General features: G+C 31.4%; 9 protein-coding genes and 1 long non-coding RNA gene across 10 annotated transcripts in view; 7 read left to right on the forward strand and 3 right to left on the reverse strand.

The window, feature by feature from the left end:
* Positions 1-377, forward strand: part of LOC148201454 (uncharacterized) — a 2,323-nt gene extending 1,946 nt beyond the window's left edge. The window contains exon 3 of the mRNA XM_088108911.1: positions 1-377. This exon is cut by the window's left edge and continues 423 nt beyond it. Within this exon, the coding sequence (XP_087965037.1) occupies positions 1-377 (377 nt within the window).
* A 2,976-nt stretch (positions 378-3,353) lies between these two features.
* Positions 3,354-5,887, forward strand: LOC148201455 (uncharacterized). The gene is made up of 3 exons (XM_088108913.1): positions 3,354-4,128; positions 4,188-4,817; positions 5,757-5,887. The coding sequence occupies exons 1-3, from the start codon at positions 3,354-3,356 to the stop codon at positions 5,885-5,887; spliced, it is 1,536 nt and encodes a 511-aa protein (XP_087965039.1).
* Positions 5,888-13,308: 7,421 nt separating this feature from the next.
* On the forward strand, positions 13,309-15,503 carry ZIP1 (zinc transporter 1 precursor). The gene is made up of 3 exons (XM_088108390.1): positions 13,309-14,045; positions 14,262-14,411; positions 15,029-15,503. Exons 1-3 carry the CDS (start codon positions 13,419-13,421, stop codon positions 15,332-15,334), a joined length of 1,083 nt encoding a protein of 360 aa, XP_087964516.1. The 5' UTR covers positions 13,309-13,418; the 3' UTR covers positions 15,335-15,503.
* Positions 15,504-20,076: 4,573 nt separating this feature from the next.
* On the reverse strand, positions 20,077-21,344 carry LOC148201457 (uncharacterized). Its single transcript, XR_015784794.1, has 2 exons — positions 21,204-21,344; positions 20,077-20,811 (listed from the first exon to the last, which is right to left on the reverse strand). It is a non-coding gene; the product is annotated as an uncharacterized LOC148201457 (long non-coding RNA).
* Positions 20,774-22,429, forward strand: LOC124838683 (Carbohydrate-binding X8 domain superfamily protein). The gene is given in 4 exon segments (XM_047314358.2): positions 20,774-20,914; positions 21,092-21,598; positions 21,601-22,011; positions 22,211-22,429. Coding segments are annotated over 4 exon segments (1,038 nt in total). The 5' UTR covers positions 20,774-20,826; the 3' UTR covers positions 22,243-22,429.
* A 7,977-nt stretch (positions 22,430-30,406) lies between these two features.
* LOC124838698 (Aldolase-type TIM barrel family protein) lies at positions 30,407-34,247 on the forward strand. Its single transcript, XM_047314375.2, has 5 exons — positions 30,407-30,455; positions 30,555-31,558; positions 32,395-32,574; positions 32,921-33,178; positions 33,782-34,247. Exons 2-5 carry the CDS (start codon positions 30,560-30,562, stop codon positions 33,851-33,853), a joined length of 1,509 nt encoding a protein of 502 aa, XP_047170331.2. The 5' UTR covers positions 30,407-30,455; positions 30,555-30,559; the 3' UTR covers positions 33,854-34,247.
* An 8,065-nt stretch (positions 34,248-42,312) lies between these two features.
* On the reverse strand, positions 42,313-47,889 carry GA2 (Terpenoid cyclases/Protein prenyltransferases superfamily protein). Its single transcript, XM_047314362.2, has 14 exons — positions 47,749-47,889; positions 47,116-47,168; positions 46,410-46,695; positions 46,158-46,338; positions 45,772-45,989; positions 45,566-45,686; positions 45,251-45,348; positions 44,938-45,161; positions 44,667-44,779; positions 44,475-44,573; positions 43,667-43,882; positions 43,422-43,563; positions 42,945-43,190; positions 42,313-42,871 (listed from the first exon to the last, which is right to left on the reverse strand). The coding sequence occupies exons 1-14, from the start codon at positions 47,855-47,857 to the stop codon at positions 42,560-42,562; spliced, it is 2,418 nt and encodes an 805-aa protein (XP_047170318.2). The 5' UTR covers positions 47,858-47,889; the 3' UTR covers positions 42,313-42,559.
* Positions 47,890-54,017: 6,128 nt separating this feature from the next.
* LOC124838694 (ATP12 protein-like protein) lies at positions 54,018-57,566 on the forward strand. Its single transcript, XM_047314372.2, has 4 exons — positions 54,018-54,527; positions 56,201-56,375; positions 56,744-57,021; positions 57,161-57,566. The coding sequence occupies exons 1-4, from the start codon at positions 54,111-54,113 to the stop codon at positions 57,266-57,268; spliced, it is 978 nt and encodes a 325-aa protein (XP_047170328.1). The 5' UTR covers positions 54,018-54,110; the 3' UTR covers positions 57,269-57,566.
* Positions 57,567-59,178: 1,612 nt separating this feature from the next.
* Positions 59,179-62,457, reverse strand: SDH2-2 (succinate dehydrogenase 2-2). Its single transcript, XM_047314373.2, has 2 exons — positions 61,678-62,457; positions 59,179-59,604 (listed from the first exon to the last, which is right to left on the reverse strand). The coding sequence occupies exons 1-2, from the start codon at positions 62,343-62,345 to the stop codon at positions 59,433-59,435; spliced, it is 840 nt and encodes a 279-aa protein (XP_047170329.1). The 5' UTR covers positions 62,346-62,457; the 3' UTR covers positions 59,179-59,432.
* A 7,028-nt stretch (positions 62,458-69,485) lies between these two features.
* LOC124838692 (uncharacterized) overlaps positions 69,486-71,423 on the forward strand; it is a 2,775-nt gene continuing 837 nt past the window's right edge. Inside the window, exon 1 of the mRNA XM_047314367.2 lies at positions 69,486-71,423. This exon is cut by the window's right edge and continues 837 nt beyond it. Coding sequence (XP_047170323.1) covers positions 69,727-71,423 — 1,697 coding nt within the window. The 5' untranslated portion in view covers positions 69,486-69,726.

The following is a 71,423-nucleotide window of genomic DNA, read 5'->3' on the forward strand; positions in this document are numbered from 1 at the left end:
AGGTGTTGAAGCTGAAGAAGGCATTGTATGGTCTGAAGCAAGTTCCTCGAGCATGGAATGAAAGAATTAATGCATATTTCAAGAAGAATGGTTATAAGCAATGTCCGCATGAACATGCTCTATACCTAAAGAAGCACAAAACAGGTATGTTGATTGTTTCTCTCTATGTAGATGATTTGATTTTCATGGGAAGTAAAATCGAGCTGGTTGAAGAATTTAAAGAAGTGATGAAGAGGGAGTTCGAAATGACCGATCTAGGCATGATGAAATATTTTTTGGGTCTAGAGGTGAATCAAAGTTCAAGAATTAAGGAAGATGATTGGAATGAAGGAAAGATAATTTTAAGTTTATGGGGGAGTTTTGTTAGACAAACTTAAAATTAAAGAAGGGTTAAAATAGGAATTTCATGATCATTTAAGTTGTTGTTGTGCGTTTCATTAAAATATGTGACAGTTGTTTTTATTTTAGTTTGTTTAGTTACTGATAAGCTGTTTTATGTTGTTTGATACAATATTATTTGCATAAAGTTTTTATTTTATAGTTAGGTATCATTTTATATTAACATACGGCCCGTTGGCCCATTTGTAAGGCTATTTAAAGCCAAGTCTGTGAATGAAAGAAATCACCTCCTCAGTTTCTCACATAATTATACTAGAGAATTTTAGTGCAGTATCCGAGTGCAGAATTTCACTGCAGTATATTTATAGTGTGCGAGTGCAGAATTTGTTTTTTTCTTTAACATTCATAACCTTCTTTTGCCATAGATTTGGAGGCGATAACCTGTGGACAATTAGACCTGCACCCCTTGTATCGCCATAAATTCCTGTCAAAATTGGTTAACAAGCATTAAGTCCTTATCACTACTTATAGTTTCAGGAAATTCATGTTATTAAAGCTGTGTAATTGGACAAAACTAAAAGGGGTGAATTAGTTTCTTAATAAAATTTGAACTTTTAAAAATTTTCTCTTTCTAAAATTTGACTTCTCTATAAAAAAATTTAAGATAATAGTAGATAAATAAAGAGTATAAATAAAAGAGTTTTGTACAAGTAAACTCTAAAGGTTTCTGATGAAAGTTGCGGTTGACACGATCAAATTAATGCTACTAAATTATAATAACTTTAGTATTGCTAAGATAGTAGCTAACAAAATAGAAAGAGTAAATTTAACTATAAGTCATCTCCCAATGAACACAAAATTGATTATTAACAAATTAGTTCTTATAAAAACTATACAAAAGATTTAGTAAAATAATAAAGAAGATAAAGAAAAGATTAAAGAACAAAGTAACAAAAGATACAAAGAAAGAAATTTATAAAGAGATTTAAAAAGATAAAAATAATGATAAAGAAAATAAGTTGATTTCAATATTTTTTCAAAATACGATTCATTGGTTATCTAAATATTATTGTTCAATTAATTATTGTCTTAGATTTTCAAATTAATCAATGTAAATTTGATTGACATTCTCACCATTAACTAAAGTAATTAAAAGCAAGAACTTTATAAATTAATCATAGTAAATTTAACCAAAGTATATTCTCAATTAAATATTATTATGCCTAAACTCTTATATCAAGTAAAAAGCTAATCAACCAAAGTATATTCTTGATTAATTCTTGTAAAGTTTCCACATCTAATCAAAGTACATTCTCAATTATCAGAGAAAACTCATCCAATCATGTGAATGCTTCTAACATTAATCAAAGTACATTCTCAATTAAAATTAAAAACCTTTGGACTCACATGTCTTATGTAGACTTAACACCATGCTTACTTGCTATAATGTAAAAATCATTACTTTTACTTGATCGAGAAGCAAAAGACATAGATAAAAATAAATCACAAAGAGAATAAAAAAGAACAAACAAATTTATTAATCTAACCTCACAATCCTATTAAGAATTTACAACATAATCAACCCCAAAGGCTTAACACTCCACGGAAAGTAGAAATAACATGAAAACAAAATGAGAGAGGGTGGAGAACATGAGAGAAGAGAGAGGATGAAATTTGAACCCCCAAAGGGTTCCTAAGCTCCCATAATATGTTTTCCAAAGTCTTTTTATATAGAAATTGGATTGAGCTTTTTTTCAGGCTTTTCTGTTGTTGTAATTTTCTTTATGATAATGTAATCTCATCGAATTATCTTCTAAATAATCCAACATCTTCAAGATATATTTGATTGTTGTGGAGATCTAAAAGTATGTGAGAAGATATATGCTAAATTAAAAAAGATTTGGTAAATTTTATCTTTTTATATTTATTGATATAATTAAATAAGGTAATTATTTAAAAATATGAAATAAAATATCTTAAGATATATTTTCCATAAATTGTCTTTAATCATAGACATTTATCAATTATCAAAGCCCTTTTAGTAGAAAAAATAGAGAAAACTGCAAGATCTATTTTTTTTGCATGTTCCTCTTCTTAGTCAAATTTCTTCACTTTTTCATGTTATGCTTGGATTGACTTCTTGTGATCTTGATTATATGTTATTATTGGATTTATCTTTAAGGTGCCATGACACTTTACCCAATTTATTTTTATACCTCAATGAGCTCAATTTAGCTGCAAGTATACTAACACATACCAAAATATCCAAAAAAAAACATTTATGCAACTAAAGAACTATTTTTAACATATTTTTGTATCTCATGCTAAATAAACCAAATTATAAATCATAATGTCTACATAGGTGATGTGATGGTGCAGATGAGAAGAGTGCATCTTTATTAGAGGTGGAGGGCTTTAGGAGTTATCCCTAAGGGGCTTTGGGAGAGTAGCGGGTGTTGGATCTATCGAGGAGGAGGTTCCCTGTGGGTTACACAAACACCAATAACATCTAAGCCAGCTATATAAGGGATCGACATCACTCTTTACCCAAAACCTTAAGACAATGGGTTAATGGGTCTTTCACCTTTATATATTGTTGTACTTTCTCATTTCTATACAATGTGGGAATCCAAGTGTGAGTCCAAGTCCCACATTGGATAGAAATGAGAAAGTAGAGCAGTATATAAAGCTGAAAACCATTAACCCATTGCATTAAGGTTTTGGGTAAAGAGTGGTGTCGATCCCTTATATAGTTGGCTCAGATGTTATTGGTGTTTATGTAACCCACATGGAACCTCCTCCTCGATAGACCCAACAGTAGTATTAGAGCTTTATGCCTTGAGTACCGAGAGAGAGAAAAATATAGAAAGAGAGAGAGGAGAAAGTCAAACACCGTGAGAGAAAAAGTGAGTGCTTGATTTTTTTTTTTTGTGAGAGAGATAGCAAAGGTAGTCAATGGGATAAGTGTGCCACAATTGTCAGAAAATACCAATTACGACAATTAGTCTTTGCAGATGAAGGTTCTTCTTGGATCCCAAGACGTATGGGACATAGTGATGGACATGTACAATGAACCCGCGTATGATGAGCATCAAACAGTGAACCAGATTGCTGCATTGAAAAAGACACGAGTGAAAGATAAATCGGCTTTGTACTTTCTGTATAATGCATTGGATGAATCTGGATTCGAGAAAATAACAAATGCAAAGTCAATAAAAGAAGCATGGGAAATTTTGAAGGTGGCATACAAAGGAGATACCTGCGTGATGCAGGTCCGAGTACAAGCTCTCAGAAGAGAGTTTGAACATATGGAGATGGATGAAAATGAGGGAGTTGTTGAGTTTATAACTCGAGTGCAGAAGATGGTCAACCAACTCGGAATGAAGGGAGAAGAGGTTCCTCCTAATAAGGTTGCGGAAAAGATCTTGAGAAATCTTACGGATAATTTTGAAAGTATCGTGGTCACTATTGAAGAGACAAAGGATTTGTCAACTCTCACTATGGAGGAGTTAGTTGGGTCATTAAAAGCCCACGAATTGAGGAAGAAAAAGAAAAAAGGGAACCCAACGATCAATTACTACAGGTACAGTTTGACTCGAATAAATCTCGAATTACTTAGAGTCGAAGTCCTGGTGGCAGAGGGCGAGGAAGACAAGGACGAGGTAGACGTGGTCGAGGTAATTTTGAGAATGATGATGAAGAGCAAATCGGTTAGCAGAATTGGCGTGATCGAGGACAAGGGAAAGGCCGAGGAGATCGATCAGGAGTTGAATGTTTTAAGTGTGGCAAGTATGGCCACTATGAAAATGAGTGTAGATCAAGCAAGTGCTACAATTGTGGTAAGGTAGGCCATATTGCAAAGTATTGCAAGACCAAGACAAAGGGGGAGACAAATCTTCTTACTGAAGATGTTGAAGAAGAGTGTGGAATCCTATTGATGGCAAAGAGCTCGGATGCAATGGACATGGAAAGCCCGATCCCAACAATGGATGAAGTGATCTCGGTAAAGGATGCAAAAATTGTGGAGAAGGAAAATCTGGAGAAAGAACTCAAACAAAAAGATGAAGAGATTCAGCAGATAGGGAGGCTTCTAGATGAACAAAGGGTTGAACTTGAGGAGCTGAAGAAAGCGGCTCTTGAAAAGGAAGAGAAAGCATATAGCATTCATGAACCAGATAAAAATAAGGAAGAAGAAGATGAAGAAGAGATGAAGGCTGATGAGATTTCTACCAACTCGGTATGGTATCTAGATACTGGGGTAAGCAATCATATCTGTGGAAACAAAAACTTTTTTTATAAACTCACCAAGGTGGAGGCCAAATTTATGTCTTTCGGAGATGACTCCAAGGTGGTCGTGAAAGGGCGTGGAATAATCCGACATATGCAGAAGAATAGACGAGTTGGAGAGATTAGGGATGTTTACTATGTTCCGGAGCTGAAGAGCAATATTTTAAGCATGGGTCAGATAATTGAAAAAGGTAATTCAGTTTTTATGAAGGACCAAGTATTGTATTTAAAGGATAAGCATGGTCGTCTAACAACCCAGGTAAAAGTAAAGAAGAACCGGTTGTATGAACTGGAGCTAAAAATCTTGAAGAGAAGATGCAAACCCGGAGTGGGATGATGCACATGGAAAGCCGAACAAAGGAAGGAAGAATTTAAGTTTATGGGGGAGTTTGTTGGGATAAACTTAAATTTTAGGGTTTTATTAATAATTTTGTTTAAATCTTATTTTATTAGTGTTTGGGTTTAGTAATATTTAGTTTGATTTTGATAGAGATAAAATAGATATAAGTAGTTTTGATTTTCCTTTTATTTAGGAGAGTATTATTTTATTTTATTGATATAAGATAGAGATAGATTAAGTAGATTTTATTTTAAGTTAGTTGATATTCTATTGTTAGTTTTTATTATTTGTACTTGGCACAAGACCCTGTTTGCACCTATTTATAACTTGCCAAGGTTCAATGAAAAGTAACCCCAGTGAATTAAAGAGTATTATTATTTGTGTGGGTCACGTTTTTTCCAACAGTGGTATCAGAGCCGATGGTTCGTCTTGGTGACCGACTCAGACGAGTATAATGATCCCTATACCGAAAGTCTTCTTGGCAAAAGGGTACTCAGGTAAGCGAGTTCCGTTAAGATGAACGGCGGTTGGAAAGGGCTACTCGAGGTTGGTTGGGAATGCTTCCGCAAGAGGGGGAATATACCTATGTGGAAGGGACTCACCCTTGAGGGGGAGATTGTTGGGAATCCAAGTGTGAGTCCAAGTCCCACATTGGATAGAAATGAGAAAGTAGAGCAGTATATAAAGGTGAAAGACCCATTAACCCATTGCCTTAAGGTTTTGGGTAAAAAGTGGTGTCGATCCCTTATATAGTTGGCTCAAATGTTATTGGTGTTTGTATAACCCACAGGGAACCTCCTCCTCGATAGACCCAACAGCGGAAAGTGGTGCGTCTTGGTCAAAGGTAAGGGGACTTTAGGAGCTGACTCTAAGGGGGCTCTTAGAGTGGTGGAAAGTGGCACATGTGTACTTCGCCAGTAAGGATCAGGGAGGAGTAGAGGAAGTAAACTCTGTCTATAGACTCTTAGGGAGTAGGAAGGAAGAGTGATTTATTTTAACTCTAGAGGTGAGCTGGTTTTGGATGGTAAGCTACATGCGAGAGTTATGTTGATGATTGAACCTCTTGGACTATGTTTACACGAGAATTCATTATTGTTAGATGATAAATAATAATTTTTATTTGATTATGTATTATTGTATAAATTAACGAAAGATTGAATTAAGCATGTTATGACATGTTGTTATTATATATTTAATTATTATGTTTATTTAAGTAGTCCACCCTTATATGTACATGTTTGTAGTTTCTACTTACAATGATCTCGTATGACTTATGTTATATGTGAACAATAATATTGCATATGGTGGTTCAAATACACATTAACGAGAAGCTCGAGGATTGTTTTGAGAATTATTTTTTTTATTTTAAATGTATTTTTGATAAATTTTAATTATTGACTATTTTTAAATTTTTTATTATTATTTGAAAATAACTTTAATTGAATGGAACATTTATTTGATCAAATAAATATTTTAATTTTATTTTATGATACAAAATAAATATGTTTAGAATATGTGAAAAAAAATTAACTTTTTTAGTAGCATGATGAAGAGAAGTTACACAAGCTAACAGTGATGTCTTCTCATAAAAGTTGGGTCAAAACAAATTACAAGAAAGTGAAAACAAAAAAAATAAAGACAATGACCTAAAAATACAATGTCCAACACGTGAAAATTCTATACACATTTCTACAATTATTTATATAGTTAAAAACAAGAGAAAAAAAAAGCCTTGTCATTAACCCATGTTGCAACCTCAAAGTGATTTCAATATAGTACTTAACTTTCTTGTTTTTACTTAAGGTGAAAGTTAAACTCACATTTAAATTTTTAACATTATTTAAAATATATAAAGTGAAAAAGAAATATAAAAAAATAAAAAATGGATAAATATGGTGAAACAAAATAACATTAGCAAATTCTCTTAAAGTAGAATACGCCTAAAACTAATTTTTCACAACCTTTTAGTAATTACAAAAATATTTATCCTCACTTTCATATCAACCACAATGGACCAAAAAATTGACATGAAACAACCCGAAACAAGAAATCCGAGTTGTATTCCACTAATAAAACTGCCAAGGAGAATGGTAATTCTAAGAAAGATTAGTTGAAAATGGAAAAAAGAATGTGCCACGATGTCTGCAATAACTTTTTTTTTTCTTTAACTGAATAATCAAATCACTAGTTGAAGAAACTTTATGTAATGGGCAAGAAGCTGAAGTCTTGGAATTGCAAAGACATAATATCGACATAATAGCCAAATTAAGACAAAGAATGAGCCAAATACTAGGTAAATCACACGTAGTAAGGGGTTTGCATGACCACATGTTGTCAACACAAGTTCATATATTATTTTTAGGTAAGACATCTTTTCCCACTATGGATGCACGTCATTCCATTCTATGAGCTCATTTTTGCTTTTCTGACTCATCTCTATCTTCATATCGAATGACCTAAATGCCCTTTGGTACCATAAAGTGCTTTTGCCATGCCATCCAAAACCACTGCAAACTGTTCAAATTAGTAATTTCCAACCTGCAATAAATTCTCAATCCAGATTGCAGTATCTTTTTGCAGAAATAAAAATTCTTCATAAGGGTAGCGAAATTCGACCCCTTTGGAACAAATTGCATCCATCCCTCTGTGTTTTCTTTGTAAATAAAAGAATTCTGGAAATACCATTTTTGTACAATGTTTGTATATCAATTAATTAGTATTTAATTGTGAAAACATCCAGATCCGGTGTTATTTTACTGTTTTATGTACTGATCATTAATTTCAAATTGTGAGAAGAGAATTAGAGAGATTTTATGATACGATATATTAAAATCATTTTTTATTATTTTAAGTTTGAGAGAAAAAATATAAAATAAATAGTTATTCTTTTAAAGTTTTTGTAATTTTTAAGGAAGATTGATTTTATTTTTTTTCTTAGAGTTAGGGAGAATGGTATCGTAATTTTATCCTTTAATAAAGTTACATTATTATTTATTATTTGTTTTGTTCACTTTTTCATATGTATTTTTTTTAATAGTGCTATCACAATTTGGATTTTGATTGTATTTCGTTGTAACTCTTTTAGAATGGTATTGTTGAAAAATCTTAATATCTTGAAAATGAAAAACTTGACATTTAGTAACTCACGTATCTTTCCTAGGAATCGACTTAAAACACTGGTTCACTATTTATCATTGTTGTTTTAGTAGACAATATTATTATAGTGAAAAATACATAAGTTGATTTTAAAGACACATGTTAACAAAATATGAAATAGAGAAATCGTGAAAATAAAAAAAATTAAAACAATTTTTAGAACAAACAATTATGTAGAACATTGATATTGTTATTGTAAATTTGTGTTTAGATATGTCAAATGTGATTTTATATAGCATTATAGATAAGACTACTATGAAGGATACTTGGAACATTCTCATTAAATTGAAGTTAAATCACTTCACATAAGAATATTCACAAAGAGAAAACTCTATATTTTTAAAACGCGTTAGTTCACATCAATGATGGACCACATCCACAATCTAAATACGCTATTTGTCCAACTTTCAACAACAAATTTCAACATAATTGAAAATGAATATACAAAATTCAAAGTTTATTTTATTTATATGATCAACCCATCACTAATATTATTGGTGGACACTTACACATTGAGGATTTTGTTGGAACTATTATTGAAGAATAATCCAAACAAAAGTAAGGTAGAAAGGGTGAAAAGTTAAAAGCAAGAAATGACTTTGACAATAAATGGTAGATTAATAGAGTGTGATTTTAGTGAGAATCAAAATCATGGTAGATCAAAGTCTCTAAGTAAGAAATATCTCAAATGCTATAATATGATTAATATAGAGCTTGCAAAGAAACATTATTGACTTAAGAAAAATAAAGAAAACAAGGTCGTGTAGTAACTACCTTAGAAGATAGAGATATTCTCTGGTGAACAAATAGTAATTAGCTTTAATGATGTAAAACAATTACATTAATGATGGATAGTGGATTCAAATGTAACTTAATACATAAATTCATGTGAAAAATAGGTAGAATACACAAGAAGAGAAAGTTAAATATTGTACCTAATATTTTTGCAATTTTCACAAGATTGATGTTTAGTTAAGATAGTCAAACTTTGAGATTTTAAGTAGAGATGCACTGTCAAGATATTTTTATTAATATAGTTTAACAAACTCTCATTCTATAAAGTTAGTTGAGAATCTAGTAACATGCAATCTAAAAGTATTGCAAATCCTTTTCTAGTTCATGTTACATTTGTCTTTGTATACTTTGAGGATTCTATTAAATTCTCTCCATGAAGCACTAAATACATACATTTACTTGAAAAAATATTTTGATATACTTAACATAGCTTATCAAACATAGATCTTATTACTTTTATCTCAATTAGAGTAAAAGAAAGATCATATGATGTGGATGTGTTTCTCATAGGTGTCAGATTTCCTTTCAGTTAGTAAAATAATGTTGTAAATTTTTCTTTTAATAAAATTATCTCTTTTTTTCTTTTTTTATTTTTATTATCAAATCTTATGTTGTTAGTAAAATAATGTTGTGAATTTTTCTTTTAATAAAATTATCTCTTTTTCTTTTTCTGCCATAATTTATTGTATTGCTTACTTTTCTTAGTAAAATATACCAAAATTACTTCATTTTATTTCTAATGTTTTAATGTTTTAAAGAAATAATAATAATTGTTCTTTCAAGGTTCTTCTTGTAGTTGTTTTTTCTATTATTAAAATAAATATTGTTATTTTCTCCTTGGAATTAAAGACAAGAATGTTGTAAATTTTTCTTTTAATAAAATTATATTATCATCTATTGTTTCTCTTTTTTCTTTCTTTTTTTTTTTATTATCAAATCTTATGTTGTTACTTCATACCTAATACAAAGATGAGTTTGAACAAAAGTTATTAATAAATATGTTAAAAAAAAAATAGTGCTTGTAGAATTTATACATCTTATCAAAATATAATTGAATACAAATTAGTAGTTGAAGACTTTACATATTAAAATATGATCTAATAAGTACAAACTATATTTTTGTGTGTGAATGTGAATTTCATATAGGAGAAAAAAAATATGAAACAATCATATCCGAAGCATAATTAAGCAAGGAAACTCCGAGTTAAAACTGAACACTCCAACCTGCGAGCCGTTAATTTTTTTTCAACTGGCTTACTGGTTGGTTCCAATAATTATACTCACCAAATGATTACAATAACTAAATACAGTTTTTGTCATCTATCATTGCTTAATCCGTAAATTTTGTTTTTTCTTCTTTAAAATAGATACATTTAATTTTCTATTTTAAAAAAATGTATAACTTTTGTCAAATTCTTAATTTTGTCTCTTTATTTCTTAAATTTCAATCGATGAAATGCTTTATATAAATATGCTACGTCTGAGGTTCAATTAAATAAGAACAGAATAAATAAAACATTAATAATAATAACTATTATTATTATTACTGTAACAATATTGATAATGTCAATAATAATAATAATAATAATACTAAAACTAATAATAAAAGAAAAATTAATACTAATAATAATAATTATTATTATTATTATAATAACAATTACATTTGATTATTTTATATTAATTTTAATGATAGAGGTAAAACTGTAATCTAGTCATGGTATCTATTAAATATTTTTTATCTATGAGATCCATCAAATCATTCTTAAATTTTATTTTTAAACACTTTCATTTCTCTATCTTAAAGTAAACAATTTCATATTTGTAGGAGATTCCAAGATTCTCATCTCTATGAATGAAGAGATTAGGAAGAAAAGACAAGTTATAACATGTATTTTTATATGTTTTCTATAACTTTTACGTGAATGTCTCCTACTTTTTTTTCTTTAATTTTACATATGTTTTCACTATACTTTTACAAGTGTTATATTATGATGTGTAACCGTTAATTATAATTAGTATTCACAAATAGTCTAACCCACCACAAATTGGTCATTAAGTAAGTCAACTCAATCCGATTCACTTATTAATAACTCCACAAAATTTTGAATTTGATCTGACTCATTATGAATTGGTGGACTAAACGAATTGATTCATTCGCTCACTTAATTACAAGTATTTTTTTAATTCCAAAAATATAACAATTGTTTCTAATTGAAATCTAACTAAAGTTTAATCTAAATGATTGTTAATAATATAACTTAAAAATAAAAAATTAGGTAAGTTGACTCATCAACCAGACGTGGATTGGTAATCTAAAAAAGTAACAAATTTTGTAATATAATAATATAACATGAAAAAAAATTGGGTGATCAATCCGGTTCACCATGAATTCAATCCAAATTAAACTCAAGGTCGAACTCAAAATTAACTCTATCAAAATTTTGATTTTTTTTAAACCCAATCCAATCTGAACTTGTAGTGAATCGAATGGATTTACGAATTTAAACTTATTTTAACAACACTAATTATAATTATAATAAATAATATTAGTAATCGATAATAATAATTAATAATATAAATTATATTAAAAATAGTAATAATAATAATACTAAAAATAACATCATCAATAGTAATCTTAAATAGTAATGTTAAATTTACAATTAAAACTCTAAAATAATTAATAATAATAACAATAATTATTATTATTATTATAACTATGTTGATAATAAGATAGTGATAATAATACTCGAATTAACAATAATTACTTATTATAATAATATTAACATAACATTTGATTTTGTATTAATTTTAAGGTTTAATCCTTTTCGATATTCCTATTTTTGTAGGATCGTCTCAAACAGGTCCTATATTTTAAAGTCTCTTGGTTAGGTCCTTAATTGTTAAAATTTGAATCAAATTAAACCTTGTCGTTAAATTAGGTAGACGGCGTCAAAAAAATTGATTCGTGGCTTAGTGACTTGACTGAGTGCTGTTGATGTGGCACATATTGGTTATTTGAGTTGGCTTTTTTTTTATTTATTCATTTAAAAAATTAACTTTAATCAAAACGCAATGTTTTGTCTACAAAAAATGTATTTTTTAATTGAGTGAAGAACGTTTTAATTATTTGGGAAATTTGGAAAATTAAAAGGGATTTGAATAAAACCCTAAATTGGAAGACTGAAATCCCATAAATGAAACGTCTGCCTGAGGAGAGCAAGAACGAAAGAAGCTTTCACATCTCCACCAGCGAGAACCAAAGGAAGTCGCTCCTCTATGGAAGCACCGGAGAAGAAAGAAAGCAACCAGAAAAAGGAATTTCATGGAGCACCACTTATGAACGCTGAAGAGCATGACAGTTTGAATTTGACTGACGTGCTTGATTTTGAAGAGATATTAGTCAGAAAAAAAAAAAGAAACAGAATATTTTGCAGCGTGAACAAATGGTTTTTGCAGCGTGAACGCGATACCAGATCTGCGAGTGAAAGGGTTTTGCCATTGCCTGCATCTGCACTAGCTGAACCTGGGAAAAGAAGAAGCTTCTCGATGTGGTTCTCCCACACATAGAAGAAGGAAACCTAGAAAATTGATAACTAATTTAGGGTTCTCTGCAAATTTTAAATTAGGGTTCTAAATGGATTCTGATTTAGGAAAGATTTAATCATTTGTTAATTGTTTTTTATTTAAACGTTCATTTCTTCAATTTAGGGATTCCTTCATTTAAAACGTTCATTTATTCTGTTAAAAATCAAAACGTTGCGTTTTGATTTAAAAATTTAACTATATAAAAACTCACCATTAAGCCAAGTCAACAACTACTGTGTCACATCAGTACCATTTGGTCATCTCAGCAACCCACGCATAATTTTCTTTACCGTCGTCCAGCCAACTTAACGGAAAGGTCTCCATTGATTTCAATTTCCAAAATTAAGGACCATTTTGACACAGTTTAGAAAACGAGGACCTAACTGAGACAATCCTGCACAAATAGGGATGTCGAAAAGGATTAAACCTAATTTTAATTATAAGGATAAGCTATAATAGTAAAATTTGTAAAAGTTAATTAATAATTTGGTGGAGGATGGATAAAAAAAATGTTTTATTAAGTAAAATAGTCAAATTACTTTTTATAGTTAAAATTAATATAAAAGCACACGTATCATCTAAAATCTGTTTATTCATGAAGGGATATGAATGTTGTCTTTAAATTTATGCAGCTAAATCAGTTTAAATCTCTTAAAGAAAAAAAGTAGGCGTTCACCGTATTTGTATTTGTGTTTGACATATTGTGTAATTGGCTGTTAAAGATGCTCACGTTTTTTAGCCTCTGAGAGTGGCTTTTATTTTCTCTCCTTTTGTCTTTTATATAATGCTCAATCTTAGATCCCATCATAATATCACTTTTTCTTGTTTTAAATAAGAATCATTAAAACATCTCAAAGCACCACTGCTTCTTCTTACACTATACCCTCTCTCTTCTTTCAATCCCAATTTCTTTCAAATGATAACTTTTCGACCATCTTCTTCAAGCACCATCTCAAACTTGTTCTTAGTTTCCTGTGGTTTTCTCTTGCCAACCCTGGTTTTAGGAGATTGCACATGTGAGAGAGATGACGCTAAAAGGAGTGACTCAACTGAAGTTCTTCACTACAAACTTGGCTCAATTGCTTCTGTTCTTGTTGCCGGGGCTCTTGGGGTCAGTCTTCCATTGCTGAGCAAGAGAATTCCTGCTCTTAATCCCAAGAATGACATATTCTTCATGGTTAAGGCCTTTGCTGCAGGGGTCATTCTTGCAACTGGGTTTGTCCACATACTTCCTGATGCGTATGAAAGCTTGACTTCACCTTGCCTGAAGGAAAATCCATGGGGAAAGTTTCCCTTCACTGGCTTTGTTGCCATGATCTCTTCGATTGGGACCTTAATGCTCGACTCATTTGCCACAGGCTTCTACCACAGGCAACATTTTAACCCCTCAAAGCAGGTTCCTGCCGATGAAGAAATTGCCGATGAACATGCCGGTCACATACATGTTCACACTCATGCCACTCATGGCCATGCTCATGGAGCACCTCTGTCCTCTCATGATTCAGAAACATCTGAAGTAATCAGGCAGCGCATCATATCACAAGTAAGATCAACTGGTACATGTTTAAAATTGAATGAGTTTTCATTTTATGAACTGATGAGTTTTGCTGAGATAACTTTCTTTTCAAACTAAGGTTGGAAACAAACTCGATTCACCAGAACATGTCCTTAGTTGTTGATATGCATCCTGTTTTTGTTTGTATATGTTGATTTGGGTTGTTGTTTTGTTGAAAATATTGATTATTGGATTGTGTCTCAGGTGTTGGAAATAGGAATTGTGGTCCATTCGGTGATAATTGGATTATCATTGGGAACTGCAGGGAGCATTGATACCGTAAAACCTCTTCTGGTGGCCTTGTCTTTCCATCAATTTTTTGAGGGGATGGGTCTCGGTGGTTGCATATCTCAGGTATTGCAATTTGCTTCATAAATCTTACATGCTCCTTACAAAATGATCAAGACCCTCTTGTCATTTTTTTCTCCCTCTGTTTAAGATTAATCACAAAAATACCGACAAATAAGTATTTTTCCGAGAAAAATGAAACTAGCTGTAAAATGGATTATTTCATGGGGTTTAAGAAAATAAACAGCCGAAAAGAAGCTGAATTGATGAACTGATATGAGAAAATTTTGAAGCAGCAGAGAAAGTGAGTTGCGTGTGGGTTCTTTTGAGTTTGGAAGTTGTAAAATGTTGCCATGATGACAACATCCTCATATTTTCATCTAACCTTTTTAGTTAAAAGAAAAAGAGAAGGACAAAACAGTCAGTGAATTAGAGACATGCTTTTAGTTTATCGTAACATTAAAGTATTCACGTAGCTTTAAAGTTGGTTACTAGGTTCATCAAAAAATTACCCCTTCGTATTTTCTGTAAGTATTAGTAAGAGTCCAAGTCCTAAGTTGATGATAAAGATAAAAAAGTAAAATATTATATAAAAATAAAAGATGCATTAATTTATTGTCTTAAATTTTTTGATAAAAAATAATATCAATCTCTCGTAATGTTAATTAAATGAACTGTGACAGGCAAAGTTTGAGTCAAGGTCTACAGCAATAATGGCAACATTTTTCTCCCTAACAACTCCTATTGGTATAGCAATTGGAATGGGAGTGTCAAGTGCTTATAAAGAGAATAGCCCAACTGCTTTAACTGTTGAAGGGGTCTTCAATTCTGCTTCTGCTGGGATTTTGATTTACATGGCACTGGTTGATCTTTTAGCAGCAGATTTCATGAACCCAAGATTGCAGAAAAATTTGAAGCTTCAACTAGGCGCAAATATATCCCTTCTTTTAGGCTCAGGCTGCATGTCTCTGTTGGCCAGATGGGCTTAAGCTTTTTGTTTTCGTTTTCATTAAACCACTAATTTCTTTCTTTCTATTTCTTGTTTTAGTGTTGCTACTTCTTTGGCTTCATCACTAAACCACTAAACAAGTGTTGGTTTATTAAACATTACGGAACTTTTATATTAGAAATATAAAGTCATAATGAATGTTTTTCGTATCCTTCAATGATTGATGAAAACAACCAAAAGCATACATTGTCTAGTCTATTAAGTATTCAAACGTACAAATATGATTCTTTTTTTAAAAAAATGAAACAGAAAGTTAAAATGCCATTTGTGGCTTAGTAATATATATATAACTTTAACTATATGAGAGGACCGATTAGTAAAATATTAAAGATTTTTCTAGATAAAAAAAAAAAGTTGACCTTCATACTACCAATTTATAAACAACGACACTAAAATATAGTTAATCGTATATACTTCGTTAAGTTTGTTTAAAATATAGTAATTTTGAAACAAAAGTCATTTTTAAAAAATCATGACAAAAAGATTAATGGAAAAAAAAAATTGTAGAACTTTTCATTTTAAAAACGAACATATATTACACGACCAAGAAAACAGAAAACTTATGTTTTTATTAAAAAGGGTTTAGAAAAACACAAATAAACCGATCTTTTATTTATAAAACTGGGTCTACATATTTGTGGTGAGCAATAAAAACTGCAAAGATGAAATATACTTAAACTGGTAAACTAGCTAAACTCTGCTTTAATCTCTAAATTTATCCTAATAGCTTAAATAATATGAATACTATTTGTTGCAATACACTTAATAATTTCACAAGTACCGAATGTTAAAGATAATGCAAACATAATTTTTTCTTTCATTTCTTCAAAATATTTTCCAAGGATATAAAATCATTACAGAATTTCAAAAGAGAATTTGAAAAGTAAACTTTAACTAACAAAAGAGAATTTAGAAAGTAAACTTTAACTCTAATTTCACTTTTTTTTACTTTTAATTGATATAAGATTTTTAACATATATCTAGTGAGTACAACACTAAACATTAATAATGGTTTGATAGAAATTATATAACATAATAAACGAAACAAATAACAAATTAAAATGATTTATAAATAATCTTTATATCATTTAAAAAAGAAAAAGTTTAAATTGAATTCAATAAGCTGACTTTAAGAGACTTTATGCCGGTACAATAATTGAAAGAACTGGGTGTAAATGATATCGAAAAGCAGCACTTAGAATTATGTCCTAGATGGTAGTGGTACGTGAGAAAGGTCAACCAAGGAGAAGTTGAGATAAGCACCCCTCATTCAAAATTGTCTGAAAAAAGATGATACCTAAGGCAATTGCCCATAGTAACCAAAAACGTGCATTACATGCATGTGAAAATGCTTGATGTCCCTGTTCAGTCACTTTCCTGCAAAATTGATCACAGCCTTAATCTATGATTTGACCATGGAATTTTCCTTCTGCTTATTCTTTCCCATCTTCTTTGGTGTGGGAGACTGTTTAATGCAAATTGTTCCATTTTACAGGCTTTGAGGGTCAAAAACTTGGTCCGTTCCAATGTTATTCTCATTATGCTTATGTTATTAGAGCCCTTTTTAAAAGTACTTGACTCAAGTTTTGTCCCTGCAATTGGAATATCTTAGGGAAGCATCTTTCTTAGAGAATACCATTCTGTCTCTGAACTCTGATCTGGCAACCCTGCAATCCCGTCCATTCAAAACTCCATGTGCACCACTTTTGGTACACCTACATTTCTGTTCATGTATGGCAACCCAAATAATTATTATACTTATATTTTTTAAAAATAATTATTTTAACAATTTTTACATTTATGATACCTATGGCGACCATGATATGATTTTTGTAAGATACAATAATAGTAGAGTAAGAAAGTTTCCTTGTTATAGAACAATCTACGTCTTTTATTAAGAGTTATTCAATACCCCTCAACCATTACATTACGAGGTAGTAGAAAAATTTTGGAATAAAAAATTGATATAATTAATACTAGATTACTCATTTTTCTTTTTCGCCGCGTTATTAAACTCTTTGAAATTGTATACATAATTTGTCATTCTTTTGTTTATATTTGAACTTCTTATTTATATTTTTTTCTTTTCTATGATAGTTACTTGACAAACAAAATAAAAGGAAAATACATAAAATGAAGTAACTACCTTAAACTACCCACCTTGTGTCAGATGTTAAGAAATTGCTACAATTAACACTAGATTAGTCATTTTTCTTTTTCGCGGTGTTATTAAACTCTTTGAAATTGTATCCACAATTTGTCATTCTTTTGTTTACATTTGAACCTCCTATTTATATTTTTTCCTTTTCTATAAATAAACATTAGAAATTAAAAAAAACACATAAAAAAATTATTAAACTCAAAAATTAATTACAATTTTTTTAAAACCATATTTCTTCTATAAAAAAAGTAAAATATATAAATAAACTAAATTAAAATAAAAAATGCAAAATTTAAATAAACATTACAAATTCAAAACAAAATATTATAAACACATCAAAAACAAAAATAGTAAACAATAACAAATTTTATATATATATATATATATATATATATATATATAATACAAAAATAAGAACAAATTACAAAAAATTAAAAAGACACATAAAAAAGAAACACACCGCATTTCAGAACACAGTCAGGCCTCAATCGACATTTGAACGTCAACGAGGCCTTAACCGCACTTCGAAGTACAATTAAGGTTTCACCGCCATTCGAATGCCAGTGGGACCTTAACTATACTTCGAAATGCGGTTAAGGCCTCTAAGACTCATCCCCTGCAAATCCATCCACAGAATCATATCAGTCTATCATACAAATGATCTACGACTTCTACCAATCAGTTTCATACAATTTCATACATTCAACCATCCATCATAGAATCCTTAAAGCATGCATCGAGTTGAGGAAAGAATGCACTAACTTGAATGCCAAGCCACGAAAAGACGAAACACACAGGAGGAAGAAACACCACTACATACTAGGGAAGAGCCTCACCACCACTAGATCGAACATGATGGAGGAGCGATGGAGAATGACGATCGTGATGGAGAAGGCAACACCACGAGGGAGAAGGGATAGCACGAGAGGGAACTCAAAAATGAAATATGCAAAAAGAAAATGAAGGACAAAATAAGAGAAAGGAGACGCAGACGATATAGGGGTTTCGAATGTGTTTTTTAAAGAGAGAATAGAATCTCACAATCTTATTTCTCTACTCCTGTTGGGCTTCTGACAAACAACCTGAGATCGGTGAGATGCAGTGAGAACCACTCTTACGATTAGCTCTAAGTATATCATAATCTGAATATCTCATAGTGAGTAAGTACACAATTAAATTAAAAACCTCCCATAAAACTCAATATTACCAACTTTTTTCATGATTTCAATATTAGAATATGAATAAGTTGACGGTCATGCACAAAGATTAATGTTTTGATAACCATGAGATAGACAGACTTTCCCTCTCATTATATTTGGACATGCTTAACTTTATTATGTTTAATAAAATAGAAGTGATTGTCTCACTAACGATATTTTCAATGTCATTTTTTTTTCTCTAAACTATGCTATATATTTATGTTTGATGTAAACCAGAGTTTAATCCGGGAGTACAAACATATAAGTAGGCCAATATGTTACTCTTGTCATATTTTTTAGTAAATTTTAAAAAGATATAATAGTAAAATCCACCTTTTTACTGTATTCAATGAGAAAACTGGGTACAAAATAAAATTTGTTCTGATAACAAAATAAAACATTATGCATCTTTAAATTCATTTTATCTAAATACGCTCTCAGAAAATAACAGAAATTGACACGAGAAAAGTTAGCTCGAGTTCAGAATGTTCTGATTTTTCCAATTTGATGATCAGAAGCAGAGAATAAAAAAAAAGTAAGAAAAAAATGGTCTTAAAAAAATAATTTTTTATAGTTTTTCGAAAAATAAGAAAGTAGTCTCAAATAAATATAAAAAAATTATGTGTTTCAAATTATATTTTTCTAAATGAAAACATCCTCCATTCACGTCACATAGAAAGAAGAACACAGGTAATGTCAGGCATCTAAGTGCTAAGTTATGTTTCTAACCACTATGAACAAGCTTGATTGCTCAAGCAAAGAAAGATGCCAAATAATGTTTCTTAAGGTTAATTAGAAAATTATTTTAGGACATCTTTGTTTAAGAACCATTCTGTATTTTTATTTTCTATTGACAATTATAAAAACAATATTACTTTATCTTTACTTTTTTGAAGTTTATACAGAAAATCTCTACAAATATAGGTTAAATTTGCAAAACTATTTTCTTGGGCACTGTCAAAATTATATTTTTGTGATTGAAGACGAATACAGACCAAAATCCAGAAAATCCAGAATGAAGAAGAATCACAGATGACATTCAGATTCCAAGAAGAAGCTTTTAATTAAACAGAACCTTTTTCCTCCAAGTCACTCTTAGAAGAACATAATTCACCTAATGTTACATTAAGATTTCAAAGATATCATCATAAAGGTGATCAAATAATATTAGTCCTACATAGGTCACATCACCAATCTTTCTTTTTCCTACCAGAGACAATTTCTCTCTTTCCCTTTCCTTGAAAAGATCACCCTCAATTTTAGGCTCTTAACTTGAGACATTGACAATAATGCAATCCCAAATACATGGTAGCCTAAAGCCCCCTTTCCCAAAAGCATCTTAACTAATATACAGAGAGGGAATACCACACCAAAAGAACCATCACTTCCATTTCAGGTTTGACAAATTTGAATGCACTTTACAAAGATGAGTTACTACCAAAGAAAAGATTACAATTTCTGTCATAAGATTAACAGTGTAATTGGTTTAGCACTTTCAAATATGTAAAAAGTAAAAAATACTTTAAGTAATTTTGTGATGTAGCCAATGCCTTATTATTGGTTATTGTTAGTGAGTGGCGAACCTCTTCCTCACGCCACAGCAAGGGAAGAGGTAGTGTTTGCATGAGGGCTTTGAGTAGAAAGCAAGCAAAAGAAAAAGGGTTTATAAAACCAAACATTCATCTTTTCCAATGACGAAGTAAGCATCTATACCAACATGAAATGCAGTTATAAAAACTCCCTGAAAAGGACATTGTTGAGCCGGTGAGCCAATTCCCATAAAATACTCGCATTTGTGACAACTTTTCTGCACTTTTGGCATGCCTTCATGCTCACATCTCCAACCAAGGATCACTGTACATCAAAGTTGTGTCACCCAAAGAATCAATCTTTATCCCAAACAGAACCCCCTTGTCTACTCTTCCTTTACTCTCTCTGGCCAATTCTTGAGCCTGCTCCAAGCCTATGTATTCTTTATATAAAAACCTCACATTGTTCCACCTTTGAGTCTTTCACTGCACTGAAATTGGAGTGCAACAGTGGAGCCATAATCAGAAGCCTCTTTCTTCACATCTTGTGGCATTGGAGTAACAAAATCTGCAAGTGGGAGTCATGGCCATGGAAACAACAAGAGTGAGAAAAAGTGTTATGATACTTCTACTCTACCTGACTTTGTCTGCCATTTCTCTAACTCAATGTGGTAAGCCTCGTTAACCTCCACACATTTTTCTGTCATTTCAATTACCATATATATATCATCCCAATCATTCCAAAATTTTAAATTGATTTTTAAATATAATTAACACAAGATGAGATTGTGTGAAGCCATTTGCTTGTTAGAATCCATTGACATGAAGCAAATATTGAATGACAACAGATGCAGATAGATCAATGAGGGTATTAAGAGGCCTGAAAGATAAAAGAAATTCAACCAAGAACAAAAACCCAAAGAAGATGAAAACAGTTAAAAATTTAGTTGAGAATCCAACCGTTTTCTCATCGAATGTAGAACCCTATAGCCTTAGCTCGCCATTCTCTTTGCCCCCTTATGAATCACTGGCTCCAATTCCACTGCCAGAAAACAGCCCTCCATTTTGTGTGTTCCCACCACCAGGCACTCCTCCTTCCACCACCATCCCAACCCCCACAGGCTTTCAACCCACAACGCCGTCACCACCTGACTTTTACACTTCACCAGTTATCCCAACCCAAAACCCCCCTCCAAACCCCCTAATCATAACACCAGGCCCACCCACCATCACCCCGGGCTCGCCTGAGCCCGTGCTCAATCCTCCCATCATTATCCCAAGTCCACCAGATACCTCAATGGGCCCACCTTACTTCGAGCCCAGCCCACCCTACTTTGAGCCCACCCACCCTACTTTGAGCCCACCCCACCTTTCATAATCCCTTCCCCCACAGGTGGCATTATCCCAGGCCCACCAAGCACTGTGCCATCCCCAACTGAAGGCAGTGTCCCTGGCCCAGGTGTGTTTCAGCCCCCTGTGGTGTACCCTCCACCAAGTGTGCCGCCACCACCGAACTATGCCCCAAGGATCACCTTGTGGTGTGTGGCTAAGCCCTCAGTCCCAGACCCAATCATCCAAGAGGCCATGAACTATGCCTGCTGGTCTGGAGCAGATTGCACCTCAATTCAGCCCAATGGGCCCTGCTATGAGCCCAATACTGTTTATGCACATGCTTCATATGCTTTCAATAGTTATTGGCAACGGACTAAAGGTGCTGGAGGCAATTGCGAGTTTGGAGGGACAGCCATGCTAGTTGCTGTTGACCCCAGTGAGTACAAAAATTATAAAACATTTTTATGCAACTATTCTATAAATTTTTGTATTTCAAATTATTATATAAATTGTATAATCTCAAATATATTAATTTTTTTATGTTTTGCAATATATAATTTAATAAAAAGTTATGTTTCAGAATATAAAAAGTTTATAGAAGTATAAATTGAAGATATTCTTTTTCTTGTGAACAGGCTTCGATGGGTGTCACTTCATCTACAACTGATAGATGTGTTTTTGCCCTAACAAGGCAACTTTTGAATCCCCCAATGTTTGAAGAGTGAAGACTCTCTTTTCATAATCTCCTTTTTTTGCTGTGCTAATAAGTTACATATGTATGAATGTTACAGTGAATTAAACGCAGAGATTTTGCATTTTGTAAGTAATGTATATCACATTGTAATTTCTCCTCACCGTTTCATTAAATTAACTCCTTTACTACCACCAAAAAGATAACCTTGTACAACAAATACGTATATTATGTTATATTGTGTATTTGCTTTTTCTTTTCTACCTATCATATCTCTGTAGTTTTATATCAATTTAAGAGTAGAAATAAAAATAATTTAAATATATTTTTTTAAAATAAAATCGTGATAATAATTTCAAATTTCAAAATAGGTAATGTCTTATATATGTTATTTCAATAATTAATTTGACATGAGAACATATAAAATTATCTAATCTAATATATTTGGTGTGAATTTTTTCATTTGCTCTCTCTCAAGTTAATATTTTCGGATAAATTTTGAAAGGTCATACACATACAATTATATTATGGTAAATTTTTTAAAAAGTATTTTTAATCCCATAAATTTAGATATATTTAGTTTTCTCATCTGAACTTAACTTGTTTTTAGTTTATAAATTTCGAAGATTATCTCCTCAGTCTTTCCGTGATTATTATCAGTGTATCAAACAATTGACTTTTAATTTGAGGCCGTTTGAAATCGTCTGGTTGAATAAAATTTAAATTTTAAAAGTATAAATTTTTGTCATTTTAACTACGTAAAAAACAATACATAGATTTCGTTTCATTTTCTAATACCAGGAATTATTCGTTTTAGATAATGAGAAATCATCAACTTTTTTGTCCATGTTGTAACAGCCCAGAATAAAAAATAAAGAATACTATAATAATTTTAATTACTGACTCCGTCACTAATTAAATATTAATTCAATATAGTAATTAAAAACTAGTATAGTAATCCATGCATGAACTTTTTAAAAAATAATGTATTTGTAATAAAACAAATTATAATAATTAATTTACATTTTGTATAGCAAAAAAAATACGGTTTAAATTTTGATTTTAAAATATGATTTTTTTCCATATATATATATATATATATATATACTTAGACATTTTCTATAACACTTCACCTCTTTTGAAATACTCCGGGTGTAGAAGATCTATTAAATATGTATTTTTATTTATATAGTTATTATTTTAAATAATTATAACAATAGTTATATGCTATGTAATATTAAACATCTAATATTTTTTAAGTAGATTACATTGAATGAAATGTTACAGTTTTCTTCTTTCATTGAATTTTTATACAATCAATTACAATCATAATTTTTATTTTAAATTAACTTACAAAAATTCAAATTTGAATTATAGTCCCTATTTTCTATAATTTATTTAGATTTAAATTAGTTTTTACTTTTTCCTTCTCCCATCTCATATTAAAATCAATTTAATTATTTTTAATTATCTGTTTTAATTTTATTTGTTCATTTTACATTTTTTTTTCTCTTCCCTTTCTTTTTCCCAGATTTTAGAAAAAAGAAAAAGAAAAATCTTATCAAAATTGAGCTCCTTGGAAAATATTGACCAGTTTTCTAGTATGGGCATCCCTGATTCACGTAGGGAATTTGGCTCTTCTGATACTAAATTCTAAATAATGCGAAAACCGAACCATTTTCATTTTGTTTTTTCGTGAAAAAGATATATTGTGGGAAAAAAAATCCGTATTTGTTTTGTTCTTTTGATTCATGCAGTGGCCGGTCATTAATATGATACGACAAAACCACCTTGTAGATAGTGATTAACTATTAAGTAAATTGTCTCTTTATTACATTTATAGTATTTAAGTTTTTGTTTGTGTGTGATTTTAGTTTTTCTAAAATTATTATTTACTTAGTTTTTATAACTTTTTAATTGATTCGTAGATGAATAATGTTAATAATTAACATTAAACTTCGTCAAGTAATTAATGAAAATACAGCGTAACTATGATTAATATAAATTGACAAAAAGAAACATACGTAAAATATTTAAATAATAAAAAAAAAAAAAAACTGAGTTCACTCTCTCCCCTATCTCTACCATGAAGTCCATTATTTTGGTTTTCATGCTTGATCACGCATTTTATGTAGATTTTCTAATTTCTATAAAATAATTCTCTTTGCTATATTTTATTTATTAGTCCTATGATTTTAACAAGATTTGTCGAATGATATATTTATCAGAAAATCTCGTTTAATTCTTGTGATTATAGAAGTGTGTTATAATAACCATAATTACAATATTAAAAACAAAGTTAATTTTCATAACGTAGCAAGACAAAAAGAAATATTCATTATTAAAATAAAGTTACAGTAAGTAACTTAATTTTAATAACGAATATATATAAATTAATTATAAAACAGAAAATTAATTGACAAAAAAGTATAAATTATTAAATAAAGTTACATGTAAGAAACTTAATTTTAAGACTTAATTGTTTTTATTTTCGTCAATTTTATTAGATGTGGAATTCATTTTTTTTTCAAATGTTCAATATAGTTTCTTATATCATAATTTATGTTCAAGAGTGATGTGTCACTCATTGTTGTTGTAGACATTTTTTCGTTAACGATTTAAATTTTGTTAGCGACAAAATTGAACATAAATTATGATACAAGGGATTACATTGAATATTCGAAAAAAATAAGTCTCACATCAAATAAAATTGACAAAAATAAGAACTAAAAGTGATATTAAGCATAATTTTAATAATGAATATATAAATTAATTATAAATTCAAATATTAAACAAAGTACAATTAATTGATGAAAATATTACACCAATATCCCATTTTAGCAAAATGGCTAAAGTAGCTTTGTAACTTTATTGTTGGCACGAAAGCAAAAGTATCTTTGGTTGATAACTCCAAACACAAACTACGTGTTAGACTTAAACAAACTCTAACGTTGATAACCTTTTCGTCTAAACAAAGTTTTAATATTACTTTATTGTGCTTGGATTTAAAAAGTATAAACGTCGAATCATTTCACCGTTGGATGAGGTGGAATAGCATTACTTTACCTCACATCTTAATTCGATTAATTCTTATAACATTGTATGGACAAATTTTTTATTTAAATGTGTAAACTTAAATTAAAGACAAATTATTGACAAAAGAGGATCATGATACGTAATGGACGTTTTCTTACTTTTTAAAACTGCAATTGCTTTTTCTACAATAAATTTTTGTCATTGATGGTAAACGAAAATGCTCTTGTTACAACATAAAATTCCAAAAATGATAAATAAAAGTTTGTGATGATTAATTATAAATATAGATTAGAAATATGAAAGTGTACCCATTTTGAAATAAGTTATTTATTTGAAGGTTAAAGAAACAAAAGTTTATATTTGAAATTTCGTTTTCATTTATACATAATGTTTTATTTTAAATCTGTTAAGACATATTGTTATAATTAATTATTGTTTTTGACGTATCATTCTTTTTGAAACTTGAAACTTTGTCATAATTTTTTCTTTAAAAAAGTTTCGAAGATTAAAAGAGAAAAATATATTTAAATATCTTTGGTCTAAACTTATAAGTAACGTGAGATTATTGGGTATATCAAAATAAACCTTCCAATCAAGATTATGGAAGGAAGCAAAAAATTATCTATTGACTCTCATACCATCCGTTACTTTTTGTTGTAACATGTTCTTAAAAGGTCGAGATAAACTTGTGTTTTCTGTATATCTATATGTACTCTTTCATTTCTCCAAGCTAATGGGTCTTCAAACGTTCTTGTCTGTATATTTTATTTCGATCTAGTCGTAAAAGTCCATGAGTGGGGAGTCTGCAAAGAAACTCTGACACTCAAGTCAGCAATGTGTCACGGGTAGTATATGTTGTATTAAAAAAAGTCTACTAATATACCTCGTGAATAATGACTATCGTACATGCAACATCCATACTTCTAATAAACTATATTATATATTTTAAAGATAAGAGTTAGAAAATCTTGTATTTTAAATCTAAATGTATTATGAACATGAAAAAATAATAATAAATCAAGTAGTTTTAAGGAATATTATTATTAAGTAAAATGAAAATAATAATAAAAATAAATATATGAAGAAAAAAAACTAATAAAAAATATTAAGTAAAAATATATATTAATTAAAATAATATTAAATATGTGTGTTAAAAAAATATTATATTTAAATTATCTCTAGTTACCTACTTATCTTATTTATTTATTTAATTTAATTTATCGAGCTAATCATGTTTATTTATTTTAATTATTTCTAGTTACACATTGTTCTTGTTTATCTATTTCATTTCATTTATTTCTAATTACGTATTAATTCTGTTTATTTATTTAATCTCATTTATCTTTACCACATATTCTTTATATTAATTTATATTTTTTTATTACATTTACTTATAACATTTTAATCCATATATAATTATTCATTTAAAGTTTTTCGATTCTTATTTTATTTTGTATTATTTTATAATTTAAATATATATATATATATATATATATATATATATATATATATATATATATATATATATATATATATATATATATATATATATATATATAAAAGAGTATAACTTACTTGCTCTAGATTAAAAACTGATAGGTAAGGATTGGAGAGTTTACTACCGTGATCTCCTAGACACTTATTGATCGTCAAACAGATGATTCAGTAAGAAGTTGTAGAGAAAAGGGAGAAGAAACTCAAATAAAGAGCTTTAGAGAAATGATAAGTGATTTTTATAATAAGAAGAGTTTATGAAATTTTATTTATATTATTAAATTATTTTAACATTAAAATATTTGATCTCACTATTTTAAAACACTTATCCACTCTAATACTCTATTTTCTAAATTCTTATGGAACACGTAAGACGAGTTTATGAAATTTTATTTATCTTATTAAATTATTTTAACATTAAAATATTTGATCTCATTATTTTAAAACACTCATTAACTATATTCGATTTTCTAAATTCTTACTTAACACATAAAAAATTAAATTTGATCTTAATTTAAAAAATAAAAAAATTGTTTAATTTTTGGATTAAATATGTTTTTAGTCCCTTAAGTATCACACGATTTTGGATTTAATCCCTACTCGAAACTTTGATGGCTTTTAGTCCTCATAGTTTTGAAACTCTTACTATTAGTCCTTAAAAATGAACGGAGTTAACTTTTGTGTGATGTGGCAAACGGCAAGGACACTCTTACGTCAGCTTCCATCTTCACTCTCTGCCACATTGGTTGTTTAATTTTTGAAATGAGATTAAGTATGTTTAATTTGGAGGGATCGAGCTCTGGATCAACCAAAGGGGAGAGAAAACCAATCAAGAGATCGAGGAGGTAGATTCTGAGGCCGTAAGAGACAACATAAAACCCCTGCACGTAAATAATACGCAAGACGTAGATGGATGCCATGACCAATGTCACAAGCGTAATGGGGGGTAGATTTGTCGAGATAGTACTGAAACAACTTAGAGAACTCCTGCAAATATTGCTCCACCGGTGGAGACGACGGAGCAGCGCCACCCCCATTGCCACTTCCCTCCATTCCAACGGATTCTGACGCTTCAAATTTAGAATCCCAACAAACGAAAGCAATCGTTCACTGTTAATGTTATTTATCAAGGTTTAGGAAATAGTGGGAAAGGAGATCTGGGAGGGTGGTGAGGTTCACGTTTCTATAATTGTTTCCAAAATGAAATAATAAAACCTTGGCCGAGAATTCATGGATGGAATTTTCCGAGACTGATTCCGCAACACCCAAACCCTATATCCCCAATCTTTATATTCACACGAAGAAGAGCAAAACAAAACCTATCAACTTACCTCCTCAAGAAGACGACCTTCAGATGTATCTCCTCAGCTTTCTTTGCCCCCAACTGCAATGATGAAGAAGAACCCAACTTCTTAAAATTTCATTTATAAGAGATGACGAAGTAAGGTTCAACCAAATTAATCATACTTAATCTCATTTCAAAAATTAAACAACCAACGTGGCAGAGAGTGAAGATGGAAGCTGGCATAAAAGAGTGTCCTCGCCGTTTGCCACATCACACAAAAGTTAACTCTGTTCATTTTTAAGGACTAATAGTAAGAATTTCAAAACTATGAGGACTAAAAGCCATCAAAGTTTCGAGTAGGGACTAAACCCAAAATCGTGTGATACTTAAGGGACGAAAAACATATTTAACCCTTAATTTTTTAAACGGAATTCAACAAAAATAAGAAATATAAAAACTGAATTAAAAAATTAAAAGAATTAAAAAATAAAATAAAAAATATTAAGAAAGAAAACCAGCTAAACCCCGCATTATACATTGTTTAGGTATGGATTTCATGGGACCAAGAGATGTACCTTTCTTACGTGACTTTGTCGCTCGCTCTCCTGCAATATAGACTGCACGCTCATCCTTCGATGGGTCGCTCGCGCTCCTTCGATTCGCACCATTCGCTCTCCTTCACCAGCAAAGGGGGGAGGTACCTACAAAAGGCACTCCGACGCTAAAGTTAGGCGTGTGTTGGAAGAACTTATACTCACAATAGAATATTCAGTGAATTGTTATCACTATTGATTATTTGGATCTCATAGAGTGTGAGTTGAACGTGTTGGCCCTGTATTTATAGGTTATCACAAGCCTAATAAAATATGAACAGACTTACCTTAAAATCCGGGCGGTTGCTCATAAACAGCTTTATGAATATCTTTAATCAGATATCTTTAATTATTTTATCCTCTGCTGGATTATTAGTTCAATAACTTAAATGTCGGTCCAATTGTGACCCAACATCTTTTAACATGGTTTGACCTGGTTGACGAGCGTTGTGGCCCAACATCATTTGACCTGGTTAACGAGTGCTGTCCACGTTTGACCTGGTTGACGAGCGCTGCTACAGTAGATAGACGATCGATCTTGGATGCTAACCGTCGGTCTAGATAAAAACTGAATTGAAAAATAAAATAAAAAATATTAAGAAAGAAAAACATCTAAACCCGTATTATACATTATTTACATATCGTTAATTATTTAAATAATATTGCTCAAAATAACTTAATTAAACAAACGTTAATGAAAATTTAATTGAAAAAATAAAAATAAAATCACGTTAAAAAATTAAACGAAAACATAGACGAAAGTAGTATATAAGTTTAATAACTAATATATCATTATATATATCTTATAATTGGGAGAAAAGGTGTTTAGGGAAGGCTACATAATAAATAATAACATTGTTACTATTAGGAATTATATTTGAATTTTATGATAGATCTTCATCCTTCCAAACCTTCATTGAATTTTCATCTATGTTGGAATGAAATTCTTTTCTCACTAAAGTCCAAAACTAAACTTATAAAGATGAAATGTTCAACTCCAAGAGTAGTTTGGCTGGTGATAATATCTAATGTTAAGAATAGTTATAATATTTAAAATTAAATTTTAACAACTATAATATGTATTTAGATGTTATAATTATCAAAGATAACGTGATTTTATTTTTCTTCAAAGACTATAAATGTTTTTTCTTAAATGTGAACTAACAATATTTAACCTTTTTTAAAAATTATAATAGCATTTTAAATATCTTTAAGGATTAAAATATATTTTTAGTAATAATCAATGAAACCCTATTATGAAATAATTTGAAGTGAAAAGGTAACGAGACACAGAAAAAAATATAAAGTTTAATGAGGATAATTAATTACAAAATTAAGAACTTTACTTATAATTAATTTTAGATTTGATTAACTATACATTTAATTTTATTGTAATTTAAAATTACTAAGGACTTTCCCACATTAAATTATGAATAAATTCAATATGTATTCAACTTAATTGTTTTTAATAAGATTTCAAATTAAGGTTCAGGGATGAGAATGACCTTCTCTTTAGAAATGAGAAAATTAGTCATGAATATTTTCATAAATACATTTTTATAATTAAAAGTAAAATTGAAGAAATAAAAATTTTAAGTAAACTAATTAATATTTTTGGTGAACATGACAAAATAAAATACGAAAGAAATTTTACAATGGATAAGAACGTACTTTTGAATAATATTTTATCTTATCTCTTTGTTTTCTTTCGGCTATAAATTCATTGAGTACACGTCCTCTCCAGCTCATTGACAACATAATCCTGTCTTTTAATATTTCAGGTAAACTAATTCAATATTTATTATTTTATTATTTTCTTTCGTTTTTCTTTAAATTTTCTTTAAATACTAACGGTAAACCCTAAACCCTCTTTCCGGCAGCCCCAATGGACTTCACTCCACCGCCGATCGAGGACGGTTTCACCGCCGAGAAGCTCTTCTCGCAAGGCTTCTCCTACACTTACGATGACGTCATCTTCCTGCCCCACTACATCGACTTCGCCGCCGACGCCGTCGACCTCTCCACGCGCCTCACGCGCCGGCTCCCCCTCGCCGTCCCCCTCGTTGCCTCCCCCATGGACACAGTATCCGAGTCCGCCATGGCTAGTGCCATGGCCTCCCTCGGTGGCATCGCCATCGTGCACTCCAACGTTCCGGCAGCCGCCCAGGCCGCACTCCTACGCGCGGCCAAGTCCCGCCGCGTCCCCATCCTATCCGACCCCGCCTTCGCGGCCCCCTCCGCTGTCATCGAGCACGAGGACGACTTTGCGGGCTCCCCCTTTCTCCTCGTCACAGACACAGGCGCCGCCGGCGGGAAGCTCCTCGGCTATGTCTCGAAGCGCGACTGGACCAATCAAAACGACAAAAGCTTAAGGGTTGGCGACTACATGGCGCCTCCGCCCCGGCGCGCGCCGTGGAACGCAGACCTGAACAAAATTCATGAGATCATGGAGAATGAGAGGAGTGGTGCAGTGGCTTTGGAGAGGAATGGTGAAGTGGTGGATTTGGTGGTGAGAGAGGAGGTGGAGAGGGTGAAGGGGTACCCCAAATTGGTGGCGTCGGCGACGGTGGGGTCAGATGGGGAGTTTATGGTGGGGGCAGCGATGGGGACGAGGGAGGATGATAAGGAGAGGCTGAAGCATTTGGTAAAGGCTGGGGTGAATGTTGTTGTGTTGGATAGTTCTCAAGGGAACTCAATTTATCAGTTGGAGATGGTGAAGTATGTGAAGAGGGTCTACCCTGAGCTTGATGTGATTGGTGGGAATGTTGTGACCATGTACCAGGCTGAGAATTTGATTCAGGCTGGGGTTGATGGGTTGAGGGTTGGAATGGGGTCTGGGTCCATTTGTACCACCCAGGAGGTTTGTGCTGTGGGACGTGGTCAGGTATATTCGATTCCTTAATTGATCACTGATTGATTGGTTATTGGTTGAACATTGATTGAATGATTGTTGATTATTGATTGAATCTGTTCACCCTTAGCGTCAAATATACTTTTTGGTTCATGGACATGATTCATAACTATTAAGGCTTATCCTAAAAATCAATTCCGAGGTAAGTGAAGTCTGAACAAATACTACTGTTTTTTTTCCAAGGAACAAACCCGGCAAGTGCTGTAACAGTTTAACTTTGGGTTCAGTATATTAACCACTTGAAACCAACTCATTAGTTCCCTTAACATCAAATTTAAGCGTGTGATTTGTTTTTAGGCTTTAAATCGTTGTGGATGCTGTTTAGCTGCTTAGAGACTCCGAAGTTCTTGATTTTGTAGACAGAATTGTGTCATGGATGGGTTTTTAGAACCTTGGTCTGCCGTGTTGAGTTGTGATAAGATTTTTGTGTTGGTTGGATTCTAGGATCAATGAATCCTTTTGAGGATTGGGTCAACTTTTGATATTGATAATGTTTGATAATTGGCGATGGTCTTTTGTCAGGAGTTTAGGGTGTCTATACTTAGCGACTTGACTCTTGATGGGCTTGTGCGTCATGCCTGATCCTTGGAGTTCTCTAAAGGGCTTTCTCTGTAACGATTTTTTAAATGTGTTCCTTGTATTGAATATTTGTGAAACTACTTTTACTGTTTCTTGAAAAGATGTTTGAAAACAGGAAATGGGGTAAAAGTCGGTTAGTGTTATGTTTTACTTTTTGATAACAAATATTAAAAATAAGGTATTCAATTCCTCAATTCTTAATATTGACTATTTGAGTTTATGCATTTCAGGCAACTGCTGTTTACAAGGTCTCATCCATTGCATATAAAAATGGTGTTCCTGTCATTGCCGATGGTGGCATCTCAAACTCTGGTCATATTGTTAAGGCTTTGTCATTGGGAGCGTCAACTGTTATGATGGGAAGCTTCTTGGCTGGTAGCCATGAGGCTCCGGGAGCTTACGTATATCAGGTATTTATGAAGGCCTGATGGAATATTGTGAAGTTTTTGGTTTCCTTTGTGTGTTCATTCCCTAAATATATTCTCAGCATATGTGTAAGTTATAGTGTTATTAAGAAAATCTCTTTAGAAATAGAGAACAGGGGAACACTTTTAGGAACTGTATGTTAGATTTTTATATTTCTGAAAATGTGTTATATCTCTCTCACACTGGCTCTCTCTGTGATTCCTTTTCTTTCCTATCTCTTAGTTTCTATAAATTTTCCATTCCTCTTTCTTTTGCTGATGACTTGTTACATACTTAAACAAGAATAAATATGGTATTTATATCTATTACTAACTACCATTTATGCACCAGAATGGTCAACGTGTCAAAAAGTATAGAGGTATGGGTTCCCTAGAAGCTATGACTAAAGGGAGTGATGCAAGGTACTTGGGTGATACAGCAAAGCTAAAAATTGCTCAGGGGGTTGTTGGAGCTGTCAAGGATAAGGGTTCTGTCTTGAACTTCATACCATACACCTTGCAAGCAGTCAGGCAAGGGTTCCAGGATATCGGCGCCTCTTCTCTAGAGTCTGCTCATGACCTTCTAAGGTCCAGGGTGTTAAGACTGGAGGTATGGTTAAGCCACTTTTAATTATTTATTTCTTATTCTGGCTATTAACATTAGATATCAATAAAGTTTCTTTATTTGCACAACAAAAAAGGTGATGCTAGTTGTTAACTGACTCCCCTTTTCCTATGGAAACCATTTATTTGGCTTTGTTCAAAAGCTCGGATACTGTAGTTCTTAAAGGAATACCCTTTTGTTTACCATTGTATTCTTAAACTAATAAAGCTAGATAAGTAGTAAAAGAAATTGCGGCAATTTGTTAGGATGGATTAGAAAGGATTAATCTAATAGAAGTCAGGACTCAAATAGGTCTATTTTCTTGATTCTAAATACACCTTTAGTTTAACAACAAACTATTATTGTTTCCTTAAAATTTTAGGTCACCTGAATGGATTGCATTGATTTAAAAACAAAATGTAAACAATTTATTTGCATCAGTGTAAGACTGTGTACAATGAGCCTTTCTCAACCGGGGTATGTTTGTTAATTGTGGTTTGTCTAGGGGTAAACTCTTGTGTTTGTATTGAGTCTGCAATTTGCTGTGTTTACAAGCCACAATTGTTTTGCATCAACAAAACTTTGATGTATATGTCCTGTTCTTCCCAGGTCCGGAGTGGAGCAGCACAGGTTGAAGGTGGAATTCATGGGCTCTTTTCTTATGAAAAGAAATACTATTGATGTGTGAAACAATCCATCCCAAATCATAAGCGGTGCTATAATCCTTTGTTGCAGTAAACCATAAAAGAAGGGAACATGTTGCTGCTGTGTCAAGCGAATTGAAGTCTATACCTCTAATAGAACATCATGGAAATTTTTTCCTGAGGTTCTGAAAGAAGAACACTGATTTCGTGGGAGTTTTTATCAAATGTGATGGACTTACCTTAATATATTTTGCATGTTTTCATAAACATTATGGTTATCCGTAGTGCCGCAAAAACTTTTGGTTTGGATTGGAATAATAAAATGTGCCTGTGGCCTGTAGTGCCCTAACCCAGTGGCATATCGAGTCTATTTGAATACTTGTTTACATTTATTCCCTACAAAAGTAAGACCCTAAAAGTATTTATTTTAATCTCATGTTGATATGATAATAGTAAATTTGGGTAAAATTTAACGCATGAACTAATTTAAAAATCTTTAAAAATTGAATTGTTTCGTTTACCTGTTTAAAGATGTTAAACGTTGAGCTTGGTTCCATATATTCATTTGTAGAATATTGATGATTTAAATGTTTTGATCTTTTAAATTGTTTTCTTAATATTAGTTTAAGTTATAAAAATATTCCGTGTTAATAAAAAGGGTTTGATATTTAATAGATTCAATTTGATTTATAAAAATTAGTTTTATTTGCTCTGATCTACTATGGACTTGGATCAATTATACAATTTGTATACTTTGATTTACAGACATCCATTCGGGTGAATTAAAATTTTCTGTGCAGAAGCCATTTATATCTTTCTTTAAGAGCATTACAAGTAGATAAACAAAAGGCTATTACTTCCTGTACCATATCCCAAAACTCCATCATGTCGGAATTCATTTTCCTGGAACACATCAAAACAAAAATCCTGAAATTTTATTCCGGTAGACGATTACCCCATTTCTATTAAGGAAATAAATTTTCTGGAGACTTTTTCATGGGGTGTACCAAGAAATTTGATAGGGTGCATGAAGTTGAACAAAAATAAAGGATAGGGAAAAGACCAAATAGCCATAGATATATATTGAAATGGAAGGAACAAAAATGGTTGTTAATCTTTAGTATTTTTCAAGATGCCATTGGAGAATCTTAAACCAGTGTTGGATCTTGATCACTAATTTTATAGAGCCAAAATAAGATTTAAAATTTATATGTTTTATCATTACCATTAATATAGCAAAAATAATATCTAATATAAAGTAATACAGTTATAAAAAATTGCATATATTTAATAGGTTTTTCTTTGTATTTTCAAATTATTGAGTTTATAATTAAATCAAATCTAAAATTTTCAACTATTTTTTTAATATAAATAATTATGTAACATCCCAAGGATACAGTAATAAAATCATATAATAGAATTGATTACAGTTAATAATAAATCAGTTCAGTCTTAACTAAACAATGAACGGTTATAGCCGAACGACCTTACATAAGTTACAAACTTCATCTGTTCCAGATAAAAGAAAACATGACTTAACGGTTTACAAAAAAAAATTAAATACCGTACGGTCACATAGAAACGAAAGAGAGGAGGTGACCGAATGATCACCTCACAACAAAACTACTATAAACTAGCCGAACGCTCCTATGGCTCGGTCTTCACTTCCACTTCTATCAAATTTTCTTCTTCCAGCGCATCCTCCAACAACGTGTCTCCATCTGCTCACATCCACACGGATGATCATTGCAATGACAAGACGGACGTACAAGGACAAGACAACACAATAAAACACAGGGTAAGCTTATGTAATTTAATTCAAGTAATAACATACATTTCTCATATTCACACACATCAAATACATCTCAACGTACGATTCAAGCAAGGCCTACTACTAGACTGATTGTCCGGACGGTATGAATTCTGTGTAGCTACGACGTTCGTGCACCCGGGTGATGTAGTAACTGGAATACTCTCATCAGCTGCCACCCGAGGTTAGTCCGTTTCGTCCAAAGTACCCTTAAGGACTAGGACCTCCTGTCGTTCCCACACATGACCTACTCTCCTCTACATGAGGACGAGTACTCACGGAACATCAGGATGAACCGCCAGCTAAGCATTACCACATTCATACTTTACAAATTCCAATATTCATCCAAGAGTTATTCCTCCTTGGAACGCTCGTTCAAAATTCACAACCTTTCATTTATCTCATATACTTTTCATCTTTTATAATTCTTCACTTTAGTGTCCTTTTCATCACAATTTCTAAGAACAATAAATACCGAACGTTCAGCCCTCTTCAGAACGAGGACGAACGATAGGAACGAGACAGAGAAATCTCCCGTTCCATAATAGAATAAGACCGAAAGGGGTTACTGTCAGATTTAGGAATAAATCGGGTACAATTATACAATATATGACGAACGTTATTTATAACATGAATCAGTTAAATGAAGTGACTCTCGTGAACTCCAACCAATACTCAAAGAATACATAGGTACTGGGACTCTAGATCAGAGACAATGAATGTAGACACGTTAAGACGTCAAAGAACTATATTTAGAATAGTTTACATACAGAAATCCCATGCCAGTAAATGACCGAACAAGGCAAAGGAAAATTCTACTGAAGTTGGACGAATGATATTTCATCAAGATTGATTTACTATGAACGAGTACGAGCGTTTGGTATAAGACCGAACACCACGCATTACAAGAGCTTGGTGTGAGACCGAAAACTACTAAACCTAAAATAAAAGCTTAATAAAATAAGGTATTATAGGAATTATGTCTGAATAACTACCATATACAAATACATACATACATATATATATATATATATATATATATATATATATATATATATATATATATATATATATATATATACAAGATTTATGTTTGTCATTGAAGCTCCGGTGCAACTACGCTTGGCCGAACGCTCAAGCATAACTTTTCCACAAGAAGGCGTTCGTCCTCAACTAGAATTCTTTCCAAATGAAAGAATTCAATGTCAAACCAGTTTACTAGAAACACTGAACGGCCAAGGACCGTTCAATGACGAACACATATTATCATAGTGAGAATTTCATATTCAGATTTTCATTTATATTTAACTCATTTTTTTCAATACATCATTTTTGAACCTTATAACTTCACAATAAAACATCAACTTACATACTTCGTAAAACCTATATCATGTTGATAAATCATACTCCAAAACGATTACTCATATTCACATTCATACACTTCAAACATATCAACCATCATGCATTATATTCATTCATTCAAATAACGGACGTTCATACAGTACAACCACATACAGATTAAATTAAATAAGCTTCCCTTACCTGGATACGCGATTAACGTCCTAAGAGTAGGTTTTTGGGTTCGTCCGACTACAATCTTTCTACACTCAACGATCACTGATTCTTCCAACTAAACCAAACAACATGAAATCAAAAATAACTTAGACTACACCCCTGCATGCAACCAGAACTTGGTTTGCATGTACAAAAGACGAACGACCAAGGATAAATACACTTACCTGCTCAAACTTGAAACTTGTTCGGTTCAAGATGAAGCTTGGGACGCCGGGAATGCTCCTACGGTGCCTGAGCGGCGATCGAAGCAGAGAAAAGGTTAGTTACAGTAGAGAGAAGGGAGAGTTTCTAGAAAGAAGGTAAAGAAATGAGAAGATCAGAGTTTTGGGAAGAAGAAGGTGCATGCAGAAGAGAGTGGGTACGGGTTTTCAGAAAAATCAATTTTTGCTTCCCACGTCCAAACGGGCGTCCGCTCTTCTGCCGACACCTGCCTTCCACTTTCTGGTTTTCGAATCCCGTTGCCTGACACCTGGCGTCCATGTAGAGGGTTTTGGGTGCGTTTTAAATGACTGACAGGAGGGTTTGGATGCGTTTTTCCGAGTCTGACAAATTACATTGCGCGCAAGAAATTTATCTCATTTTATTTTTCACTATTGTTTTGATAAATTATTACAGAAAAAAAAATCTTTATGTATAAGTAAAATGTAATTTCAATTTTTAATAAAGATTGACATAATTTAAATATAATTGATAATTTTTTCAAATTTGGATGATTAAGAATATCTACAATAAAATAGTGAAGTTGAATTTTTAAAATAGTTTTCTTTTGAATATGATATTGGAAAATTAGTAAACAAATTATTAATTGATAGCAAGTGAACAAGTAAAAAAGTCACGATAAATATAATTTTTTTTTCATGTTTTCAAATTCAATAATTATTTGAGTTTTATTTCTATGAAAACTAAGTTTTTGAATATTTATATTTTAAAATAATGAGAATATTTCAATAAAAAAAGGGTCGGCCACTGCCTTAGACCATGAAAGGTGGAGTTGGGAATGTATTTGGTCGAATATTGCATAAAAAGTTCTGAGTTTTCATTGTTCTGACCCTCTTCTGTTGTTATATCTGATTGTTTAGAGAAGCAGTCAGTTTATTTATTTTTATATAAATAGGTGTCAAATTTTGGGTTTTATTTATTTTTATATAAAAGTAATAATACAATGTTTAGGATACAATTATGTATAGAGATGACCAGTGAGGCGACGTCTTTTTGATATTGTTTTTCTTTTTTTTATGATAGTACTGAGATAAAACATTTAGAAAAATAGCTGAATTAATTCGATTATAATTTTTTTGGACTTGTTTAAATGTTCTTTTAACTAGCCCACTCATAAATGAGGCAATCTTTATTTTTTATGCGAAATAGTCAATTTTCAATTTTGGAGAATTTGAAACATAAGATATGGTTCAATTAATTGACAATTTCAATCAATACTTTTTTTTTTTTATTTCTCTCGTTATCATCATAATTTGTGACGAGATCCTGAATGAAGAAAAATCTATGTTAAAAGATAATGGAGTTAATACAAAAGCAAAATGGAGAAATAATAAAATTCATAAGAGGAATGCATATATGAGAATATAAAAAAAAAATATTTATTACCCTTGGTTGTAATTATTTATTTGACCATCTAATTCTCAGTTGTAGTATGATTAATAGTTATAACTCAGTTTCTTTCTAATTATTTTTAAATAAAAATTATAAATGTAGTGTTTCCATTTCATTTTTATTTCACTTTTCTCTTTTTCTACAAACAAATCGACAGTGTGGCTCTATGGGAAGATGGATATTGGTTCCCTGTTTTTCCAGGTGAAATAAGGCTCTGCTATTTGCACTCAATCTTTTTATAAACATATTCGTTCTGTTTCTCTTATTTAAATTTACATATTTATCTCCATTTTTTTTTCTCTTTTTATCAAAATGCTACTATTCCACTAACACAATCTTATGAATCACAATTATTTTAAAAATCCCTTTTGATTTTCATGGTTTAAAAAACATTTTCTGAAATATTAAAAAAAGTAAAAGAAAAATGTGTTTTAAAAAAAATTCAAGAATGTGAAAAAACAAAAAGTGTTCCAGAAAAAGTTAATTATATCTTTTAGAATTGTACTACTCGATTTAGAATAGAAAGGCTAAAAAAGAACTCATCTACCTATGCTACTTTGATTATATATTTTTCTTTTTAAGATGATTTGAATATAAGTCAATACATTTATAATTTATATTTAAAAATAAATTGGAAGAAACTAAGTTATTTCTTGTAGATCATCATTCCACTTTAACAATTTGTATAACATGGAAAATTTATAACATAATGAGTTTTGTTTGTTATCTTTTTTTTTTTCACAATAAAAAGTTAGATTGTGAATGTTTAATTGCAAAGAAAACGAATACTATTTTAACTTAATTAGAGTCCAATTTTGAACTCTAATTATTTAAATACAAGATTTATTCTTCAAGAATAACAATTTTATTCTTGAACTCTGATTATCTAAATACAAAATTTATTCTTCAAGAATAACAATCTTATCTGATTGATTCTAAGAAAGAAAGCTAGAACTGAAAATATATTTTGAGGGACGGTTCATGAATTAAAATCTTTAGGAAAAATGTTGAGAGAAGCTCTACAGAGATGGCAATGCAACTTGAGTGGCGAGTGAGTCACCTATCATTGAGGGTTGCAGGAGTAACGGTGCATGGGCAGTGGCAGAAAATGTTGTGGTAGGAAGACATCCCTAGTAGCGACAAACCCTGCATGTGTATATGAAGAGAACCGTGACGAGAAGGATAATGGAAAAGAGTACGATGATGAAAAACCACAAACCACAATTGAAGAAGATAAATGAAGGTTAAAAATGTCATAGTAGACGAACAACCACAATTAACAACATCGAAGAAGTACCAAGTTCGTCAATGTCTAATGAGAAGAAGATCGTGGAAGAAGAAGAACGACAATCATTAGAAACGCCTCCTACATAAGGATTCAACAAGATTTTTCCTAATTGTTTATTTTAAATAAATGAAAATTCATGTCACTACCCATTTTAGTGAGCCAAGTCAATTAAAAAAGCCCCATCAGCGTGCCACTTGGATGTATTTTTCAAATCGTTCAGAAAATTTAACTGCAGGGGGTCCAATTTCTTAAATTTTTCAAAAATAGAAACCCAATTGAGACAAAAAAAAATGAAGGACCGATTTAAGACTTCTTACCTAAAATAAGGACCTCGGGAATGATTAAACTTAAAGTAGAAGTTTTGTCTGCAAAGGTGTCTCTACCAACTAAACAATCCCTAAAATCTTTGTATTCTAAGACAAAGGTCTTATTTGGAAACATATGTGTATCAATGAAACAACTTATAGACCTTTCATATTGTATGGTTAGTCAATATAAGCATGTATCTTATCATTTATAATATAACTTATGAATGAAATTTTGTATATTGAAGAGAATTCTCTCTCATTTCTATGAGTATTTCTAGAAATATTTACCTTTTTTTTAATGAATTTTATCATGTGTTCTCTAAATTCAAGTGAAGATTCTTCTTTCTACTTATGTTTCTCATAAAAAAGTGGTATGTTGTTCTTTTTCTTTTCTCTTTTAGCCTTAAATTACAAACATTAGTTTACATAACACACTTTTGTTTGCATGTTACCAATTGGCTTGCAAGCCAAACAATTGTGTCAGTCTTAACTCTCATTTCACCCTTGTTAGATATATTATCTTTATTTTATCTTTATCTTTTATATTTAGTTAATTTGTTATTATTCATTATTTGTATTTTTGGCTTAATCCATATTTTTTCTATTATAAATAGAGTATCCTATGTATATATTCAACACAAGAAAGATTAATATCATACATAATTTTTTACTATATTCAACAACCCTTGATATGTGTGTTAGTATTAACTTGTTTGGCACTCTTGACATTTGTGTCAAATTTAATATGCATGCCACCAAATGTGTTCTAATCTTAACTTATGTTCCACTATTTGCGTGCATGTGGCGTGATTATATGTTGCCTTAGTTTTCATCGAGGTAATTCTTCAATTTCATACCTTTAACCTTCAAAATTCTAACAAGGTGTTTTTATTCACCAACTACAACTCTTGTAATTTCAAACCTCTCCATCATCCTTTTATTTGAACCACTCGTATCTAGGAGAGTGGGTATCTGTTATACAATCTTACATCTAACTTCTAACTAATCCATTCACATTAAATTATTATCACTCCTCACTCCTAATTATATCGATTATACCTAAGACAACATGTCGTCACTACTTTTACTACACTTTAAGATGAGTGTAAAGACTTTCAAAGTAAACTTAGAAGTATAATTTTATTGAATTTAAGTGTTTAGGACCAAATGCAAAAACAAAACTATTTAAACTAAAGCTAACTCGATTAATACTAAAGTTAACTAAACTAATAATATATTTAACACTTAACTCCTAAGATTATTCCTTAAAAGTTGAAAAAAGAAACATAGTAACTCTTAATATTAAGAAAAAAGATCATTATTACATTCAATATCATAGTTAATTTGATAAGCTCTTTTGTCTAAAACTTTGTGTGTAATTAATTTCTCGACGGAAGTGTATAAAACTTTTATACTCTGTCTTATGAAGTTGCTCTCTTATAAAAATAATAAACTACAATTTATTTTAATGTGGAACATATGTGGACAAATAAGTTTGTCAATACATAACTCACAACTTGCACAAGTCAAATTATGGGTCCAACCACAATTTTTTTAAAATCTTGTATTACTATATAAAACTGTTCATGTATTAAATATAACTGTATATTTTTATTTAATATTTCATTAATATAATATATTTATAGATATAAACCTATATTTTATTATAAAATTTATTTTAATATTTATTATAATGTTTTATTGTCTATTTGTACTATATAATAAATTACGAAGTATAAATTTTAATTTCATTTTATGGTTTACTTTAATATTTTTTTATAATATGCTTCATTTTTTACATGTAAATAATATTTATGTTTTACTTATACTAAATCCTTATTTCTATAAGTTACCCAAATTAGCAATTAGGAATTAAAGAATTATAAAAAAACTTCTACAATAACTTTTGTTAATTTTTTTTTAAAATTTATACTCTTCCCAACCTCAACTTTAATTATTATGCAGGTCTCAAATCAAGAGGGTCAATACAAAGCAATCATAACATGATGTTACAAGACTAAGAATTGTCTTTCATGAGCAAGATTAAAAGAAAGGAAAAAGAAGGAAAAACTAATCAAAACAGTTGAGAAAGATTTGTAAGCACTAAGTGGAATGGGGCATCACATTAGTAGCTTCAACAGAACTAAGCTCCTACCGAGCATGTTCTAACAATTCATCAAAGATGACAGGATCTTTAATCACTGCCTTTAAACTAGAGTACATCTCATTTGAAGTAAACCCATCATCCTTAATGTAAAATAGTTGTAAAACTTTCGTCATTTTCCAAAACAAATCCTTGCAATCTCTGGGAACTACACTTCCTTTTTCCTGCAAAATTAATCTCAGCAGTTCTATTCTCTTCTCCTCAGCAATACCCTTCATTTTTTCCATAGCTTCCTCGGCAGTATTCTCATGAGCAATATACAAAGACAGTGCATTCAATTTCCCTTCCTCAGATTCTCTCTACAACAGAGAGGAAAACATTAGTCACCATAAAATGTGGAATGTAAATAAGGAACACATATGTATTACTTACCTCAAAACCGTAAAGGTCATTACGAAGACGACCGTATGTACTCATGAGCTTATACAGATGGTTCAACTCATAAGTTTCAGCATCTTCATTTGAAAGCTTAGGTCCTAAAAGATAGAGGGCAGGAAGTACAATTGGACCAATGGCAAATGATATGTATGCATTTTCCATATAATCATCAATTGTTGGCACAGTCTTTGTTCGCACCCACTCGGCTTCTTTATACATTGACTGAATCAGATCCAACCACTGTAAAAAGTAAACAAATTCAACCTATTGGTCAAGAAGCTATTTTTACTTGAAGAACTCCAATGTAAATATTGATGCCATTGAAGTAATTTTTTCTTATATAAGAGCCAAACTAATATTTAATTAAAATAAAGAACAAGTCACTGTTAAGGTTTTTCAAGGACAATATTTCAAATGACTGCATTGAAAATCAAAATCAAATGGAGGCACAAACAGGAAGAAATGTCTCACAATCTTGATAACAATGTTTTTCACATTATGTCCTTGTCGCTTGACTGATTTCTCTCCAATCTCACAAACTGTGCCGTGAATTGCGGAAAAAATAATCTTTACTGTCTCAGAACAACAAGCAGTGTTGATATCTACATCCCACCTTCAGTTTAATTGTAATAATATCAATATTTGTGCAGGAAATTTGTGATAGAATTTATATAGAAGTCAAGACATGGCTGTTTCAAATAGTAATAAGAACATACTTCTCAACTAGTTGAATAAGGTCCACTTGTTCCTTTTCAGAACCCCCAACATCAAAGAAATCATCAACAGTTGTTGTGAGCACCCCATTCTTTGCCCAGGATATGCGAGCATCAGAAAGTTCAGGGGGGAAAAGTGTAGCAGCAACAGAGAAGTAACAGTAGGCCAGTTTCTGCCTTGCAAATTGTAGTTGGTCTAATCTGCTCTCAACAACCCATCTGCATATGATAATGTGGTACATTTATATCAAAGTCGAAAAAATGTGATATGACAGTTATGGGATGTGAAGTGTAGTATGAAAATTAGGTGAGTGTGTGTGTGTGTGTGTGTGTGTTAAGTAGGTATGACAGTTTTCTGATTCAGTGTGTTAATATGCTGAAGTTTTTCTAAAGGAGGAGACTCCTTGTTTGGGATCAGACGTCACTCAGTATTTGTCCTACAAATTCTGATTCAAATACCAAACTCTTTCAATAAAATATTATAATTGGTGTGTTCAAACATTTGAATTTAACAAGATGAATGTTCCTAAGTCTGAAATGTGAATGGATACTATCTTTATGATGCATATGTGAATAAAATTTCTACACAATTAAGCATAAGTAGTAACATTGACAAAAGAATCCAGTTTCCTCAATGACATCAAGCCAGAAGAGAAAGCATGAATGAGGGAGGAAGATACACTTAACTCCTTGTGGTTAGCAATACCAAACCTTAAGCTATAATGAATTGATTATGATATTTCTCTATGGATATCTGGCTAAATGTAAATCTTTGAAAAATTGAGGAGAGAAAAAGAAAAGAAAGACATGCCTGGAAAGCTGTTTCAACTCTTCAATGTGTACTGATTGGCAGATATTGAAGTCTTCAACTGCTAGCTTTAGAATCTCTTGGTTTGCAAGATTGCATGATCTGGATTATAGTAACAATCAATAAGTTGATCTCTAAAAAGAGAAAGGAACAAACACAGTTTGAGACAATTGAAACAAACTAGCAGAGGACCACCTATACGATGATTTTAAAATTCTTGTTTCTTCTACGTTGTAGTACTCCATTGATCTCCTGTTTAACAATCGCTCCAAATTTGCATGATAAGGAAAATTAAGAACATCTTTGACCTAAAATACAAAAAAAAAAAAAAAAACTCACCACTTTAGGAAAAGATTATAAGATTGTACAAAACTAGAAAACTAAAGTTTTTGAAAGAATAAAAGAAGAAACTACCTCTACAAAACTAGAAAACTAAAGTTTTTGAAAGAATAAAAGAAGAAACTACCTCTTGGTCGACGTAACTACGAAGCTTATCAGCATATAATCTGTGAGGGGATGATTCCTGCTTCAGAAGCTGTTTCGTCCACAAACTCTGTCTCACCAAAATTGATTCATCAGGATGTATAATGGCTTGTGAAGCCCTATAAAGCTCTATAACAGCACCAACGTCCTTCAGGTACCCTTTCAAGGAGTCAGCAAATTTATCTTCAGAATATTGATAAAATGGATCTGCGAAGATAAACATACAGATTAGCTTACTTGGTCTTGATCAAAAAGGTAAAAACTTTGAACTGCTTGAATGTTACAAATGATCCAACCTGAAGATACATCATAGCCATTGAGACGCAAGATACGAAATGCCATTGCACAGGTGGTGGGATCTAAGAATATATCTTCCACTCCTTGCACCCAAAGGCTGTTCATATTTTTCAGAGGGATGAAAATGAGAAGTTCATATGCTTCAACAAATGCTTTGAGTGTTTTTAAAACTTACTATCAAAGGATGCTTATTATTTTGAATAGAATGGTATCTCTATGTTTTCATCACATCACATGCTTATAATTTTTTCCCACCTCTCCAGTAACTGACATAATGTTAATAACAGATGCATGCACCTGAAATGGGGTCTTACCTGTATGTATCATCCAATACACTACGAATTTCCTCTTTGAAATGATGATTAATACCCAACCTTTCAAGACTATCAATCATACAGAGACGAGCATATATATCCAGAGGGTGAATTGTCGGAACTGATTTGAAAAAAAAGGGAAGGAATTACCCTACGAAAAATAGTAAATAGACTTAAATTAAGAGAAATACAATTTGGAAACGTACCTGCATTTCCAAATTTTTCTAGTACAGATTGGAGGTAACCAAGACATTCAGCATTTTTAAGGCGCTGAAAAACAGCTGCCGTTGTAGCAGGTGAATTAAACAAAGATCCGTTCTTTCTTTGATATTTCAAGATCGTTTTACAATCTTGTGAATGCTGCATTCCTTCTGAAACATATGCTTGATATGCTCTCCACCCTTCTGAATTGCTTTGTTTACCTCTGTGGATGATTACACAACAAAGATGTCAGATTGAGGAAGTTAAGCAAAACGATAAACAGAATGCCTCTACTAAATTTTTGGAATCAAAAAGTTATTTAAAGGATCTCGAAAATGAGAAATATTTTTTAGACAGGAAAATAAATCTTGAAAGACATCTAAAATTCTACCTTTGCAGTTCTATTTCTCTCTTTTGGATCATTGTATCCAAGATAGTAGATCCAATTGGAAGATTAACGCCCAAATTTTGTGCATATTCTATTAAAGAAGGAAAATTGATACCAAATCCTATTGGAAGGTGCTGCTTCTCATCCTTGATTGAGGTAATGTTTGACTGAATAAACTGAAGACCTGGAGGAATATCAGGAAACTTCATTTATATAGCAGCAGAGAAAGCAATGGTTAGGAGAAGAGTAAAGTACCCCTGTTAATTTGATCTTCTCCAACACCCCATTGCTTTAGAGCGAGGATGCATGCTAAGGTTGATAAGAGAGCATCATTCATTAGTAATGGATGCCGATCAGGAAGACCCCAGGAACCATCTAAGTGTTGATTAGCCAACAACCAATTTAAGCACTGAGGGAAAAGTGGGCTTTGAGGAGAAGCTGGAGAGGTTATCATTGCCACCCAAGCCGTATCATATGAAGAAATCGATAGTTCAACCTTGTTGAACAATTTCCTGATTCTGTCTTTTGAGTCCACAAGGCTCTGCAAGCAATAAAACATATATTTTATTCCCGCAAACTTTCCTAAAGGGTCTACTACTGCAAGTGTGGTTTCAATGACAAGGTTTTTGCTGTCTTTTCAACTGTATCATGACCACTATGGCAACTGCAATTTTCATTTTTTGGCAATATTAAGCATCACAATGAAACCTACAATTGCAGAACAAGTTATTCCAAAAAGTAATTCTTCCATAGTGAATCCATGAGTAAGTCCTTTAGACTACACTCGTTATTTTCTTTTAATCTAACAGATAAAGATAAGTTACTGAATAGAACTATTTGATTGACAAAAATCAAAGGTGAGAATAAGGAGTGATTCTTTTAAAGTTATTCTCAGATTAACCTTATTTCTCCTCTCTTTCTCTATCTATAAATATATAATATAAGCACATGCATGCCATACCCAGGATGTATTCTCCATTTTCTCCTTCACATATGATGCAGTCACCAAAGAATCTGTTGAAAAGGAAATAAATATTAGAGAGAGGAAATGCGCATAGTTTCATATGCAAATAAGACAGGAGCCATCCAAAGTTGAAACAAAAAAAAAAACAAGAGAGAGAGAGGAGAAAAACAAAGTCAAATATATATTTTTGGATTTAGAATATATGAGCACTGCAACTCGTTGTAAGCAGAAAGGAAACATATGTCCTTTAGGTTTTGTTATATCATTTCCCAATTTTCATTTGAGTATGTATACAAAAAACAAAGAAATTCACTTTTCTGTTTATCCCTTTTCCTTAATTTAACAACGTCATATAACCATTTTCCTCTTCCTACTGAAGAAAACAAACAAAGAATCAACCAAGCAAGCAATAAACTTCCCAATTCCAGCCAGCAATTCACAAACCCAAAATCACATTTGAGAAAGTCTGCCACTAAGATTCAAAAACCTGAGAAATATTTGTTCAATGCAGCAGCTGCTTCAATTCACCGAACTCTTGAAAATAAATTAAACCACAAAGAAAGAAAAAAAAATGGTTCCATAAAAAAGGAGAGTATTTGCATGGCTCTATTGGAACAAAAGAAAGAGAACCTGAAGTTGAAGAACTGCAGCAGAGAGGATTGATGAGGCGTGAGAGAGACATGGCATCCAGTGATTGAAAGGAATGGTGTCGCTGTTGCAAACACCAAAGTGGGGGCATATTTATATACAATTCTGGGAACCAAAAGAAGTGCATGTGTTCTGTTCTGTTCTGAAATATAATTAACTACGTAATTAATTATGGAGGAGAGTGTTCAGATACACTTAGTCAAACTTTTTATAAACTCGTTTACTCTTACGGAATTCATTAATAATATATTTAAGACTAATACAATTAAGATACACACAGTATAATGATTATAAAAGTGTAAATTTTTATATATATATATTTTTTAAAAAAGTAAAAAAATAAAAAAGCACAGTATTAAATAATGTAAAATAATTTAAGTTTGTTAAATATATTTTTCTAGATTTAATTACCTATTTTATCATTCAATTTGTTTCTACAACTTGCCACAATACTGATAACCGTGTAAAATAATATTGGGCACATCTTCACAAACAGTGCAGAAAAAGAAGAGACATTGGGAAGAAGACAAAGATCATTTACCATTGTTCGTAAAAAAAAATTAAAAAAGAAATTGATGCACTGGTTGATGACATGCATTGGTGCAGTAATAACAGACCACGCTTTTCAAGATATTTTTTTGGGAACATGGATATGTTCATATTTATCTTCTTTTCTACAATTCCCCTGTACTTAAATAAATTAATATTTCATTGTAATATAATATTTTATTAGAAATAGCAGATGTAAGATGTATCTTATTTATAAAATGAGCCAAAAGGAACTTTTTCCAATTTCTAGAAAATGAATTTTTGTTCGAAATATAATAGTTGGGAGCACTTAAAACATTTTAGTTGAGTATAACCCAATTATATCCAAATATAAACTGGTACTTTATTTTTAGATGTGTTTAAAATAATTACTTCTACTTTGAATTTGGACAAGAGATTTCAATAATTTTAAAAAAATAAAATATATAGTATTTTAAATTATTTGTAACTAAATTTTCTTCATTTTCAAAATAATTTATTTGGATGAAGTAATTAAAATATTTTAAATTAATCTTTTTTATAAAACAATTTATTTTATGTTTTTAAGTTAAGCTCAACTTTATTATCGAGTTTAAGTAGAGTTATCTTGATCTTCGATTTGGAACGATTCATCTTGATTTTGGTACATGTCAACTTGGCTCGATATTTGGTTTAGGTCGGGTCAGATTGACATTCGGTTTAGATGGACTTGGTTTGACCTTCGTTCTTAGTCAACTCAACTCAACCTTCGGTCTGGCTAATGATAACGTCTATTTTTACATGTTTTTGTATGTGCATTGTCATGAGTAAATCAATTATTTATTAACTTCAATCTTGTTTTATCCTCAAGTTTAGTGTACTTTGTATTGTTTTGTATTTTAGTTATTTTATGCTAGTTTTACCTCTAATCTCCTTGTTTATAAGTGTAAAAAAATGTTTTTGTGGTGGAGGACAACAAGCTAGAACTCAATGGAGCATGTTTTGGACAAGAATTGATCATTTTTTAGCAAATACTCATGTTAAGCTGCACTAAAATTGCGCCCAGCGTTGCAAAATCAGAGAGTAACCAATGTTGTAGAGGAACTTGGTGTTGAGCGGCACAAAAGGGATGTTGAGCGCCACTTGGTCTTTTAGCACTAGGACTGAGCGGTGTGAAATTGCGTTGAGCGATGGTTTGACAGAGAGCCCCTTTCGTATTTTAGTGAATATTGCATTGAACGATGCTAGTATGACACCGAGTGACGAATTGCTGAAATATTAAAATACGAATTGTCATGAGTAAATAATTGTTATTTACTTCTTTAAATAACCATTGTTATATAGTATAAAATGACAATTGTTGTGATGGTTTATCTTAAATCATCATATTATACTTTTGACTGTAAAAATTACTGTATTTCTAAAATCCATCACTTGAATAAGAATTATAAAAATAATTATTTGTACTTACAATTTTTTTAATAACAAATAAGAAGATTAGGGTTTACGAAAAGATCACATGTGAATAAGTTTTTTTAAGTATTATTTAGAGTTTTTTAATATAATTAAGAATTTGAATATTAAGCTTGCTTTTTATTTAAAGATATAGTTGTGTTTTATTTTCCTTCCTTCTTTTTGTATTTTTGAATTTTCTTTTAAAATATTTTTAGAAATGACAGGTGTCAAAAATTGTGTCTCCTTCATTTGTTAGCTTTTTTTAGTTAAGTTTTGTTTCTTCTTTGTTTTGATTTATTTTCAAATAATTCTAAACATCTATCAAAACTTGATTTTTGTGTCTCCTTAATTTGTATTATTTATAGATTTAGGACAAAAATCTTCTATTATTTCTTGTCTACAGAACCAAAAGTATTATTTAAAAAAAGTAATTATTTTTATTTTCAAAAACTAAAATATAGAAATTTTGTAAAGCATTCTAAAAATATAGAAATTTTATAAAGCATTCTAAAAATAATTTTCTTAATTTAAAAGAAAAATTATGAAACATTTAGTTATGAAAAAAATTAGATAGATAAATTTTTATGATTAGATATCAATTATAAATTCTTACGAATCATAAAATTAGATAGTTAGATGTGAAAAAAAAAATGGAAGAAGCATAGAAGATTTGAAAGTTTTGTCCTACGAATCTGTGAACTGTATAAATTGTTGACTTCGTTTGGGTATTTGTAGTGTTCACTGATTCAAGTAAACCTAACAATTTTAGTAATCAGATCCAGTCAGTAATTTAGCGGTCACACTTAAAATTAAAAACAATTATTGGACACCACGACCAATAGTTTTATTGTAATAAAAAGTAATTAGTTTTATTATATAATAATTAGTCTTATTTAATTATAAGTTATGATGCATTTAGTCAGTGAATGGATATTTTAATAAAGTTCATATACTCTAATTTTTTTTTCCTAAATAAATGTTTTAATTTTTTATTTTATTACAATTATCTGTGAACTCTTACTCTTTCATTATATAGAGTTAGGTTATTAGAAAAAAATTAATATTTTTTTGTTAAATAAATATCATACTATATGTTTTTAGTACGTAAATTAAGTAATAATTGGTATTTATGATGGATAAATATCTTCAAATATTGAAATAATTATTTCGTTCTTACCATGATTTTTTTTTAAATTATGATATAAAATTGGAGAAAAATATTAAAAATATAAATTTGAAAAATAATAATAAAATTTTACTCTCTGAATTATGAATTATAATATTGTATGGAAAAATCAAATAAGGAAGAAAAAGGAAAGAAAAATTTTATAAAATAATGTTTTGCATTATTTTAAATGTACACCCTTGTACACTTATTAAAAAAAAAATAGGTGTCTCTTAAATTACTGTATTACTAACTAAGATACTAACATTTCTTGAATTATTTAAAAAAAAAATTATCTATATTACAACTACTCACACTTTTAATTGATATGTATGTGGGACCTCGTTTCTTTTGTTAAATTTTGTTGCAATAATTTTTACCTTATCATTAATCATTCAATCAAAAGATATCCTAAAGTAACTAATAACTTGGACTCTCTTTATCTTTTCAACACCATCATTATTTTAATCATAATAAATAGTCACCTAAAATCATATTAATATCTTTACAATAATTATTCAGGAATGATTTCTTGTTATAAAAGTTCTTATTTTTTTTATAATTTCAAATTGATCTTTTTAATTGGTGTTGATTGTATTATTTGGTGCAAGTGATTCTGATATGAATATTTTTTTTTATTTCTTTAAAAAAATTAGAAAGAATGAAAAAAATATTGAAAATGATTTTCAGAAATTGGAGATTGAATTTGTTCGAATTAGGGATTGAATTTGTTCGAATTAGAAATTGAATTTATTCGAATTAGGATTAAATTCTTTGAATTAAATATTTAATTTGTTTGAATTAGAGATTGGATTTGTTCGAATTAGGGATTGGAAGAAAAGGTAGTGAGCAATTAGGGATTGCCAACCACCACCTTGCGCTGTTCATCTTCATTGTGTCATTGCTTCTTCTCCATTTTCATCAACTTGTAGAAGAAAGAAAGAGAAAAACCCAAAAACACATCAAATTGAAACTCATTTCATATAAGCCGCAACAGTTGTGCGAGCATTAACCACAACCACCAGTCCACCATGGAACCCTAATCTAGAACTAGATTCGTTCTTCCTCATTCATCTCCATGGCAACCTATAGGAAAATCAAGCCAGTAGTCTTCGTGAGCCCTAATCGTGACACCCAAAGAACTCAGATCGCGAATATTTTCGTATCGCAATCCCAAATTTTCATAAACCCAATTAAAACTTAAAGTGCGATCTGTTCCCAGCATTAAAATCACACTATAAGAGCCACCACGAGAAACCCTTTCGTCCTCCATTCTCCACCGCGACGTCAACCAAATCACAACCATGAGAACCTGCAGAGAACCCAATCAAAAATCCATAAAACAAAGAAAGACCTGAATCGTAGCTAGCATCAATTCATCTTCCTCGTGCAAGACAAACAAATTCAATTCAATTCTCAATACATGAGCAAGACGAACATAAGTCATCTTCAAACATCTCTTACTAAAAGAACAACGAATACTTTGGAAGAAGAGGTAGAATGAAATTTTTCTCTTTTATTAGGGATTGAAGTAATTAGGAATTTATAAAAAATAAAAGTTTTCTCAACTTTTCTTAATTTTTTATTTGAAAACAACTAAAATCCACATAATACCTTATGTGAGCTATGTTATTTAAAAACTAAAATGATCATGCTAAGTCAACTTAATTATAATATCAGTTTAATCCAATTTAAGGCGGATGCTAGGTCAACTTAATTATAATGTCAGTTTAATTCAATTTAAGGCAGGAGACATAATTATTACAATTTTCATAATTTTCATAAAATAAAGATCTGCTTGAGAAGCCGAAAAAGAAAACCAATTTAATATTTCCATCCAAACAGGATACTAATAATTATCAAACCTTCTATTTATTTTAATATTCAAGTTCTTCCTGTCTAACATCACTCTTCAAAGGGTAACACATTTTGATTTTAATATCAATTTGTTAGAAAGAAAATCATGCACACAAATAAGAAAAATGTAAATTACAAAAATATAATGATCTATATTACTTTATATTACTTTTAAATGCATAGTCTTACACAAATAGAAAATGTCTTCTATACAACTCAGTATAAAAGTTAAATCCTTTGAATTGTTTAACAAACTCATTTCTGTAAATTGAATTATAACTACTTTAGATAGATTACTACTTATAAGTGAACTAACATAAGGTTTCAAGTAAATACAAATATCTTAAACAAATTTTCAATTTGAACAAATGAAAGTGTAACAATACCTAAATAATATTTGCAAAACATAAAATTTCAGTTTGAAAATTTACATCAAAGAGAAGATTTTTATGTTTATTTTTATACAAGTACATGATTTTAAAACTAAACATTTATTAGTAAAAAAAATATACATTTTTACTATTTGTAGATTTAGCATTTTAATTAAACAATTAATTTTATAACTTAGATAATAATTACAGTTTTTAGAGAATGAAACAGCCACTAAAGTTTAGTTTTTCAAATAAATAAAAAATTGGAACACATTAAACTTGGAACTTCAACTGACAAACATAAAAAGAAAAATATGTGGTTAAGAATTAATTGAAAGATATAAATATGCAACTCTAATGAAAGAAATATAAATAATTAAGAAAACAAGAGACTTAAACATGAAAATAATTTTTTTATTTGTTTGTTTGGCTTTTCCATTTAGCTTTACATAGTTACCAATTTTATATCTATGTTTTCATTTTAAAATGTTCATTCACATTTTTACATTTTTTCTTACAGGTTGCTTCTTTGTAATAAAAACCTTCATTTATATTTTGTATAACTTCCAACCTTTTCAATAAATAATTTCTTATTTAAAATTTTACAATTTGATCAACTTAAAAATATAACATCCCAATGTGAGATGTCACTTCTTATACTCGTTTAATGTTAAGACGTAACATTCGCATTTGTGAAACTTCTTCCTTACAATTTTATACATATTACTTATATATTAATCATTTAATTAGAATTTTATTAAAACATAATTTAGAACTAATAAAAATTATAGGGGTGTAGGAAGGAAAAAGAGGAAGGTGAAGCCAGTGGAAGAATCTGCTTCGATGGACCTTAAGGCCCACTTTCTCTGTCTCGTTTTTCTCCCTTCTCCTTTTCCTTTTCGCTGAAATCCCATGTAACCCTTCGAGCTCCAACAAGTTAAGGTTGAAATACTCAGAATCCATTAGTTTAGTTTTTTTTTTTTTTTCAAATGGCTCATTCGATCATAAGAAAATGCTTAAAACCAGCTAGTCCCAATTTCATGGCGGCACTCTCCGTTCCCCTGATTGGGCGGCGGCTGACGACGGTGGCAGCGGCGGATGAGGAGCCAACACAGTCGTCATCACAGTCCTCGTTCACGTTCTCTTCAGATGGGGACAAGGTGTACGTGAAGGGGCCATCGGGGAAGTGGAAGTCATCGTCGTCAGTTACGATGCCGATGTCGTTCATGACGGGGTCGATCGTGGGGAAGCGGTTTTACAAGGACGTGAAGACTCGAGAAGCCGATGACGGGAACGGATGGACGGTGATGCTCGATTACAGAACCCTAAAGACACCTTCCAAGAGACCCCTCAAGCTTCCAACCCTTCCTCTTGCCAAAGCCATTGCTGCTGAATGGGAATATCAGGTGTGCTCCTCTAGGTGTTCAAACTTTTTAGCCATTTTTGTCCTTTGTAATATTAAAAATTGGGTAAAACATTCTTTGAATTCCTAAAGGTGCCCAGCCACGTCTCATAGTGTTTTGAAAGTAAGAAAATTAAGCTATGTCTATTTGAATTTTTGTTTTGAATTTTTCCAGTTCCAATAATGTAACAATATTTTACAAAATAGGAAAAAAAATAGTTGAGGAGAATAAAAAAATAATTATGAACACTTAAAAGAGACAGAACTATGTGAGGAAGTCAAATTTATCTTAGTTTCTCCCATTAATTAAAATTAACATATTTAATCTTTTATAGAAATTATGTCGTCTTATAGGATACTTTGGCTGGTTTTAGTTATACAAGAAATTAAATTCATTTCATTTTCTTATTTTACTCTTTACAAGTGCTACAGAAGGATATCCAAACAGAATAAAAATGTTGTGTTGGATGAGTGTTTGATTTATATAAAGAGCCGTCTACTGGGGAAAAAGGCTTGTTTCTTGTGAGTGTTGTAGTGTCTTTTTGTATTTGCATTGTACTCCTTTTTTTTATCCAGTATTGAATTTTATTTAACAATTTATTTACCAAGGCACAATGCAAGTGATTTTTATCTGATCCTCTTTTCTGCGTGTCAAGAGAGATAGTTAGGACCTGTTTATTATCTATAGAGGGAGAAAGTGGGAGTTAGAACAAGATTCGGACGTTGTTGTGAAGCTTTTAACATGATGAGATTCATTTTCATAAAATTTGACTTTAATTTAGGTATTTATTGCATGTTACGACATTGGGAAGGATTGGTCTGTCCATGTTACTTGATCATGACTATCTGCATTATATCGTGCCAAGTAGAGGATATTGTTATTTGAATAGTGGATAATTATTAGTGTGAGTTGATGGGTAAACAATGAATATTTTATGAAGATTTGTTTCTCATTTTTTCAACTCAATGTTGCGTTATGGCTTCATTTGTCATAATTTTGCACAATCCTGAATCTGAGGCTGCCTGATAGGTTTAAGGGGAAGGTTTATACTAGAAGGAATAAAAACTGACAGACAGTTATAACTGTTTCAGGGGTATTTTTGTTGCCTAGACTTTTATAAAGTCTGCATGGGTAGTTGTTTAGCAGTTTTTATCTTTGATTTGGAAGTTCGGTAAATCTAGGGAAGTGAAGAGTCGGTTTCTCTCAAATAACCAGAAGTTGTGTGTGTTTTAGTTTCTCCATTTGGAGGAAACCTAGTGTATTGCTGGAATAAAGATTACAGTTCTCAAGGTTGTTTCGCATACCAATGCAGACTTTATAAAAGTCTGAGACAACAAAACTACCTCTCAGACAGTTATAACTATCTGTCAATTTTTATTCCTTCTAGTATAAACCTTCCCCTTGAACCTACCACTGCCTTTCTCATCACCAAACAGAATATACCTTTTTCCCTTGAGCTTCCATGAAAGCTATGAATTTTGTTTCACATTTATTCGTAGTTGTCCTCCAAAAAGGTGTATAATAATTTAAAGTCAATTGGCGGGGTGATATAGCTCATGCCAGCCTTCCCTTCAAAATACTTGATGTCCATTTGAAGCTGCATATTTTGTTTAAGTTGTTAATGCGAATGATGAGTGTCACTTAAACTGGACTCCTACTGAAATGACTTATTGCAGCTAACAGATGGCATAAGACCCTTCACAATGCCTCTCATGAGACTTGCTTGCACTGCCCTGGAAAGAGTTCCCCTCACAAGGAGCAAAATTATTGAGAATTTGATGAAGAAATTTAATCAAGATTTAGTATTTTGTCGTGCACCTGATGACAATGAGCTGACAACCTATGTGCATGGTATGGTACTAGTTAACTTGATATGTCTTCATATGTCTGATCCCCAATTAATAAATTGTGATTGCTTGATGTAATACATGCTTAGATAAATCAGAAATTTGTGAGTTGAAGTTGTTATCTTAAAAATTATGTTGTAAAAATCATCTTGGTCGTGCATCTTCAATTGATGGTTTTTGGGGTGGAGATTTGTTTGTAGGAATTATTTTGATTTTATAACTTAACCTGATGCAGTTATAGATAACAATGGTATTTTACACCTAAAACATGAACTTCAACAGTCTTATGAATCAAAGTTATTTAGATCAAGAAGTGTCTCTTTGTTTTTTGCGTTACTTGTATGTTTTTGAATATGAATTCAACCTTTGCAGATCGTCAGGTGGAGAAAATTGATCCATTGCTTCACTGGGTGGAGACAGAATTTGGCTTTAAGCCTGTTGTTTACTCCAGCTTTTTTGGTGGAAAGCAAGAAGATGGTCTTGTAACAGTTATTGAGAACCTTCTAAAGAAAACAGATGATTGCGAATTGGCAACAATTGATGCTATAGCAGCATCAGCACATTCATTAATTATTGCCATTGGAATGGTGCACGGGAAATTGCAAATCGAGGAAGCTATTGAACTTATTAGACTTGAAGAAGATTCTCAGGTACGTACTTATGTGACCATCTCTATAATATATAATCCGAATCATAATCTTCTCTCTCTTTATAATTTGGTATTTGGTGCTTAAATGTTGAAGTGCATGACATAATCTGTGAAATAAAATTATTTTGATTCTGTTTCAGGTGGACAGGTGGGGCCTCGTAGAAGGCGGCCATGATGTGGATATTGCTGATCTAAGAGTGCAGATTTCATCAGCAATTGTATTTCTTGGTTTGTCAAGAAGCATATAGGTTTTTAACTTTGTCTCATTTTATGTTACCATCCTAAGAACTAGCTATCAGGATATATTAGAATAGAAAACCCTGGGGTTGTTGTAATGTCCAGATCTTTCCAGAGGCAATATTCTTAGGAAAGGATGAATTGTTTTTGTAGATGAGTTTTATTATCGTTAAAGATTTGTCCAGATCTATTCCAATGGTTTACAGGGGCCTGATTTGTTTTGGAATAATAGGTAAATGTATTTGTACAATTGGAATAGATACGTGCAACCTTTTATGATTCTATATTTGTATTGATTTTCATTATTCACTCAGCCTATTTAACTCTGCGTTGTTCTCTTGATTACAAAAATTGAGGTTGAATGAAAATAGAACATCTTACCTCTTTCCGTATTGGTTGAAGAGTCGGTATTGTTCTAAAAGAATCAAACTGACTGGAAGTCCTCAGAATACTTTGGAAGGAAATTAGTGGGTTGAAGGATCAGTCCTTTTGATTCTGTGAATAGATCGTGCCACTAAGAGTTGAGGATTTTTTAAAACTGAAGAAATAACCCTGAACTTATGAATACAAGATATCTCAAAAGGTATGACTGGACAAGCTTTTTTATAAATTGTTTTTAGAAAAAAAAATTAAATGAACTTTTCATCCCAAGTATCTTCACATTAACTTTAACTCTTGTGCATACCTTAATGTATATAAGTTTTTATTATATTTTTAACTGAGTATTAGTTTATATAAAAACAATATTTCCTACTCTGGAAATACATTTGAAAATTGTCCGAGTAAGTCTTGATTTTATCTTCTTTGGTTATAAGTAAATCCATTTTCAATGATTTAAAAGTAACAAGCTTTTCTCACCATCTTGCATAAAGGTCGAGTCCTCGGATGCGTTCATCAAATCATGGCCAGTAGGTTTTTGGCTTTGTGGAAGCATATTTATTTGTCATTGAATTTAAAAGCAGACGGTTCTAAATGGCTAACAATTGAAATGAATTTGGATTTTTCCTGTGGTTATAACAGCTGAAGAATGCCCTGAACTAAATTTTGACTACAATAGTGAGTTTCACTTACTAATAGTGTCAAGTATATACTTGGGCCTTCTAAGGATCTTCCTGACAACATAGAACACAAAGAGGAGGTTGTTTGGTGATGTCACAATTACAACATGCGGTGTCGCATTCATTGTTGCATCCTGTAGAAACATCAATTGTCAATTTGTAAAGATTTAGGAAATGTGCAAATTCTGTAGTTATAACCCTCAGAATTTGGGCTAAACTATTACTGATCATTACTAAATTAGCATGGAACAAATCAGAGGCTTTACCTGTTATAGTCTCATACTGAGATGATTGGATACCCTGAGAAATCCCAAGGATTGCAAGGTGAGTCCAACTCTTAAAATTAATGCCATGCACAAAAGAAATCATGGACACCATAAACCAAGCTACTGCAAACGATTTCATGTCTGATGGTGATATTAGGGTATGAGATTGTCTCAATGCTTAATGTGATGTTTTTCTCAATATGGTATTATATATGTTATGAGATTACCTCTTTTATCACTTAAATCATTAAATCTCTTTCACATGTTCATTTTTTTTATAAGCCGTGATTAGATGTACCCATCATTCTAAAGTTGTGTTAATTGTGAGTAAACATTTTCTGATTTTGATTATATTTCTACCATATTTAAACTGAAGACTCTTCACGACAATTCAATGAATCGAGGGTTTCAAATTTTCAGTGCATTTTTAGTTTGGTAGTCTAACGAAATTTTGGTTTCAATAGGGCAGCCATGACCACCCAAATATGCACTCAACTACCATACTCCTAACATTTAAGAATAAAAATCATGATACTCCCAGCGCCATATTGATCATCACCTTGACGAAGAATTTAACAAGATTGAAGAGAAGCAAAGTGTAAAGTATCTGTTAGTTTAAAATCCCTTGCAGAATAATCCAATATAGCTACAGCCAATTTATGAGAGAGGGTTCTGTTTGCTATTAACATTTATTTCAGAAACACAAATCAATAGAAACTAAAATCCCAAGTTTCACAAAAGGGGCTCAAGTTTTATTAATAATGTAGCTAAATCATCCCCAATTTTAAAGAAAATACTAAATGACAACATAAAGGATCAAATGCAAACACCATCATGCTTCTAATAGAGTTTTAGGTTTTAGGCTGAAGTGACTTGATATGTGAGATTTGCTTTCCTGGATTCAACCCCTTTGGGCAGGCACGAGCACAGTTCAATATGGTGTGACAACGATAGAGCTTGAATTCGTCATTAATGGCATCCAATCTCTCTTTAGTGTATTCATCACGACTGTCGCTTATCCACCTGCAAATATCATCACCAACAATATCTCAGCTTTGAATAACCCAACTGCCAAGGTAATCTCTATCTATAACCGCCGATCAATAAAATCTCTAGCTATATCAGAGACACGGTGCACTAGATCACATGCAATGAGTTTAATAAAATGAAAGTATCTTCTAATGTGTAGATGAACTCGTTCTTTCCTAATCCTGACCAAGTATCATAGACTCCTCTAATTAACTCACATTATTTACAACCGTACCACAGACGAATATAACTTACGGACAAGAAAAGAAATTGAAAGTTAATAATGTCTAATATAACGAAAAGTTAATATGAGGCCAGAAGAACAGTGAGTGTATACATAGTCATAACAAAAAATAAATCCAAAAAAGGGTAGTATTTATGGACGAAAAGATTCGAAGTATGACTTCATTCTATAATTCGCTAAATATCAGCTCCTAAGAATGCAGATGTACTGCAGTTTCAAAAACAAAAAAGATATCATTCATTTGTCACTTTTTAGTAGAAGAACCACGAATCAACCAAAATAAGTCACATACACAACAATGGACAGATTCTAATACTTCTAAGAGATCCCCAAGCATTCAAAATAAAACCTAAAAAGAACCAAACAAATAAAAAATAATTCAGTGAAACAGAAACAGGCAAATTATGTCCCATGTCTTGAAGATTCTGTTTAGCATAAGTACACCATGAACAGAAGCATATTATCCTAATATTAACGTAAGAAAATCAATAAAGCATCATGCATATTTCATGGCAGGCGTATTATAATCCTTTCTCAACTCAAGCTTAAAATCAACACAACAAAAACATAGAACCCACCCAATAGCATAAGCATAAACCAACTGACAAAAACAAGAAAACAAAACACACATACTCACATACTCCTGATCAATCTCCTTTCGTACCCTCAATTTCAACCAATAAATCAATATAAACTCATTCATACTTGGTTGGACTCAAATGCTCAAGGGAAGGTTAGAAAAAACGAGAAATTTTATAAAGTTAGTATATGGTAGCTAAGAGTCAGCTGGAATAGACTACACTTCAAGTAAGTGTAAGAGGGGAGGAAAATTATATAAGAGGCTCAACAAAGGCGCTTCAAATATTACAAAAACCCTTATAATAGAAGAAGTCTAGAATACTCTAGCTTCCTTTGTATTCAAATTTAGCATTAGCATTTGAGTTTAATTTTAGGATAGAGTACGAGAAAAGCTATCTATAAATAGTCTTCTCTTATAACTTGAAATCACTTTGAATCACAAATGCAATTTGCAAGAGTCCTTCGTGATGTAGTTTCTCCTTCTTCAATTCTTAGTCATGGACCTTGTTATAGGTTAAATGTGAACCTTTATGGAAGCTCCTCCATCCTCTTATCATTAACTTAAAGAAGAGATATCCTTACATACCTCAATATTCTTGCCTTAGCGAGGTTTCAACATAAGATTTTACAATTGAAAAGCTCTAAAAGCTAAAAGTCAAACCAAACAGTGACTGAGAAAGATGCCCCACCGGACAAACAAAATGGTTTTTACAGTATCACAATAAAAAAAAAAAAGATCAACGCCTGATTTGCATAGTTTCACAAGAACTCAACAATCGGTATTCAAGTTTTCAAGAGATCTTCCATTTTTGGTAACCGACTTCACACATGTGGAAAAAAATAGCTTCCACTGTTGTCATTGAATCACCCGACACTCTCAAACCACAAAACCAGCTCCAAAAATAATTCCCAAACTCGAATACAATTAACAAAAACGCACAGAACCCAACAGAACAACATATACAAGTCACAACAACAATAAAACTCAGTTACAGTTCTTCGCATGCCTTGACTACTATCCTCTAATCAAAAATATAAATTCACTTCGAAAACCTAAATTGATTGATTTTTTGTCTTTATGTAGGTACAAAACATAGTATAATACTTGTTGTTTTCCCTCGATATCGCACAATAATACCCAACGAAATCTGTTCAATTTCGGAGACTACCGAGGTGTACCACAAATTGCGATAAGAAAACACCCAAAACTAAGGTGAGAAGAAAGAGGGAAGTTTGAGCGTTACCTGTTAGCGTGGAGCAAGGCAGCGGGTCCGAGATATGACTCGGGGTTCCACCAGTAGCTAGGGCAGGATGTGCTACAGCAGGCGCACAGAATGCACTCGTACATCCCGTCGAGCTTTTCGCGGTCCCTCTTGCTCTGCAGGATCTCCTTCCCTGGCACCGGCGGCGGATTCTTCCGCTTGAGCCAGGGCTCGATGCTCTTGTACTGGTTGTAGAAGTTGGTCATGTCCACGACCAGGTCCTTGATCACGAACATGTGCGGCAACGGCGTTATGGTGGAGGCCGTCGATGCGGACGGAATCTTGGTGAGACAAGCGAGGCCGTTGCAGCCGTCAATGTTCATGGCGCAGGAGCCGCAGATCCCCTCGCGGCAGGAGCGGCGGAAGGTGAGGGTGGGATCGATCTCGTTTTTTATCTTGATGAGCGCGTCCAGGACCATGGGCCCGCACTCCTTCAGGTTGATCTGGTAGTCCTTCAGCTCCGGTTTCGACGGGTTCTCAGGGTTCCACCGGTAGATTTGGAAGGTCTTCAGGGAGGTCGTGTCGCGGGCCTTCGGCTCCACCTGCTGGGCCTGGGCCTCCGACGCATGGGCCCGGATGAATGCCAGCTTGAACGCCGGCGAAGACGGCACCCGCTGCGCCGCTCTCTTCAGCAACCCCGTCGCCGCCATCGAAACGAGAAGGTTGGAAGTGAAGGGAATGTAATGCGTGAAGTGTTGTTCAGATGTTATGACCCAATTGCTTTATGTTCTGCTAATGCGCTGTTCTGTTGGAAAGGCATAGGGATGCATTTCTTGCCCTTATATATATCTCTTGTTAATTTTTTACTTATATGTAAATTAATTAATATCAAATTATCACGGAGTTTTATTTGATAACGTAGTTATTCAATGTTTATTTAATATTTGTTTTAAATTTATGTAATTATATTCTTTTCATAATGAGATTTTCATAATTTTAAATTACTATTGTTTTTCTGATTTTAATTTTTTGTAAAAATTATTTAATCAATTCGTGAACAAGTAAAGTTCAAATATATAATTGAAATGAAATATATATTTTATATCTATTAAATATAGAATGCAAATTAATTATAAATTTCATACTCATCAAATACTTAATTTTATAGTTGAGAAATAATAAAAAGTATAGTAAAACTGTTATTAACCCAACGTTCTACTTTGATACCTATTTCTTTCTCATCCTTTATATTAATTTTTAATTTAATAAAAATAACACATTTTTCTTTATTGTGTTTTAACCTTTTTTTTCCATCAAATACATATTGCAGGAATTTTCTTAATATAATAAAAGACACAATTGATTTATTTTTCTTAATGCTTTGTTTTTATATTTTCTTTTTCTTTCGCATTCACCGTTCATTCACCATTCATTGTTATTGCACCTATTGATACAAGCTAAAGATTTGTTTTTCGGCTCTTTCGCGTTGTATTTACAATCATTTCATTATGTATTTTTAAAATATTTAAAATTTCAAAACTGTCCTCTACACTTTAAAAAACTCTGCATTTCATTTTTTATGTTTTATCAGATTTTGAAATCAATGATAGATTTTTCTTTATTAAATTTTAAAATTCCATAAAAAATTATTTATTTTCTTTATCGAACTTTAAAATTTGATTGAAATGTTTTTTTCTTTGATGAAAATATTTTTTTTTTCATTAGATTTCAAAATTTAATGATCTTTTTAAAAAAAAAATTCATCAAATTTTAAAATTTGATAAAGAAAAAATTATTCAGATTTTGAAATCTAATAAAAAATATATAACTCTTAAAATTATTTTTAGAAATTGAAAGTAGATTATGAAATGTTTGAAAATATAAAGTGGAACAGTCTTGTTTTTCGTATGTTTACATTAAAAAGCATGGGACAATATATAGTATTATTGTTATGAAGGTTTTGGAGGCGTGGCAACAGGGGAAGCATTGGTGGAGGGGTGTTACGTGGGGAATTTGGAGCTGCATTAACTCATTTCCTTCTTGTAAACGAGATGCGCGTGTTCACCATGCGCCCGTTGCCGTGTCGCCTTACGAAACATTAAAGTTAAGGCTATGCTTAGAGCAACGTTTGTCCAAATTAAACCACGGATATCTCTAACTATATTTAAGTATATATTCATATAAACTTTTTTATGACTAAATTTAGAAAAATAAGAATAAATATGTATATTTAGACTAAAATTAATTTATAAATGATTGGATTTATAAAAATTCTCTCATGTAAATTTTTAAATTTCTTTTAATTGTACATGAATTAATTTTAAATTTTTAAAATATGTATATAATATAGTGTGTGATCCATTCGGTAGGCCATGCGATAAGGTAGCACCGAAAGTGAACATGTTGTATTAACTGAACGGTGTTGAAAATATATCCATATTGTTTGGTTAATTTGTTTTAAATTATAAGTGAAATAAGTAAAACATGCATGTAGGTGTTGGACTATAATTGGGTTGACATTAGTGTTATTGGACTAATATTAACTTAAGATCCATGATAAAACGTATAAACATAGAGATAAATTATGTGTAAAGTTAGCTTAATTGAGTTTTAATACTTAATCGTGAATTAAGTTCATTAACTAAAATCTGACTTGAGCGTCAGAGTGTCTAAAAAAGAGAAGGTGAAAACAAAAAGATGTACTTTCTCAACCCTACTCACTTATATAATAAACAATTAGAAAAAACATGTTCACTAATATAGTCCTATACATAGAATGTACATTATCCTTAATGATATTCTCGCTTAATTCGTATTATGTGTGCAAACGAATATCAAAGTATTTTATTGTCTTATATTTAGCAAAAGTTATTTAATTAAAATATTTATATAGATATATGATTAAAATATTTATATAGATATATGAAGATTTTTTTATTTCTTCCTTTATGGTCTTATAAAACTATTTCATCGTATATTTATATTTTTTTTATTGTAAGATATTTTTATATATTTTTTTGTTTTTTTTTTATTTTATTTTTATCTTACCTAGATGACCAAGTTTATGGTGTATTTTATTTAGGATGGTGATGAAGTAGGATGGGATAGGTTTGCGCATCTCATTTTAGTCCTAAAGTAAAATTACTTATTATTATTTCGTATTGAAGGGATATAAATTTGTTGTCAAATCCTTAATTTTATTAGCAACAAATATAACATACCCGCTCTTTTATTATTCCAAATAGTAAATAAAATTTTGATGAAGATCAAATAATCATAAAAAGTACAAATGATCAAATGTGTGTCACAAAATATAAGTTACAAAAGTAATATTAAAAAATTAATAAAAATTTGTTATATCTCCAAATAAATTAAAAGTTTATTATTAATTTAAAATTGAACCGATATTGAGATGAGACTAAAGAAGATATGTACATATTTATCTTTATAATGGATTCTTAGTGGTCTCTTTGTATAAAAATTAGATTGAATATTTTTCTTTCTTTTTAGTTGTTTTAATAATTTTTTTAATGTAAATCCTTCAACTATCCTTTAAATAAATTAAATGTCTTTACGATATATTTGATAGTTATGAAAATTTAAAAATATTTAAAATTATCTTAAAAGATTTGGTAGTTATTATCTTTTGACATTTTCTTATATAATTAAATAAGATAAATATTTAAAAATACAAAAAAAGTCTAAAAATATATTTGTTAGTCTCGCGGTACCCAATTTTTAAAAATATATCACCAGAATATTTTAAGGAATCTAATTTATCCTTTCTTACTCTCGCGGTACCCATAAAAATCTCTTTCTTATTTCCCAGCTACCTCCTCCCTCTGTAACTAGAACAAAACCAGAAAGAGAAGAGGGAAGAAGTTTCCCCTTGCAACGTGAAACAACGCAAAAAAAGAAGGAAAGAAGAAGAACGCTCAACACGTCGTCGCGAGCCACCACGAATGTCGCTTGGTCGCGCCATCACGAAGCCATCGCAACCACTTTCCTTACACGAGAAAGAAGATCAAAACGAAGGAGAAGAAGAGAACGTCCAAGGGTTGCCATGTCATAATCTCTTAAATTAAATAAAACATTCCACGTAATAAAATATTTTGACATCAGCGTATTAATTATGCAACACGTTAGCACCAACTAACGCCGTCTGTGACAACTTAACAGATAGGGCAAAGTTGGCTCAATTTTACAAATATTATGACCCAATTGAGACAGTTTCAAATATGAGGACCCACTGTAGATTACCATGCAAATATGAGGACCATCTGAGGGTTTAAACCTAAAGATAATATATCTAACATTCCTCCTCAAGCTGGTGCATACAAATCGTATGTCCCAAGCTTGTTACAAATATAATCTATTCTCGGTCTCCGTAAAGACTTAGTAAAAATATCGACTAACTCATCACTTGAATTAACGAACTCAGTCTTGATAACTCTAGATACAATCTTCTCTCGAATGAAATGACAAACAATCTCAATGTGTTTGGTCCTCTCATGAAAGACAAGATTAGAACTAATATAAAGAGCAGTTTGATTGTCACATATAAGCTTCATTTGAGTGACATCTCCAAAGTTGTAACTCTCTAAGCTGGTGCATACAAATCTAACACTCCCCTCAAGCTGGTGCATACAAATCTTATGTCCCAAGCTTGTTACAAATATAATCAATTTTTGGTCTCCGTAAAGACTTAGTAAAAATATCGACTAACTGATCGCTTGAATTAACGAACTCAGTCTTGATATCTCTAGATACAATCTTCTCTCGAATGAAATGACAAACAATCTCAATGTGTTTGATCCTCTCATGAAAGACAAGATTATAACTAATATAAAGAGCAGTTTGATTGTCACATATAAGCTTCATTTGAGTGACATCTCCAAAGTTGTAACTCTCTACGTAGTTGCTTAAGTCAAACAAACTCACAAGTGATTGAGGCTATAACTCTATAATCTACCTCTACACTAGATATTGCCACAACACTCTATTTCTTGCTTTTCCAAAAGATCAAGTTACCACCAATGGAAACACAATATTTGGATGTAATCAAAAGGAGATCCTACCCAATCAACAACATAATAACAAACCACTATTGTATGGTTATTAGAACCATATAAAAACTTTTTTCCAGGAGATCCTTTAATGTACTTTAATATACAAATAACTGTATTCCAATGATCTTCACACGGGGAATTAAGGAATTGGGTTACCAAACTAACTGCAAAGAAAATGTCAGGACGAGTAACTGTAAGATAATTCAATTTTCCAACTAATCTTCTATATATCTCAGGTCTGATATAGGCTTTCCCTGTTTTGGTAGAAGTTTAGTATTAGGATCCATGGGTGTGTCCACAAATTTTGAATTCATCAATCCAGTTTCCTCCAAAATATCCATTGCATACTTCCTTTGAGATATAACTATATCATCGTTGGATTGTGTCACCTTAATACCTAAGAAATATCTAAGTTTGCCAAGATCTTTGCTTTGAAAATGGTTGCAAAGATGTTCTTTCATCTATGATATGCCATGACTATCACTGCTTGTAAGAACAATGTCATCAACATATACCATCAAGTAGACACATCCAACACTCGAGTGATGGTAAAAGACTGAATGATCTATCTCACACCGAATCATACAAAATTGTTGAACAATGTTACTAAATTTTCCAAACTAGGTCCTAAGAGATTGTTTTAGGCCATATAAGGATTTGCGAAGACGACATACCAACCCAAAAGACTCTCTTGAGCAACAAATCTTGGAGGTTGCTCCATATAACCTCTTCTTGCAAATCTCATTAAGGAATGCATTTTTGACATCTAGTTGATAAAGAGACCATTGTTGACAAGTCGTCATGACTATAAATAAATGAACAAATGTCATCTTTGACATTAGAGAAAAAATATCATCATAACTCAAACCAAAAATTTATGTGTAACCTTTGATCACAAGGCGAGTTTTGAGGTGATAAATAGTTCCATCAGGACTTCAACGAACAAAACTGAAGTGTTCTTGAACTGAGAGAATCTTCTCCCACTATGATTTTGCAATTTAAGTTTTAATTTCACTTTTTATGAGTTGTAATCACTCTAGTTTAGTTAGATGAATGTTTTTTTAACGTGTTTCACTCTTTAATTTTGCATTTTGCAAAAAAATCCAAAAATCAAACCCATAGGTAATTATTTATGGTTTTCTCATTAAAGTCAGTAGTCATAGTTGAGGTTAAATTTGATTTTGATGAACTAGGGTTTAGTGAGCATTTCATCAAACAATTTGCTTATTTATGTTTAGAGTGTTTATTAGTTGATTTTTTATATACTATAAGAGCCACCTTAGAATAAGATCTCTTATTCTCAGCTTCCTTTAGCCTATTTCCTCTTGAGTTGGTGTAATCGCTCTTGAAAGCATTTTTCACCCTTTCATTTCAATTCCATCAAGCATTCTTGAGCTATAAGCTTCAACACATCCATTCGACCTTCCTTCGTCCACAAGCAAGCATGGAGATGGAGTCATCGATGTTATTCTCTTCATCTATTTTAATGCATTTAAAAAATTTATATATGATAATATTTTGTTATTTTCTAAATCATTATGTGTTATTTAGATTATTTATTATTTGAATATATTATTTAGTAAAAAAATTCTATAGTTGATTCTCTAAACACTTTATGAGTCACCTTAGAATATGTTCTCCTATTATAGGTTTGATCTAGTTTCCTTCCTCTTGAGTTAGTCTAACCTCTCTTAAGTGCATCTTTCATCCTTCCACTTCATTTCCACCAAACATTTTTGAGGTACAAGCTTCATCACATCCATTCAACCTTTCTTCATCCACAAGCAAGCATGGAGATGGAGTCATCGACATTACTCACTTCAACTATTTTAATATATTTAAAAAATCCATATATGATAATATTTTGTTATTATCTAAATCATTATCTGTTATTTAGATTATTTATTGTTTACATTTATTTAGTATAATTTTTCTATAATTGGTTTATTGTATGTACAAATTTAGTCTAATTGATGGTGATATTATGTTGCTGTGGTTTTAGTGCTAGTTTTATTTCAGTCCAAGATGTTTAATTAGAAGTACAAAAACTAAAACAAAAAAAATATGTTAAAATAAAATGAAAAAGATAATAGAATACAATTATTGGAAGAATGTACCCTGTATAAGTAATAATAGACTATAATTCACCAAATATTACTTATAGATTACATTTCTTTCAATAACTATAACTTATTGTCACTCAGAATACATTTCTTATAAGTGATAATAGAGTACAATTATTAAAAGTATCATATTTATAAGTAACTTTTAGACTATAGTTCCAACTTTTAGACTATTTGTTCATTTGTCTATCTATCTATATATTCACCTATGCGTTTATTTATGTATTCATACATCCATTTATTCATACATACACAATTATACAAAGTTTGTGTCTAATAAAAAAAATAACACATTAAAAAAAGTTATATTGATACGTCAAAATACGAAAGTTTAGAAAAGAAACAAATTTTAATTTTACATAAATGTAAAAGTTAAAATCTATTTAATTATTTTTTTAAAGATAAAATTTTCAAAGTTTTTATAAAAAATAATATAAATTATTGGCCAAAATCCTATATAATCTTTTAACTCTTATAAAAAGTTTAATTACATCTTTAACTTTTATTTAGTTTAATTTAATTCTTTTAGTTTTTTAAAATGATTCAATCAGTTCTAATATATTATTATGTTGGAAAGTTATTTAATGTTATTCTTTTTTAAAATGATATAATAACGCTCCCTCTGTCTCCTGTTTAGAGTGGAACTGCTCTATTTACATAATTTATTCATTTTTATTTTTATTTTTATGCTCTGTTTTATCTATTTGATTCGCTGCAAACGAATGGCTGTGACAACGCAAGCTTGCTCTTAGTCATCATTCTTCGACTGATTCGAATCAATGGTAGAAGGTAAGAGCTAGAAACCCATCTTATGCTGCTTCCTCACTTATTCCTGTAACTTCTTATAGCTTCAATTATTTGAAAGAGGGTTTTCTCTTTGGGTTCTAAATTTCCGAGAAATGATTAGCACTTGGCCCTTTAAAGTTAACAACTGGGTGGTCCCTCGCTTTGAAATAAGCCATTCCGGTATTTCTGATCCGAACAGGAGAAGAAGGGTGAAACTGGGTTTTGTTTTTAAGGTTTCTTATTGTGTAAAGGTTAGTGCTTTTCAATGTACAAGAGGGTATGGGACTGTGGTGTTTTCTGGACACTCAAAATTGGATTTGGGATGTGGGTTTTTGTTGGGATGCGATGAACCCAAATTTGGTGTTATTTTAAAGCAAAACAAGAGTCATATTGGGGACTTGGCTCCACCCTTGGGGTGGGCATTGGAGGATGAAGGTGTTGTGAGTGAATTGGTTGTGGAGAAGATTGATTCTAATGGTGAACCTATTAACGGTGAGTCGGAGAGTATAAAGTGTTTGCATTTGGCTCAAGTCCAGGACAGTGACTGTGAACCAAAAATGGGCGTTGGTGACAATAGCAAGGAAGGTGGAAAAGAAGAGAGTGATGGTAAGGTTGATGTTAGAGCACTAGCCTTGAGACTGCAGACTGCGAAGACAGTGGATGATGTGGAGGAGATTCTTGTAGACAAGATGGACTTGCCACTCCAGGTGTTTTCGACGATAATCAGCAGTTTTGGTAAAGAAAAGAGAATGGATTCTGCTTTGATTCTTTTTGAATGGATGAAGAAGAGAAAGATAGAAACTAATGGTTCTTTTGGGCCTAACCTTTTTATATATAACGGTGTATTAGGTGTCGTCAAACAATCTGGACAATTTGCAGAAATGGAAGCCATTTTGAATGAAATGGCTAAAGATGGAATCTCCTATAATGTGGTGACATATAACACCTTGATGGCAATTTACATTGAGAAAGGAAACTGTGAGAGAGCTCTCAACGTGCTTGAGGAGATCCGTAGAAATGGCTTTACCCTGTCTCCGGTATCCTATTCTCAAGCCTTGTTGGCATACCGGAGGATGGAAGATTGCAATGGAGCTCTAAGTTTCTTTGTTGAGTTAAGAGAAAATTACCATCGAGGTGAAATAGGAGAAGATGGCGATGGAGAAGATTGGGAGAAAGAATTTGTGAAGCTTGAGAATTTCACAATCCGTGTTTGCTATCAAGTAATGCGCTGTTGGCTTGTGAGTCGTGATAACTTGAGCAACAAGGTGTTGAAGTTTCTTGTTGATATGGACAATGCTGGGATTCCACTGACGCGGGCTGATCTTGAGCGGCTTGTGTGGGCTTGTACTCGTGAAGATCACTACATTGTTGTTAAAGAGCTGTACACCCGGATTAGACAAAGGTATGATAAAATCAGCTTGTCTGTCTGCAACCATACAATTTGGTTGATGGGGAAAGCAAAGAAATGGTGGGCTGCTTTGGAGATATATGAAGATTTATTGGACAAAGGGCCAAAACCAAATAACTTGTCATACGAACTCGTAGTCTCTCACTTCAATTTTCTTCTCAATGCTGCCAAGAGAAAAGGAATTTGGAGATGGGGTGTTAGGTTGTTGAACAAGATGGAGGAGAAAGGCCTAAAACCTGGAAGTAAGGAATGGAATGCAGTTCTTGTGGCCTGTTCTAAGGCTTCGGAAACTACTGCAGCAGTGCAAATATTCAAGAGAATGGTGGAAAATGGTGAAAAGCCCACTATGATATCATATGGGGCTTTATTGAGTGCTCTTGAAAAGGGAAAACTCTATGATGA

Source organism: Vigna umbellata, chromosome 3 (genome assembly GCF_029865625.1).
Source record: "Vigna umbellata cultivar VRB3 chromosome 3, Vumbellata_1.0, whole genome shotgun sequence".
In the NCBI taxonomy this organism is placed as follows: Eukaryota; Viridiplantae; Streptophyta; class Magnoliopsida; order Fabales; family Fabaceae; genus Vigna; species Vigna umbellata.

What these genes read in the sequence shown, in the direction of transcription:
- GA2 (XM_047314362.2), bottom strand. Translation starts at nt 47,857, where the DNA reads ATGCCCCCACTTTGGTGTTTGCAACAGCGACACCATTCCTTTCAATCA. An exon ending in AGAAGATCAAATTAACAGGG is followed by an intron (nt 46,339 to 46,409) that starts GTACTTTACTCT and finishes ATATTCCTCCAG; the next exon opens with GTCTTCAGTTTATTCAGTCA. An exon ending in AGAGAAATAGAACTGCAAAG is followed by an intron (nt 45,990 to 46,157) that starts GTAGAATTTTAG and finishes AATCATCCACAG; the next exon opens with AGGTAAACAAAGCAATTCAG.
- SDH2-2 (XM_047314373.2), bottom strand. Translation starts at nt 62,345, where the DNA reads ATGGCGGCGACGGGGTTGCTGAAGAGAGCGGCGCAGCGGGTGCCGTCT. An exon ending in GCCTTGCTCCACGCTAACAG is followed by an intron (nt 59,605 to 61,677) that starts GTAACGCTCAAA and finishes TGATATTTGCAG; the next exon opens with GTGGATAAGCGACAGTCGTG.
- LOC148201455 (XM_088108913.1), top strand. Translation starts at nt 3,354, where the DNA reads ATGAAGGTTCTTCTTGGATCCCAAGACGTATGGGACATAGTGATGGAC. An exon ending in GAATGTTTTAAGTGTGGCAA is followed by an intron (nt 4,129 to 4,187) that starts GTATGGCCACTA and finishes GTGGTAAGGTAG; the next exon opens with GCCATATTGCAAAGTATTGC. An exon ending in GGGTCAGATAATTGAAAAAG is followed by an intron (nt 4,818 to 5,756) that starts GTAATTCAGTTT and finishes TATAACCCACAG; the next exon opens with GGAACCTCCTCCTCGATAGA.
- LOC124838694 (XM_047314372.2), top strand. Translation starts at nt 54,111, where the DNA reads ATGGCTCATTCGATCATAAGAAAATGCTTAAAACCAGCTAGTCCCAAT. An exon ending in CTGCTGAATGGGAATATCAG is followed by an intron (nt 54,528 to 56,200) that starts GTGTGCTCCTCT and finishes GACTTATTGCAG; the next exon opens with CTAACAGATGGCATAAGACC. An exon ending in GCTGACAACCTATGTGCATG is followed by an intron (nt 56,376 to 56,743) that starts GTATGGTACTAG and finishes CAACCTTTGCAG; the next exon opens with ATCGTCAGGTGGAGAAAATT.
- ZIP1 (XM_088108390.1), top strand. Translation starts at nt 13,419, where the DNA reads ATGATAACTTTTCGACCATCTTCTTCAAGCACCATCTCAAACTTGTTC. An exon ending in GGCAGCGCATCATATCACAA is followed by an intron (nt 14,046 to 14,261) that starts GTAAGATCAACT and finishes ATTGTGTCTCAG; the next exon opens with GTGTTGGAAATAGGAATTGT. An exon ending in TCGGTGGTTGCATATCTCAG is followed by an intron (nt 14,412 to 15,028) that starts GTATTGCAATTT and finishes GAACTGTGACAG; the next exon opens with GCAAAGTTTGAGTCAAGGTC.
- LOC124838698 (XM_047314375.2), top strand. Translation starts at nt 30,560, where the DNA reads ATGGACTTCACTCCACCGCCGATCGAGGACGGTTTCACCGCCGAGAAG. An exon ending in CGGGAGCTTACGTATATCAG is followed by an intron (nt 32,575 to 32,920) that starts GTATTTATGAAG and finishes TTTATGCACCAG; the next exon opens with AATGGTCAACGTGTCAAAAA. An exon ending in CCAGGGTGTTAAGACTGGAG is followed by an intron (nt 33,179 to 33,781) that starts GTATGGTTAAGC and finishes TGTTCTTCCCAG; the next exon opens with GTCCGGAGTGGAGCAGCACA.